This window comes from Pholcus phalangioides, unplaced genomic scaffold, assembly GCF_987345545.1.
Source record: "Pholcus phalangioides strain wild (caught in Gottingen) unplaced genomic scaffold, Ppha-v1.0 ptg000015l_1, whole genome shotgun sequence".
Classification (NCBI taxonomy): Eukaryota; Metazoa; Arthropoda; class Arachnida; order Araneae; family Pholcidae; genus Pholcus; species Pholcus phalangioides.
The window spans coordinates 74452967-74513914 of NW_028301608.1; the positions used below are offsets into that span (position 1 = coordinate 74452967).

A 60948-nucleotide genomic window follows, 5' to 3' on the forward strand; every position below is an offset into this window, starting at 1 on the left:
GAATTATTTAGGCTGCACTGTTGCTTAAAATCTGATTAGAATTGAAAAAATTATTCCCATTTTTGAAAAACCAACCAACTACACACAATTTTAAGAATAAAATAAATAAAAAATGATATTTAAAAAACTTTTTAGAACATACGTCTGCCTCAATTTTAAAAAGAAATATTTCTAATACATTCACTCACAGAAAAAAATTTAGAATATTGTTTCAAAATATGGGGAAAAATAGCATGAAATTGAAATAATAAATTCAAATAAATAGATTGAAACTTACCCTTGAATTTTTAGTGATCTTCAAATTTTGTTGATGAATCACTGCCAGCCATTTTTTTAAAATGTCATCATCTTTGGGGAAGGGGAACATTGAAACTTTCTCCGTTCCCTCGTAATTCCCGCGGCAGTTAACGATTGAACATTTAAAAACCATGTTCTACTTTAGGTTTTTACATGCAGAGAAAAAGCATAACGATTATTATTATTTTTAAACAAAAATTAGAATTATCCTTAACGAAGAAGATGGACTCAACATTCAAGCAGGCCGGTGGCGTTTAGCATCAAGAAGAAGGCAGCGATCTTCGGAACTAGTTTTTCCCAGCCACCAGAGCATGACTCATCCTTCGGTGGGAAGCTTTGTGTAGAGGCTTTCTTCTTTAGGGGGTGTTGTTTTGGGTCTACCGCAGGCTGTAGACGCACGTCAAACCAAATGTGTGTGATGATGATCCCCCCTCAGAAGTTGTCTTTTTTTTCCAAGAGAGTGAGGAGAAAAGAAAAGGGGAGAAAACTGACCAATCCCCAAATAGCGTCTGATTTTACCTCTCGATGAAAACAAACCGGCTTGAAAGAGTCGCGTACCTCTTGGAGTTGCCTCTTTCTCCTCCTTGTCTCGCTGCCCGAGTATGTGAGGTGCAGAACAAAACAGTACATTTGTTTTCGCCGCTATTTCGTACCTCTCCGCTCACATCCCCAGTATGCGTTCGGCCTACTTTTGCAAAAAGTAGGCCGAACTTATGGCAAACTTTTGCCGGCATAATGTTTCTTCTTTTCCTCATGGTTTTGTTAACTTCAGGGGGGCGTCAACAAATTACGCTACCAATATTTTTCGTAACAATATTGTAAATGAACGAGTCTCATGAATCAACTAAATGAATAACAAACTAGTAAAAATGATTGTTTAATGACAGCAAAGCAATAGATTTATACAACTACGATTTCGTCGTCTTCATTTTTCACTCGAGACGCTCATTTGAAGAGAACGGGGATCACCTCTCGAACAAATCATTAAAATGGAGATCCCGATTGAGTTTGACTACCATCTCTTGATGATGATGATGGTATGGAAGACTGAAATAAAAATGTATCGTGAATTATAGAATGTACAAAAAATGTTGATTGACAACTTTAAAGAGCATCATTTGAAAATTCTATCAGTTCACTACTCAAATATTTTTTTTTTTTTTTAAATAACATACAAACATATATACAAGCATATACAGAAACACATTAAACATATACTTTTGACCTCAAGGGACATGCCTGTCCTTCCAGTAGGTCTACAGGGTTTCTCCGTAGATTATTTTTCTTAGCAACAGCCTATTATGGTTTAGGTCGGTTTATAATTGTTCAATATACAGCTTTTTTTTCTTTTTTTTTTGTATTTATGTTACAAAGAAATTTTACGTACAGATGGATTGTATCATGTGGTTGTATTATTGTTGTAATATAGATTCTAGACTGGTATTCATAGAAAACGTGAATATATTGTTATTAGATCTTATGTAATTATTTGTATGATTGATTATGATTGATTGATTAAATTATCCAATTAGTTCATAAAAGTTTAATTAGTAAACTTAAAGATTGCAAATTTAGTAAGCATTTGGATGTCTTTTGCAAAATCAGATCTGAAACGTTTCCAACTTTTAAATTCAGCCAATATTATTATGAAAATGAGTTTACATCTTCAGATGTATATAATGGCAACTCCACTTGGATTATGGCATCTGTATTTGGTTTGCTCTTGAAGAGCTTTGTCTATTATTCTTCGCAGAAAATAGAATGAAATGTGTCCCGCTTGTCCCCGAGTATCTTGCTAAAATGCATTCTTTGGAAACAGAACCAAAAGTATGGAATAATTGAAAATGGAGACATCTGCGTTAAAAAAAGCGACATTTCATTCACAAGTATTGGAGTTGATCATGCGTTAGAGGTTAGAGCAAGAAAAAATCGTGCTTTGAAAGATACCGGTGGCATACGAGGCAAGAAATTGAATTTTCGGGCATTGACTAAGCACCAGAGCTTTCGAAATTGTTTAGAGATGCAGAAGCAATGTGCAGATATTCCAGTGTCAGGAAATCAAAGCATCACAACTAGGGAATGGAACGAATAGTGGTTTAGCCGAATACCAAATATTCGGCTAATGTTTTGGCAGAATATCATTACCTTAGAATTAATATATCTATAATAATAATATATATTCAACACAATTATAAATAAAATCAATGTTTTTAATTTAAAACATTTTTAACTTTAAATGATTGAAATTTAATTTTAATTATGCAATTTATTACACTCTGAAACTTATTTTATTCTCTTATCACTGATTTGAAATCGATTTCTCTCTGCAAGCTCTAGTTTTATTATATAAAGATAGTTAAATATTATATACTTTTACATGGTCCTGGGCTATTGACTAACGACTTAGTTGTACTACTACTACATAGAGATTCACTAGTGTGTCAATTTATCAGTCTGAAGCATTGCCGCTGTGCGGTCATGTGGGCATCGTGCTGGACTCTCATCCTGAGGACCCAGGTTCGAATCCCGTTGACGGCACAGTGATGGTCGGTTGAAGTTGGTTTTTTGCGGTTTTCCAGCTTTGAGGCACAAATACGAGCCGGTCTCCCATTTGGAAAAGTCTCTCCGCAGAGAGCTGGCAGACCTACAACATGATAACAACATGAAAATTAAAGCATTTTCATCTTTACTTCAGAAAACGGATGGCAGCATGAAAACAAGCACAACTTAACATAAATACATTAGGGCCACACATGCACTCAGAACACACATTCTGGCATATGCCAATTCGTTAGAAATTCCGTAGAGGAATGTGTATGAGGTACATGTATGGTTAAGTAGGTACCTAGTACTCCAGTACAGGTACTAGGAAGCAGCACTTTTTTCTCTAGGGCGTACAGTACATTTCAGTTGCAATAAGTAAATGTCTTAAATTAAAAATATAATCTTTCTCTTAAGCATTTTTTTCGGTGTCAGTTTTACACTGAGTACACAAGTGCATTTTGTGGAGTTCGTTTAAGATCTGATTAATGGCTTCTTCAAGTAGATGTGAATGTTCAAATAGTTCTGATGCATTCTTTTATGTATGTGGTTGCTATACACTTGTTCGCCAAAGACAAACTATTTCATTGTTTGTGAATCATGCTTATAAAGACTATTTTGCAATTAAACTTGGGGACCAAGTATATACGCCCCCCTCCTATATTGTGTGTGAGGAAATGCTTCATGACTGGACAAATGGAGAATGAAAGAGTTTGCTTTTTGGAATTCCCATGGTTTGGCAGGAATTCACAAATCACATAATTGCTATTTTTGCCTGGTCAACACAAAGGGTGTTATCAAGAAAAATCGGCACATGATCTCCTACCCCGATATTACATCCATTATTTGTCCGATTCCACACTGAGTTAGTTACTCAGTAACTCTAACATGTCCCGATTCCTGTGTTTAATGGTTTTGGCTCATCTCTGAAGATGAAGACACAGAGCAAGATCAGCCAATGTGTGGTGTTCGCGAAATCCAGCTTCCAGAAATGGTTCCAACATCTCAAGACTTGACATCTTCTGATACCGAAAATTCATCAGCCCTGTAGGTGTACTATTGCATAATGGTAATGTGTATGGAGTGGTACCAGTCAGCTACATTCGGTGCATTCGCAAGAAATGCATGACGACATTAAAATGGCGATTGATTTACTTAAATATCACAAGCATAATTGGATCATTTGTGTAGACTTGAAAATGGTTAACATTCTACTTGGCCAACAGAAAGGATTCACAAAATTCCCATGCTTTCTTTGCACGTGGGACAGCCTAGCTCTCTCGAGGCAAACACTGGACCCACAGAAGGAGTGACCTACCCATAAAACTCTGGAAGCAGGCGTGCCAAACATTGAGTGATGCAATTGTCAACTGAGAGATGATCGTTTTTTCTCCACTTCACCTCAAGCTTGGATTGATGAAACAGTTTGTCAAGGCATTGAATATTGATGGTGAATGTTTTCAATACATAGTTTCTTTTTTTCCTGGTTTGCCTTTCAAGATCAAAGCAGGTGTGTTCTATGGATCTCAAATTTGTGCCCGTGTGCATGATCCTGAATTTGTCATGAAGACAGATGAAAAGGAGAAGTCAGCATGGCTGTCTTTTAAAGCAGTTATAAAAAATTTTCTTGCTAGCAGAAACGCAGATAACTTTGATATTCTGGTTACTAGAATGCTGTTGTCTTTTCATGAGCTTGGATGTAACACGAGTGTAAAGCTTCATTTCCGGTTTAATAACCTTGATCAATTCCCCAAGAATTTTGGGGCTGTAAGTGATGAAAATGAGAGTGCTTTCATCAACATTTTAAACCGATGGAAGAGCACTACCAAAATCGCTTGGACAAAAATATGATGGCGGACATCCAACGAAATTGTCCTCATAAAGTCCACAAATGCAAGAGTTATAAGCGCAATTTCTTCCCTGCAGTGTGCCAAAAAAAATAAATTCAGAAAAACTAAATTCAGATTTGAAATCAGCATACTCGAATTAAGTAAGATCAAGTGCTTGAATGAATGCAACAAAAAATTTGTTCCCCAATGTTATTTAAATAAATAGAGCCCGGAAGTTGCCATAAATGCTTTTTTTACTTATTTTCAAACTTTTTTGGTAAAAATGTTTTTTTTGAACTTTTCCTGCCAAAAATGCCTATTTAAACATATTTTTAAGTTTATTAGTAAATTTCAAAGGCCATAATCTTATAGAAAGAATGAGGTGGCTAAAGGCAACACTTCCTTCACAATTCAAAGATAATAAAACATTTATTACACCAGTAATGTTATAGAAACTACAAGAATGCATTGACACAAATGGACTGTGTGATCGGTTGGTTTGAGTGGTCAAACGTAAGTCAAGTTCCTCCGTCGCATAGGGTCACTCTTTTTTTTTTTTTATTACATGAACAGCATCATCCAGTGATGGACGCTGTCGCTAAAACTTGAATATTTAAAGCATTGAGAACAAAAGTATAGATCTTCTTAAATTTTCCAACTCTCTCAGTACTAAATATCATCAGAAAGCTCCCCAACTCCAGCCCCATTTAAATATGAATAAGTGATCTGAAAACATGGTGTTGCCATGCATTAATTTTGCTTTGTCCGGATGGTGTTAGACGTGAATGATTTTTTTTTTTTTTCAGATGAACGCATCTATATATGAGAGAAGCTGAGAAAAATTAGAAATGTTTCTCCACATGCTTCACATTATGTCTTGTTCAGGTATTGGACTGCATTGTATATGTATAGCTGACAGATGACTGTCCCAAGAGGGCATTAGTTGATGTCATGGCTCACACAAGGCGGGGTAAGAGCAGACAGGGCTCCAGGGCCCATGTTGTTCTGATTTTGGTTGTTTACCATAAATGCACTGCAAACCACCATGACTATTTATTTTACATACATACTTAGTATTCGATTAAATCAGTGGTTCCCAACGTTTTCAGGGTTCATACAAAATTTCCTAAATAAAAATTAAGGAGTTTCAAGCAGTTTTTAAGGAGTCATGGCAAACTTATTAACCTTTTTATTGCTGTAAAAGTTATGAAGTTTTACAGCAAAAAAAGGGGCGGGGCACATATGCAAATTTATTTTTTATTTGCCAAATTTTCCCTCTCCTCAAAAATATAGACATAGAAGTGGTTCAGAAATTACAAGTTTTGATTTGTTACCCAGCATCATAAGAATTCATAAAATAATCAATCTACATACATACTTTTCTGTTGTCACCAAAGAATTCTAAAACTGAAGTTTCGGTCAAAAATATAATTCATAACAGCATCACATAAATTCTAAAAATTCTAAAAGTGATATTCATTCACCTTCCCCCAATTATTCAAAATAAAAATCCACAGCTGACAAAGATTTTTCTTACACAAAATTATATTTGCAGCAACTCTTTATTCATCTCTCGCTCAAAGTGGATCAACACATACACAAATTCTTTAAAATTAAGCTTTTCAATTTTACTTCTTGTTTTTCAGTTGTACTCAGAAAGAAATTGTTGCGAAATGAGAGCAAATTTCAGGACATTCAACACAATGTTTGGCGATTTAACACTCGTTATTTGGCGAAATTTACAAATTAACTCGGCGGACTAGCTCTTATTCATGAAATTAATTTTTCTTCCCACGGAACATCGGGATTTGACGCAATGACGATCGACCCTAGTAATTTCTGCTGCTTGCAGTGGCGACTTTTTGTTTTCTTTTTTTGAAAACGGAAACTGCGGTCGGTTGTTGAGAAACACAGGACTACAGTAAACCATCTTCAGCTGTACGATCAAGGATATAATCGGGGGTTCACGAGGAAAAGCCCGATGAGGAGCCGATAATTTGAATAAGGAGCTGCGGTTACCATAATCCTATTTTCGGGGACAGAATCGAGAACGGGGGAAAGTCGACTTTTTTTTTAGAAACAGCTGGATGGATTTTCAGAAATTTTTAAGGGTCCTTAAAAAGGAAATGAAAATTAATGACTTTTTACTTTTTAAGGGGTATTTAAGTACCGTACGAACCCTGCTTTTATCCTTCCCACCCCTCTTGGATAATAAGTTTAATCTGTTACAAAATTGTTTTTTTTTTTCCTGAAATTGATTACATTAATTATCCAATAATTATATACTCTCTTTCTATATGAATTCTTTCACTTCATATGCTTTTTCGGATACGGCTAACATTTAAATTTGGCTTCATTTTTTTAAAAATTAATTCAAAAACAAAACTAAAAAACTTACTATTTTTTGAGATTTGGAAAAAAGATTCATTGAATAATTCTTTTCATTTACTGATTACAGCAAAAATGAATATTTCTTTGAAACTTGCCTAAATTTTTAAAATTTTTTTTAATCGTGTGTGTTCACGACAATATCAAATATAAATACAACATGCTAATAACACGAGGTACCAATGTAAACAAACTACCAAATAGTTTAAGTAAATAAATTTTTTTTCTCAACCAAAATCAAAAACTAGTATGATCGCTAATCGAAAAAGAAAGTTTTACAATGTAAAATTCATATGACACATTTCTGTGAGCAGAAGTCAGAATATGAGACGTCAAAATATTGGTACGATTCATATTTTTTTTTCAGAAATTGAAAATTTTAATTTTCACAATTTTAATTTTTCTGAATCAACTTGTAATTATTTTTCATCAAGCACCACCTAAAATGCTCTCCGACACCCCTAGGAGTGCACGCTCCCCCAGTTGGGAATCACTGGATTAAATTAACCAGTCACAGAGAGGTGTGCGACAGATGCGGCCACACAGGGCCCATAAATATACAAAAACTGAATTTTTTAAAGAAAATAAGAGTAAAGTAGCTATGTTGCAGCTATAGAATAATCCATTCCAAATAATACAACAAATAAACAAGAACTATTCGCATCTCGAAGAAGCCCCATAGTCATTTTCTTTACAGGCTTCGCGTCTGGTAATTGTGGTCCTGGAATTGACCTAATAATGAGGGTCTACTGACATTTTATTTTGGACTTGAAATTAGTTTAACTTGCATAATAATGCAGTTATTATAGACCATAATTAAAACAGTAGAGATATTAAATGCAACCAATTTTTTAGATAGTTTTGGACCACCCCCCCCCCCCCGTAATACCTTAGCTTTTAGTTATATTTCCTTCCTTCTAAAAATTGTTCTTTTTTTAGTGCTTATTTTAGGCATTTTTAGTGCCTTTTTGCCAGCTCATTTTGACCATTTTTAGTGCTTAAACTTCCAGGCTCTATAAATAAATATTAAAAAAATGGCAATGGGAAGACTTTTATTGCCACAATATTGTATTTCCAAATGAATTTAACAATGATATATTGTATTTTAGTATTACTTACGGAGAATCCATTTTTTACCAATTTTACATCTAATTAAAAAAGTCAATCATTATTTACTCTCACCTAGCAATGCATCACAAAATTTAGGACTTATTTTCTTATTTTTCCCCTTTAGATGTTCTTTGTCACTTTCAGTAGCTCAATATATATCTTGTCTGGGTACATCCTTCAGTTAGTGAACGTGTGTAATGTATTCATGCTCAAATGTTACACCTTTTATTGCAGTAGGATTCTATTTTGGGTTTCATGTTTTCATCATCCTAGAAATTCACCCTGACATAACCTCTCTTGCAGACAAGGATTAACATTACATAAAATATGATCAGTATAAACTTTTAATTTATGAGAAAAATTCTAATTAATATAATTTTTTGAAAATTAACTTGATGTACACAGATACTTGGCAGAATAGCTCAGCATTATTTGGCCAAACCAAATATTCGGCAAAAGGGCCGGATAGGCCAAATATTCGTCCGTTTCACAAGTGGCTGTTAAACATCATGAGAACAAATATAAAGAAATTATGAGCAGTCCTGCAAACCTGTAACCTATTCAAAGATAGTGGTGAACTCGTCAATGTTGTTACAAATTCTATAATGCCTGATAATGTTAGACATGATGTACAGGGTATCCATAACTAAAAGATCCTATTTTAAAGTAGCCTACAGACAAAACCAGTCATCAGAAAAGTGTGGAATTTCGTGGAGGATTTCATGCAAGTGATGGGAATTTGTTTTGGGGAAAAAAAATGAGTTGCACGTCACCACCAGAGGGCATTTCACTTTGAATACTTGTAGTAAACATGTAAATTTATGTGATGTCGCGCAGCAGCTGTTATAAAACTTAGAAACATTCGCGGAGATCTTGTTTCTTACTGTTTGTTGCTCACAATGACGATAAGTTTATGAGGTTGTGCTTTCTTGGTCAAATTGTTTTACCAAAACTGCAATTTCGCAGTAACTGCTTTACGAAAATATCGGACTTGAAAGAGGATTTGAAAAGGTCCAAAATGAATGTTAAAAACCTTCGGATTGTCACTGCTTTGCAGACACAATCTTTATGCGAGATGGAGCTTCTCTACACATTGCAGTGTGTGTTAAGAATGTTCTTGAAACACATTTTACAGAAGAACGTGTCGTCAGCCGGCATTTCCCTAATCTATGGCCTCCTAGATTCCTGTACCTTAATCCATATGATTTTTGGCTTTAGGGGCATTTGAAACATCTGATAAGTCATGACAATCCAAGAACTTTACCTGACCTTAAAGACAGCATTTCAAGCCATGTGCTAAACATTTCCCCACACACACTTCAGTCAGTTGTGGAACATGCTATCTTGAGATTTCACATGGTATCTGAAAATGATGGCCATCATGTGGAACATGTTTTGTTGCAGTAAAAATTATAAAAGTGTTTAACAATTGTTAAAATTGTAAATGTTTGCCTAAATGTGTCATTTCTTAATAAACTGCCCTCTAGTGGTGACATGTGCAACTAATTTTTCCCTGAAACAAATTCCCATCACTTCATGAAGTCCTCCACAAAATTTCACAATTTTCTGATCACCGGTTTCGCCTGTAGGCTACTTTAAAATAGGGTCTTTTAATTATAGAAGCCCTGTATGCAGATATGAAAGAAGGAAAGCTTTTGAGACGTTGGTGAGTGACAGAATACAAATATATGGAACAAAATAATGATGAAACTGCTGACTTGGAAATCAGCTGGAAAAGTTGTTACAATTGAAATTAACTGTTAAGTTATGGAATTAAACAAGAATAGATCTTTATTTGCAAAAATGGCTATGGCTGCCAAATCAAGATCAGACATTGATATAAAAGGTGCTGTAGGTACTTATGAATTCTCGGCTATACGTAGCGCAATGTTTGCAACTGATTGATTGTTGTTGCCTTGTAATGATAAAAGTAAGTACTTATACCATCTTCTAGAAGAAGAATCTGTTCCTCATTTGAGTAATGCTGTACAGGAACAACCAAGTGCACTCATTTCAAACCAAAAAGCCATAATTTTATAGATGCGGGTTTTGGTTAAACAAATAAGTGCCAACATTCAGGCATGTAATGATCTTGCACAACAATACTTGTGAAATTTGAACAGTGTAGTTGAAAAGTATGATGCTGTTTATTTGGTTTTTGATCATTACACAGTGGCTATGTCTAGGGGCGTCTGAAGTGTTTTCGATCCGTGGGTGCTCACACAGGCGTAGGCTGCAGAGGGGGGGGGGGGTGCCCCCCCCCTGACGGATATAAAAAATTGCATAATATTTGTAAAAATAAAAATTAAAAAAACACAAATATATTTTTGTAGAAATTCTGTATACCATGGGTGGCTCGAGCCTCGAGGCAAAATTCTCACCCATGTGAGACATTGGTAATGCGTCACTTTGGCGTATAAGCAGCATCAATGAAGCGATCCCGAAAATTTGCAATTTTGTTCCTAGCTAGATAAAGTTAGTTTTCTCCGAGAGTCATTAATGCAATATAGTTCGAGCGTTTTTACAGACACGAATACACAGACGAGACTCTCTCTCTCTCTCCAAACTTTTCTGCAATTATTTTTCTCTTTACTTTTGATGCGGATTGCTTTTGAACTTTTCCCTATAGCCATAGGCGTAAAGTTATTCAAAATGTTGGGGAGGGGCAGCTAAGTTTCAACATAACGAAACTTTGTTTATATGATGCGTCGTGTAAATGAAGTTTGTATGCTCATACAGGTCAAAACGTCGTATAAATATGAGTCATTTTACTGAAATTTTTTGAAAATGACCCCTCTCCTTCTCCAGCCATAGCCTTTTTTTAAAGAATTTAATGGTTTTAATTCAAAATCATTGGTTTCTATTTCTGAGAAAAAAAAATTGTGGTAGGCTGTGTGTCGTGGACGAAAGGCTGCAAGTTTTGATATGAACACTTTCATTGTGCCTTGAATCTCATTGTCGGTACTTACTTTATTTCAAAAGGAACACACGGACCAGGCTCTATCGGATTTAGCCAATTTTAGTCATTGCCCCTGTGGAGGGGCAGAACCATGTCAGAGAAAACTTTTATAAACAATACATAGCGTTGTCTCTACTGACATATCTGTAAAAGAGGGGCGACCATTAATCAGGGGTTTGAAATGCATACTTTTATTATTTGGCTGTAAGAGGGGTGACAGCATCTGAGAGGTGTCCGTTAAGAGGGGTTTTACAGTATAAGACAAATGAGTCAATTGTTTTCTCACTACAGCTCACTGATCTCCAAGGATTCCTAATTAAGAACAGTTGATTTTGAACCTTCGGTTCACGTGTTTAGGCGCATTGCCTGTTAGTTCCACTTTTTATCCATATCTGTGGCAGGGCCATCTTAAGAGCGTCATGAGCTCAATTTTCGGGGTCGAGCTTATATTATGAGCATCTTGAAAAATCAAGCTAAGGCTTATTTTCTGGTTTTCTTATTTTTGGAGAAAAACTATACTTTTTGTTCTGTTTCACTTGACAGTGTTCGTTACCAATTCTCAATTCAAGAATCCCAGTTATTTTCTTTTCGTTATGAGATAATGTTATTTTTGTCTCGTCGTGATGGTTCTTAAAGACAACCACTATGTTTGGTATTATCAAGCTTGCGAAGAAATCCATTAAATTACAGCAATTTCAATTAATGAAACTGAAACCAATAGTATTTAATTTAGCCACGATTTACTGTTAAATCTATCTATGGGTAGAATCTCAGAAAATTATAATTGAAATTATTTACCTGGCTGAATTTTTGTACCTCGTACAATGCTGCAGTGAGCAACTGCCTGACCACGTTGATTTCGAACGCAGTCAAATTGTCAACTTGAGCATGAGTTTCGCCACTCTTTATGAAGGCATCGATTGAACTGCGTAGTTTTGCCATCCTGATATCCCATATGTCTTTCACAATTGTCTGTATGGTGTCTGCATTTGCGATATCAGTCAAGGCAAAATTGAAAAGAAGTTGTGTGATTTCTCTGTAATATTGACTGGGCATTATCGAAAATATGCTTGAATCAATTTCTTCTTGTTTTTTTCCCTCCAGTTTATCAAGGCTGAGCCATTCTGGTGGCTGGATATGACACTTCTGCCTCTGTCGTAAATTTACAGCTAGCCATAAAGGAACTTCAACAGGAATGCTAGGCGTGAAGGGTCCACAGTCACCATGAATTAAATACAACTTCCCATGGGTGAAATTAGGAACGATTGTGACCATTTCATTCTCTGCTAAGAATTCAATTTCTTCTGGATCCATCTGCAAATGTTTCAGTCATCGTTTATCTATAATAAGAAGGGGGGGGGGGCACAATTCACTTTAATCTAATAGTTTCAAAAATTTTATTAGAAATAAATGGCTGCCAAAAAAGTACTTTTCTTTCATCAACACCCAGTCTGATGAAATAAGATATTAAGATTCTTTTACACCTGTTCTAATCAGAACCTCCCTTCGTCAAGCCCTGCAATAAGGTATTATTTAAAAACGATGTCACTTTCCACTATCACTATGAAGGTTTCGATAGCAGGTTGATGCAAAGATATATTCGTGAAAGAATTCAACGGCCCATGTGTAGAATTAAACCCCCGGGTGAGTGCCAGGGTTTAAGCTACAGTCTCCTTTTTCGTAAAATGCAAAAAAAAACTTAGAATGCGAAAGTGGTAGCCACTTTCGAAAAAATGTGCACAGGAGGTACGAAATGAGTAAATATCCAACCATCAATCATTAGCATTGTAGCATTTTGCTAAAGCTTTTTTCCATCATTTTCGCAAAAGGAATTTATCTACCTTAAATCTTGGTGAGGGACCTAGACCAGTGGCTCTCAACCGGTACTCTGTGTGCACTTCCCAGGGGCTCCGCTGCAGCACAAGGAAAATAAAATGAGTCAGTAAATTTTATAAATAAATAAAAAAACAAGGTCTACAGGGCTCTGCAATAGAAACTATGTAAGGGGTCATTCAAGTATTACGTCAGCATTGGGGGGGGGGTTCCAGACTTGCTGACAAGGGGGGGAAGGTTGCTTACGTCATCAACCACCCCTTTTTGAAGATATTAAAATATTAATTCTAAACTGCTGACGGAGGGGGGGGGGTCAGTGTTTTGCTGACACGGGGAAGGGGTCAAAAATGGCTGAAAATCTGCATACATAATGGCCCCTAACTGAAAGGGCTATGCGAGTCAAAACAGGCCGAGAACCGCTGTCTTAGACTACAAAAACAGTGAATCATTTTTCCTTAGAGCTTGTGTGCATTGAACGGGGTCAGTCCAGTGGTGTAGGGCATTCACCTGGCAAGTGAGAGGATGTGAGTTTGATTCCCTGTATGCCAGTTGAATTTTCTTTTCTGGATTTATCTTCACATCAGCCTACTATCGAAACCTTCATAATAAAAGGTATTAGCTTATTAAATATATATATGTGATGCATATAGCCAATAAACATGAGAAAAGTTAAAAAAACATATGCACTAATTGAAAAAGAAAAATGAGAATTATAAAAACAAAACTGTTGCGACATGATGAATGCTTGGATCTCAAATCAGCGCACGACTCCTTAAATTAGAGCAATGTAGAGTAAAACTTTTCCCTTTTTTGCCGTTTTTGTAAATTCATGTAAAATAAGAATATAGAAATAAATAATTTCTATCCTCTCTATTTTTTGGTAGAGATAAAGAGGATAGAAATTATTGGCCAATACAGTTATTGCATGATTTTCCGCCCAATGATTAAATATGGTAAACAATATTTAATCAATATTGCCAATTTTCTGTTATTACCACTAAGAACTCGTAGGATTATTTTTAAAAGGTTATTTATAAACATACTTTGACTGAATTTATGGCCTATATAGTTGTTCCCTTGGTATTAACGTGGGCTATGTTTCGGAGGTGACTGCAAATACGGAATAAACAAAACTGTGAATAACACAAACCTGTTTTTTTAGACATCTCATTTGTATCTGATTTGTGTGGCAGAAGTAGAAGCAGAGACGTCCAGTGGTTCTCTGCGATATTTTCTGAAATAATATTGTAAGGTCTGAAAGCTATTTCTACTGAAATGAAGATTTCAGTTAATTTGATAGAGCATATAGTAACAAGGCTTCCTTTACCAATTTTTCTACACGTGAAAAATGAACCATAAATGGGTTTTGGTCATGAAAACGACACATTTCCGATTTAAACTTACGAAGCCCTTACACCATGTAGCTGATAAAGAACTTGTCTTCCATGTCTTAATCTTGATAATCTTCATGGTGTATCGCTTCAGTTTCAGGAGCAGTCAGCTCAATCAATCCCTCCTCTGCCGATTTCTAATTTTGATGTTCATTAATTCTTCTACAGGGTTCATACAAAATTTCCTAAATAAAAATTAAGGAGTTTTTAAGGACTTTTTAAGGAGTTTCAAGCAATTTTCAAGGAGCTATGGCAAACTTCGTAACTTACAAGTTTTACAGCAGCAAAAAAAAAAAAAAAAATGGGGCACATATATATGCAAATTTATTTTTAATTTTTGCTAAACAAATTTTTCCTCTTCTCAAAAATATAGACGTAGAAGTGGTTCAGAAATTACAACTTTTGATTTGTTACCCAGCATCATAAGAATTCATAAAATAATCAATCCACATATATACTTTTCTGTTGTCAATAAAGTGTTTTAAAACCTTCAAGTTATGGTCAAAAATATAATTCATAACAGCATCACACAAATTCCAAAAATTCTAAAAGTGGTATTCATTCACCTTCCCCCAATTATTCAAAATAAAAATCTACAGCTGACAAAGATTTTTCTTACACAAAATTATATTTGCAGCAACTCTTTATTCATCTCTCGCTCAAACTGGACCAACAAATAAAAAAATTCTTTAAAATTAAGCTTTTAAATTTTACTTCTTGTTTTTCAGTTGTACTCAGAAAGAAATTGTTGCAAAATGAGAGCAAATTTCCAGACATTCAACACGGTGTTTGGCGATTTAGCACTCGTTATTTGGCGAAATTTACAAACTAACCCGTAATTCAGCGGACTAGCTAATATTCATGAAATGAATTGTTTTTCCACGAAACATCAGGATTCGCCGCAATGACGATCAACCATAGTAATTTCTGCTGCTTGCAGTGGCGACTTTTTGTTTTCTTTTTTTGAAAATGAAAACCACGAAACATCAGGATTCGCCGCAATGACGATCAACCATAGTAATTTCTGCTGCTTGCAGTGGCGACTTTTTGTTTTCTTTTTTTGAAAATGAAAACCACGGTCGGTTGTTGAGAAAGGGCAATTCCACAGTGACTGAAGCTACATTTTGAACTTTTTTAGAGGTTAATAATTGCAATAACACAAAAATAAGTTTCTTGATTTATTTGAAATTTATGATACAATATCTTCAAGGTTAGACAATATTAGGAACATAAAATTTAAAAGATTAGGAAAAAAGATTATTACTTTTAGCCCATTCAAAATGGTGTGACTGACGTTACGTAAAAAAAGACATAGAGTCAAAATACCTTCAAAACATTTGGATATTCTCCTTCATGTGTATTTAAATATTACATTTTTAATTTTTTTTTAGTATGTAATAGATTTCAAATAAAAGGTGCACACAATCAATAAATCCCAAACAATAGTGAAATTATTTAATAAAAAAATAAATAATTGGTGCGACTGATGTTACACTTTTTGCGTGACTGACGTTACATATGAAAAATATTTTTTGTATGCAAAACTTAAGTATCTAAAAGTCCTTCAAAGTACTTTTATAAGGTAATATATTAATAAAATCTAAAAAAATTCTTGAAATTTAAAATGTCCTCGAGCATTTACAACTTCTGGTGGGTTTAATTTTTTTATCAATCGCTCTTGAGGATAGAAAATTTCATCCACATGCTGAGGCCATTTCCAGTACTTCTCAGCTCGTATCATTACATTCACTAAATATTCATTATTTTCAATGGATTTTATTTCTCCTGTGAAATGTTCATTATCATATTAAACTTCATACCAGTCTCCAATATATGCTATGGGACAGACTATACTACAACTTTGATTAGCTATTTGGGAAAGTTCTGTGAATCTGCTTCCAACACTTTTACCATTCACCACTTCAAGAAAATGATAACTTTTCAGTCCTTCAATGTGATCTGCATTTTCAAAAATTTCCTTAAGCCTTAGTTCTTCTATCCACTCTTTTAAATTTTTTGAGGTCATTTCAAAGACATTAACATTTGATGTTGAAATAGCAGCTTTTACAAAATCTCCTGCACATTGAACTGTACGGCTTCTTTTCTTAACAGCTTGCCACACCTGCCTTTTCACAGATCCACCAATACCATCAACAGGCCCTTTTCCATGAGATGTTGCAAAGAAATTCTACGTTATGTGCAAATAATGTTTTTCTTGTAGTGCAGGCAAAGCAGAAGCAATAAATTTATTTTTAAATTGCGATGCTGGACCATCAGACCAGATGTTCAAAATTTCTACTTCTCTTAGAATTTCTTCTAAAATTTTGTCAATATAAGGCAGTACTGTATCCTTGGAATGACTCAATTCATCTGAAACTATTACTATAGGGTGAGTAATTTCAGAATGATACAATGCGGCTGTGAACAGACATTTGAGATTGTACCCAGTGTGCACTCTAAATTTCATCTTGTGAAGCACATTTGTAATTTTCAGCAAAGTCAACCTGAAGTAATACTGTATTTTGGGGAGGAGACATGCTAGTTACTAGACCATGTTGTTGTCTATAAATTTTTGATTGGTGTCTTTTTGTAAAACAATGTTCAAGAAATTTTGGGATGAGTTTATGAATGTACTGTATTTAATCACTTGAAGTCCCATCCTCTACAATCTTACTTAGACGGTCATTTTGACTGTTCTTCCACACATGCCAAGTAATTTCTATTGAATCAAAAGTTTCCATGTGATCTTGAACTAACTCCATGAATAACTTGCCATCTTTGCAATTTGCACATTTTTAATTTTCAGCCAACGATTTTCATTTAGCCAACGATCTGGTGATTTTTTTTGCACAGAGTAAAGTAGAAGGGAAATCAAATTTATACTCAGGAACCTGTGGAAGATATTTATGTAAACAATTTACAGCAGCAATGAAATTTTCATGGTATTTACATAAACAAACATTGTGTGGAAGTCTGCAACTAAGCAGTACATGCTTAGGGCGTAAAGCAGCAAATTTACTTTTTCCAATCTTTAAGTGTGGATATTCTTTTTTAAACATGACATATGCTTCTTTTATGGAAAACTGCAAATGTCTAATCTGTATCTTCCTTTTCATTCCATTATCTTCACGAACAGTTACTATGTCTTTACGACCTGGAGCCTGTCTGCTTATTTCATCTTGTTCATAGAACTGTTTGACCGTTTCTCTTGCTTCTGAAGTTAGTGAAATTGGTTGATTATGAATTGAAGAGATATCAACTGTAGTGTCTATTTCTGTCTGGAACAATCATCTTATTACTGCTTTCTTTCTCCTAGGAGAGGATGGTAAAAATTGTTTAGCGCGAGATGTGGCCTTTCCCAACGCACTGGAGTTGATGTAGGGTGAATTAAGGTTTACAGATTTATCTGATGATTTTCATTTTAATGCTCTGCATTTTGCCACTCTTTTTTAAATGTTTTGTCTTGTCTCATGTTTTATTTTTGCTTGTACTGATTTTGGTAATTTTGATAAATTTTCATTCTTTTTCTTACAACATTTAGCTGCTTCTACTTTGTTTTTTTCTTTATATTCTTCATACTTTCCTTCCTCCTTTAATTTCTCTCCTTTTTTTGTTGCAGTCATGGCCATTTTAATATTCTTCCTTAAATTTTGCTTCTTTTAAAAAAAGTGGTAACAATGTGAGCTTTCAAAAAGTGCTTCAATCACTAATAGGCAGTGATGCTTAAAGTGTTGCCAAAAACAAACAAAATTTTTACAAAAATCATTTTAATTGATTTATTCTGAAAGTATATGTTTCGCCCTCGCTAGAAATATAAAAATATTGAAATAAAGAAGACATTTTTTTTCACACATGATGTCCAGTTTCACATGGAATTGACCGAAACATTGGACTAGAGTATACCATCTTCAGCTGTGGGATTAAGGATATGATCGGGGTTTCACAATGAAAAGCCTGATGAGCGGACGATAATTTGAATAAGGAGCTGTGGTTACCACAATCCGATTTTCGGGGACAAAATCGAGAGCGGGAACTTGCCGGGAAAATCCAATACGAATCTAAATTTAATTTCAATCCTCCAAATTTTGTAGAGGACTGAAAACACACTTTCAAATTTTGCGTAACTTTTTTTTTTCATAAGATAAAATACTGCTCAAAAAAATAAATTTTTAATAACATTAATAAACAAAAAATTTTTGTTTTTCAAATACCTCCCATTAAAATTTTGGAGAGTAAAATTACTCTTCAAAATTATTTTCCCGGATAATTCTAAGTGCGACTATGGAAGATGGGAGAAAGGGGTGGTGTTGAAGTACGAAGGAATAAAACACGCTCCCTGGGAAAAAATAGTGTTGTGGCATGCGAAAACAAAACTTTTTTTGTGCCCTTTTCCAAAAATCTGAGAATTTAATGCGCTGAGCGCGTCATTGCACACACGAAAGAGGAGAAATAAGTATTTCTCTTTCTCTTCTGGGGCAGTGGTTCTCAACCTTTTCAAGCCCGCGGCCTGGTTTCATTCATTTTTTTGAGTTGAAGGCCCGAGCAAACACATGACCAAAGGAAAATGAATGAGGAAAAATGAAACGGCTAATCACTCGCGGCCCGGTGGTTAAGAAACACAGCTCTAAGGCCGGGATTACACTATAAGTTATTTAAAAGAGCTTTTTTAAAATTTCAAAAATTCAACCAATAAGATTATCGGTTGCATTTGCACAAATATAATCTATGAGCTTTATTGGTTGGATTTTTCAAGTTCTATAAGAGGGATTTTATCAAACTTTTATAGTGTAATACCGGCCTAAGGAGGTATAAAAGTATTTCGAAGAGTTTCCAAAAAAAAAAGAAAACAAGCACTATTTGAAGCAGAAAAATACGAAAATACTCTATAGGAGCAAGATGTTAATTTTGGCGCAGAGTTCCCACCACTGGTAGTAGCATCATTTTCTGGCAGGAATGATAGTTAGAACTTAGCTAACTTCTTTATTTAAATTTCAGTGTAAATGTTTTTGATAGCGCAACAATCTTTTTTCCCGTTTTTCTCAGCATATCAGAAGCGGGTGTGGCTACTGTAGTCCGACCAATCAGGTGCCGTTGATCTCTTAGCTGCGCTGGTTGTCGGCAGAGCTGTTCCCACCCACTACAGGGTGATCTTGAAATCCCTATAAAGAAATCTCCCGTTACCGACACACCTTGTTTTCTTTTTCCTTCTTTTTTCCAGGGACTTTCTTTGAGCATCAAGTACTGCTCATCATCAACCATTCATCAACCTTGGCAGGAAATATTTCAGGGTTGGGGAAAAGTCGACTTTTTTAGAAACAGCTGGAAGGATTTTAAGGAGTTTTTAAGAACCCTTAAAAAGAAAATGAAAATTAATTACCTTTTAAGGAGTTTTAAAGCACTGTATGAACTGCTCTATGAAAATGTTCAATATTTCATTATTGAACCCTTTTCCCATCCACCTGTTTCGCTAACATGACAATGTCTCTTATAATCTCTTTGGCTGGCACTATAAAAATGGACTTGTCCTTGGGCCCCCAAAACAGAAATATACGAAAACCTGCGACGTAGAACAATCAGTCCTATAAGAATTTTAAGAAAGGTATAGCAACACTATTATGGGAAGTTTCACCACAGAACATTTCGAGTCAGCTGAGGGCTCATTGCAGAAAAATGCAAAACTTTCTACGTTGGGCACACATTGCGGTCAGAAGTTCTTCGAATACAAGATGACTGCTCCCAACTTTATAGATTTTACAGTTATAGCAATAACACTGATTTTATCAGTGAAATTCAAGCACAAATTTAAGATGTTTCGCGCATTCGCATCTTCTTTGATCGCCTACACAATCATTGAGTAAATGTGTATAGCGAGTCATAAATGTTCGCATAACATTCGATCAAACCACTAAATGTCGCATTAGAAGGCATATAGAGTATCATGGTGTTCAGGGACATTATCCAGTATCCAAAGAACTTTGGATAACATGTCTTTACGGTCAAAGTATCTGTCTTCTACCAGGTAGAAACAATTTAAAACCAATCCTGGAAAAGTGTTTTCATAGTCCAAAGTTTTCAATTGTTCTTTAATTAATATTTTGTTGAAATACAAAAATTAACACTGTAACAGTGTTTTTCAGACAACTGGGAAAGAGATTGTGAATATGAAAACTGTGACAATAAGAAATCCACGAATTCCAAGTGTACTTGTATTATTGTACTTATTGACTGTACTCGTTTTTATTTCTATCCATATCCACATCCCCAAAGCAGAATATGCTGAAATCTGTGACGTACGTTGCAGAACAATCAGTGTCACTGCAGAACAATCTGGAAGAATTTTGAGAGAAATGTAGAAAACACTATTATGGAGAAATTTTTACTGCAGAACATTTTCAGTCAGATGAGGGCTAGTTGCAGAACAATGCAAAACATTCTGCTTTGGGGATCAGCATATGATAACAATATAATCTTTATGCCAAGAGAATTTATAATGTGATGAATGAATTGGATTCTGGTTTTTGTGACATAAGAATCAATTTGGTCAAACTGCATCAAAACAAATGACCAATCAAAAGTAAGATAAAAATTTTCTTGTCATATCAGGAAAGAAAAACCATGTACGGTAAAAACTATGCACGAAACGTAACACAACTTAGATTGTAAAAACCAATGACCTTGATGAACTCAAAAATGAGATGCATTGCAATTGCCAGATGAAATGTCACAAAGTAAAAGGTGATTAACCAAAAGCGGTCATAAAATGATGACGATGATGTGAACAAGTAAAAACATGGTCAATGGATTTTGACATTGGAACACTCTGGTTAACTCCCTCATTCTAAAAGAATGATTATGTGAGGAGACTGTCCTTTGCACAACCAGGTAAGCAGAACTCCCTCTTTGCAGTTGGTTCTGGAACATCAATGGCCAGTTGTGGGCTTGATTTCATGTAATTTATTATTTACTAGCTATAATACTTGGCGCTGCCCGTGTTTTCTTTATTGAGGCTCTTTTTGGATCACGTGATATCTCTTTATGAGGGACATACAAATAGTGTCCAAGTTAACCAATATGACGACTTCCAGCGCGACTCATGAAAGAAACAAATCTATATTTAACCGACTGGCGGTTCAAGGTGTTGGCACAAAACCACTTCAAAAATGCTTGGTCTCCAGGATTAAAATAGCTTTGAAAACGTTCTGGCTATTTTTCCTTCACCCCGTACGCACAGCAGGACAATGAGGACTCTTTGTGAGATTTGATTCTTTGTACTGCCCCGATCGTCACAGAGATGTCTACAATTTTCGCGGAACAACATACCCTCATTGTACTACGGTTGATAACGTACAGCGTGAGATTTCGCTTCTAAAAAAGAAGAAAAAAGAATTTTTCTCTTACATTCAAATACAATAGTATTAAGAATGTCTAAATAAGCTCAGAACGAGTCTGTTTTGAAATCTAGGAGAATATTTGTAAAGGAAAAAAGAAAATAGAGCATCTCTTCTCTTTTTCTAAATAACCTGGATTTACACATAAATGTGAATTATATACATACAATGCTATAAGCCGCAAAGGATAATTGACTTTCCGAGTTGACCACACACATGTGGCGACAGCGATTCTCGCTCAGTACCGTGGGGAGCCCAATGGCTTTGGGAGTGTTTGTGCGAAGAAATGAGAGAGGCGTGTGCTGAACCATCATTGTCATGTTTCAACAAAGACGTTGAACGGGAAAGGAAAATCGGTTTTTCACGTTCAGAACCTTTTTTGACGCAGACATTTTTACACGTATATCTACGTGCAGATCCATCGGTTGGTTAAAGAAATTCAGAAATTAATATATATATTTATTTATAAATAATATATATTTTTTTTAAGACGCGCTAGGTATTTCGATCCCCCCCCCCCCCCCCTGAACTTCAAGTTATCCATATGCCTGTTCCTGCTTCAAAAAATGATTAATTAAAACTGTGGAATTTCTTCGATGTACTTTACGGGTCCATAGATAATTTTAAAACATACTAAACTATATAAATTTATGCAGTTGAATATTAGAAGACAATACTGAGACATTAATTTTCCCACTTAAGGTACAAATAAAAAGTTTAAATCAATGCTATTTCATGGATATTCAACTCAAAAGTAGGTTTGGCTAATTATTTTAAACTTAATTTTCTGGGATTCGTAGGATCAGGTGGGGTAAAATGATCATACTGAACATAAAATGGCATAACTTCAGAATTTCAATTCATACTGTTACCAAATTTGTTTTAACTTTCACTTGCCAGCAGCAAAGTTTTTCACTTAAAATTTTATGCCAAGCAACAGTGGCAATAAACAGTTTTTTTTATTGTTCAAGCTCGGGTTCCATTCTTTGAGTGCCTGAATAACTTCTCTCTACCATTTTAGTTTCTCAAACTTTTTATAGATTGGCTGTGCAGGGCACTCCAGTAGTGTCTCAAGAACATTATTTCATTCATTGGTAAGTTGTAATCATTATATTTCATATTTTATAGTAAATTAAGCAACGTGGGGTACAATGGTCATAGCATTAGGCTTAACTAACACTTAGTTGTTAGGAGCTATTTTGCCTAACATATAATTGAACTTTTAAGAATTTTTTTTACTTGATAGTTTTTTTACTTAATTTATTTTTTACAGTTCATTTTTTTTCTTTTCCAGAGCAAACATGAGCTTGGAAAGTAGGTGTTTGAACCTATATGTGAAAAGAATATACAACAGTACTCTGACATCCTTCCATTGGTATTGCTAGCTGTTGGAAAGAGCATCAGAGTATCATGTCAGCTGCAAAAACACGAGTTGAAGATTCCATATCACTCTTAAAGAAGATGGATCATTAACAAGTTAAAAAAAAAAAGGATTGTAGAAGAAAATCATGGTTGACATGCAAAGGAGAGTGGTATTGAAGGCTTGAAATCTCTTGCTCAATGTGAACAACCCTCACCCTTTTGTATATACATAGATGTTCACAATTCACGATCAAGTAAAATAAAGATACAGAGGGTCATTTCATGTGAAATCAACACAATTTTTATATAAGTTTTAACTCACCATCTCAGATTTTGATGAAACTAAACTTGGCACAGAGGTAGCCTACATGTAGATAAAGAAAACTACCCAATTTCATTAAAATATGCCATCCCATTTTGAAAATATGGCGATGTGAAGTTGTCAAAATTCACTAAAAAACACCCCACAGCCATAATTTCAAATTGCTGTAGCAACTCTCCTAATTAAGCTAAAATGATGGGACAGGTGTTGTTTTGCAGCATTTTCTATGGGCTTTCCTATGATATGCAACACAATATGGGTTTGAGATGAAATGTTTTTTTTTAAATTTAAATTTTGAATTTATCAAAAAGCGCATATTCAAAATTTTTCAAAAAATTATATTCAACACTTCACATTATTGTTAATTAATTCCCTAAGTATGAAAGTGGGACTGTCATGGGTTCACAACTTTATAAAATTTCAAAAATATATATTTTACTAAAAAAATTGACATTTTTGTAAAATTTATAGATTTAAGCAGAAATATACATAACTTACCCATAAATAAATTTTCACTTTTTTCATAAATTTATTTTTAATGTGTTTAAAATGCAACTAGTGACTATGATGGGTGATAATTTTATGGTTTAACTGGTTTAAACCACTTTAAACCAGTCCAACTGCCTGTGGGCATAGGCAGACTGATCAGTCTTCATACTGATTCAGTGGCAGTTGGATGTGAATGTTGTTGGTGATTTAATGTGATGGTAATATGTTTCTTTTTTAAATGTTAATATTTTGTGAGGTGTTGGTATTAGTGAAAAAAAAATATTATTTCAGTATATTTTCTTAGTGTTCTCTTCAGAAACTTTTTTCTATATTTTAATTGAGATCTGTGTGATATTATACAATGGAGAAAGAAAGATATCAGACACTACAATGTTGCAATCCTTTAAAAAACAATCATTCTGTGAAAAACATAAGGAGACTAAGAAATGTGCCTCAATGGATGTGTGGTATGTTTCCTGATATGCCAAAGATATCAAAAATTTGTGATAATTGTAGGAAGCAGATTGGTTCATTGAAAAATATGCAAGGAAAAAATGATTGCAGAAAACTTTCGGATGATGAAACAAGCTATGTTCCTTCACCTTCAGCTGTTGTGCAGACACTAAATACATCTCCCCAGGAATTAGGAGAGTCCCCTGTGCGTAGTACAAAACTTCAGATGAAGAAGTATTCAACCAAAAAATTTAAAAGCATTGGGTTAGCACTTAAAAAACAACTATTTGCTAATGCAGAGGATTCCTCAGAAAATGAATGTGAGTCACTGGAACAATCTGTTATTGCTAATCTGAAAGCTAGCTTTTCCTCTAGTAGTAGGAAAAAGAAAGTAATGCTACTGACTTTTGTTTTCCTGAATCTTGGAGTATAAGAAAAATAATGCGCGAATTCAATGCTCCTAACTACATGGTACGCCAGGCGAAAAGGAAGGAAAGAGCGCTTTTGAAGGAAAGAGGTACATTAGAAAGTCCTGACCGAAAACCGGGAAAAAATTTGTCACAAGAAGTTGTGCAAACAGTAGATTCTTTTTATGAAAATGATGTAATAAGTAGAGTAATGCCAGGAAAGAAAGACTGTGTAACTGTGAAGGGGGAGAATGGAGATAAAACAGTAATATCTAAAAGACTTATTTTGTGCAATTTAAAAGAAGCATGTAAAATTTTCAAAGATAAATTTCAAGAAATAAAGATAGGGTTTTCTAAATTTGCAGAACTGTGCCCAAAACACTGCATTTTAGCAGGACACAGTGGAACACACTCAGTATGTGTTTACACTACACATCAAAATGTCAAACTTATGATAGAAAATGCTAAGCTCGGTATGTTAACCAATAGAGAATTGGCCTCTTATAAACACTGTTTGGCAAAAATGCTGTGCAGCCCAGCATCAATTCATTGCATTATGGGAAACTGTAGTTCTTGCCCAGGAAATGACCCAATAAAAAGTACACTACAAAATTCATTTGATAATAACACGGTTGAGAATATCACTTTTCGACAATGGGTTTCAGTAGACAGATGTAACTTAGAAACCATACAGAAGACCTCATCAAAGTTTATAGAATTATTTTCTGAGAAATTGACCACACTGATACTCCATGATTTTCTAGCTAAGAAGCAAAGCTCTTTTGTAAATGAAGTCAAGGAAAACTTGAATGAGGGTGAATATGTTGTTACATGTGACTTCTCTGAGAATTACACTTTTGTGATCCAAGATGAGGCCCAGAGTTATCATTGGTCAAGTGATCATGAAACAGTGCACCCCTTTGTAATGTATTACAAAGGAGAGAAGAAAACAGAGCATATGAGCTATGTCATAATTTCTAATTGTCTAGAGCATAACACAATAGCAGTTTACTGTTTTCAAAAAAAGCTAATTCAATTTTTAAAAACCAAATTTCAAACTGTACAGAAGATATATTACTTTTCGGATGGCAGTGCAGCCCAGTACAAGAATAAAAAGAATTTTATAAACTTATGTTTCCACAAAGAAGATTTTGGCATCGATACAGAATGGCATTTTTTTGCCTCTGCACATGGAAAAGGACCTTGCGATGGTGTTGGTGGCACTGTTAAGAGATTAGTAACAAAAGCAAGTCTGCAGAGGCCATATGAGAACCAAATTCTTACTCCACAACAACTTTTTGATTGGGTAGTTAGAAACATTACATCTGTACACTTTAAATTTTCAACACAAGAAGAGTACATTGAAACTGAAAGATTTCTAGAACAACGCTTTTAGTCAATCTGTTACCATCAAAGGAACACAGAGGTTACATGCCTTTATACCAATAGCATCAAGTACATCAAAAATATTAGTAAAAACTTTTTCAGGTACAACAGAATCTACTGTTGAAACAGTCACAAAATCTCCGGAAAAACTGGCTTTAAGAGATATTCATGGATATGTTACTGCCATCTATGACAGGAAATGGTGGCTAGCTTATGTTTTAACAAAAGACGAAGGTCTTGATGAAGTTAAAGCTACTTTCCTTCACCCAGCTGGCCCATCACTGTCTTATGCATATCCTACAAAACCCGATATTCTGTGGGTATCTGTAAATGATGTTCTTTGTAAAGTAAACCCAGTAACACCAACAGGAAGAATATATCAAATTCCTGGGGATGATACTGTAAAAACAAATGAAGCGTTCAAAAAGACAGTGTAAATCTTAAAAAATATACTGTTTGTATCAGGTTTGGCAAGTGACATTTGAATGTATGTGTTAAGAGTAAATTTCAATGTGTACATAGATATATTAAGAATAAAGACTAAAGATTTATTTATGGGTAAGTTATGTATATTTCCACTTAAATCTATAAATTTTACAAAAATGTCAATTTTTTTAGTGAAAATGTATTTTTGAAATTTTATAAAGTAGTAAACCCATGACAGTCCCACTTTCATACTTAGGGAATTAGTTAACAATAATGTGAAGTGGTGTATATAATTTTTTGAAAATTTTTGAAGATGTGCTTTTTGATAAATTCAAAATTTAAATTTTAATTTAAATTAAAAAAAAACATTTTATCTCAAACTCATGTTATGTTGTATATCATAGGAAAGCCCATAAAAAATGCTGCAAAATGACACCTGTCCCATCATTTTAGCTTAATTAGGAGAGTTGCAACAGCAATTTGAAATTATGGCCATAGGTGTTTTTTGGTGAATTTTGACAACTTCACATCGCCATATTTTCAAAATGGGTTGACGTGTTTTAATGAAATTGGGTAGTTTTCTTTATCTACATGTAGGCTACCTCTGTGCCAAGTTTCATCAAAATCTGAGATGGGGAGTAAAATCACTGTGTTGACTTGACACGGAATGACCCCAGAATCAACTTCATGAATGGCTGACTTGAACATAGAAGGTGAAGAAGTGTCAAGATTAGTTAATATCAGTGTTGTGTCTGATGAAAGACTTGAAACGAGCCATATACTAGCTACCTTGCCCTCGTTAACCTAAGCTGTAAGCGAAAGGGTAATACAGAAGTCAAAGGCAAAATGAAAACATGTTCAGAATGGCACAGGAGAAACCTTAATTATAGGAAATAGTTGAACTTTGACTGCCATAAAATAGAAATATGCGAAAATTTCATTAAACTCCCATAGCCAAAGAAAAATTTCCTGAAGATCTGAGGCAAATCTATAACTATTCAAACTATATGAAAGATGTCAGAAGGCTGTGCGTGTGGGTGCTGGTTTATTATGAAGAGAACAAAAACCAATTATGCAAATTATCAGACAAGTGATTGATAAGGATTTGTGGCGCTACTTGTCTTGTACAATTTTTTATATTTTTATTATATTTTTTATGCCACTCACTAGCTAGGCATTATCTAGTGTGTTCTTGCATTGGAGTTCAGTCTGGCTCCAAGTGTCGACCGAACATGTCGTAAAAATCTCTCTCTCTTCTATTAAATAACTAAAAAAAGAAAGGAGTCATGACTGTATGTTTCCGAAATAACAACCAGACACATCCACCAGCACTAGCATCTCTACAGAACTGGTGACCCGGGTAAAGCAGATGTTTGACAGCCACGAACGAGCAGACGAAACTACTCTTTCTCGCTTCGTAATATGCGACTTGCTGCATTTTTTCCCCCCCTGTGTGTGGTGCGTTTGCTGACTGATTGAGGGGGCGTCTCCTTAATTCTCTTCCTGGATTGTGCTGAACTTTTTTTGGATATGCCGAACGCTACCGAAACAGGTATGACTTCTGAATTAGAACTTTCGCGTGTTTCTTTTCGCGCGCCTTTGATTTGGAAATCCGATGTCGATCTTTGGTTTCTTCAGATTGAATCGAACTTTAAAATAGCCAGAATTACTGATCCTAAAATGCAATTTCACTGTGTTGGGACAGCTCTAGATGTCGAAGTGGTGTCATATGTTAGCGATTTGATCAGAGCTCCTGTTACAGATGATTCTTACAACCAGTTAAAAACACGCATTTGTCAACAGTTTTCACTGTCGGAAACTTCCCGCTTACGAGTTCTACTCCAAGAGCTCACTCTTGGGGATAAGCGACCATCTCAGTTGTTGCATGAGATGCATACATTAGCTGACAAGAAAATTTCAGATGAAGTGCTTAAAACCCTTTGGTTACAACGTTTGCCTATCCATACACAGCAGATACTTTCTGTTAGTAAGGATACGTTGCCGGATTCAGCAGAAATGGCAGATAAAATTACAGAAGTCACTGAGCACACACAGACTATTTCTGAGGTCAGCCCTAACGAAACCATCAGCTTGCAATCACTTCAAAGTCAAATTTCGACTTTGACCACTGCTGTTGACCGCTTATCCCGCTATAGAGAGAAAAATTTTAGCAAGAAGGGAAGAGCTAGTTCAAATTCTCGGTCTAGAGAGAGGTCTAGTGGTGATGGTACACCCAAACGTAAACCTTATGTTGGTATCATTTCAAATTCGGTAGGAAAGCATCAAAATGCATTAAACCCTGTGATTGGTCGGAAAACTAACCGGCCCATCTGTTTTGGCGACAGCAAGTGATGGCCGGCGTTTAGTTCGCCTTTTTGTTCATGATCGAAAATCTGGTACTGGTTTTTTAGTGGACACAGGGGCTAGCATTTCGGTTTTCCCACGAGATACAAACTTTTCACTATACGCAGCTAACGATACTAAAATTTCTACGTATGGTTGCAAATCTTTATCAGTGGATTTAGGGTTACGCAGACTGTTTAGATGGTCCTTCGTTATAGCTGATGTTAATCGCCCGATATTAGGTGCTGATTTTTTAGAACATTATGGTCTATTAGTTGATGTAAAAAAGTCTCGTTTGACTGACAGTTTGACTTCACTTTCAATCAAATGTAGCAATGCCAGTTGCCCTACATTAGGCTTAAAGACCATTAGTGGAGATTCACCCTACTTGAAAATTTTATCTAAATTTCCTAATCTAACGAATCCTTCTATGCTTGGGGCTACTTAAAACCACTGCGTTACACATTGCATTACTACTAAAGGTTCTCCTGTCTTTACCAAAGCCTGCAGACTTTCTCCAGAAAAACTTGCTATTGCAAAGCGTGAAGTTCAATCGCTAATGGATCAGGGCATACTGAGACCTTCAAAAAGTCCATGGGCAAGCCCGATACACATTGTTCCTAAACGTAATGGAGAATACCGTTTATGTGGGGATTACAGAAAACTTAATTCTATAACTTGTCCTGACAGATATCCTATACCACATGTTCATGATTTCAATTACGGTCTGCAGGGAAAAAACATTTTTTCTAAATTGGACTTGGTTAAGGCTTATCATCAGATACCTTTAGATCCTGAGTCTGTTGAAAAAACTACCATTATTACCCCATTCGGACTTTATGAGTACTTATATATGTGTTTTGGATTGTCTAACGCGGCACAATCATTTCAACGATTCATAGATATTGTCTTAAGAGACTTGAACTGTTATGCATATTTAGATGACGTACTAGTTGCATCAGCAACAGAAGAAGAACATTTTAACGATCTAGAATTAGTTTTTGAACGTTTAAACAGTTTTGGTATCATTCTTAATCCTGATAAATGCATATTTGGGAAATATGAGATAGAGTTCTTAGGATTTTTGGTTAACAGCAACGGCATTTCTCCTTTGCCTGAAAAAGTTGACATTCTTCGTAATTACCCGCAACCAAAAACGGTTGATGAACTTCGAAGATTTCTAGCAATTCTCAACTTTTACCACCGTTTCTTAAACAACGCAGCATCTGACCAGGCTCCCTTACACGATTTGTGCAAAGGAAAGAAGAAAAAAGATAAATCTCTCATCGCCTGGTCGGGGGAAACTATTGCTGCTTTCGAAACGTGTAAACATGCTATTACCAACGTCACACTTTTGGCTCATCCTAAACATGATGCTCATCTTTCGTTGACAGTCGACGCATCAGATTTCGCTCTCGGAGCTGTTTTACAACAAACTTCCGATGGTGTCGTCGAACCACTCTCATTTCTTTCTCGAAAGTTAACGACAACTGAAAAGAACTATAGTACTTATGATTGCGAGTTGCTTGCTGTTTATAGTTCTATTAAACATTTCAGACACATGTTAGAAGGCAGACCATTTACGATCTACAGTGATCATAGGCCTCTGAGTTATGTTTTTCACAAAGTCAATGATAACAGCTCTCCCAGACAACGTCGTCATTTAGAGTATATATCACAATTTTCTACGGACATTCGTTACATTCAGGGTGAGCAAAATGTTGTAGCGGATGCTTCTTCCAGATTATCCGAAATTAATTTACCTGACTCGGTTGCTTACGCAGCTATTGCTACTTCACAGAGTACAGACGCCAAATTAACGGCCCTCTGACAACCAGGTGGGGTGCTCGATATAAAACATATAAAATTTGGTCCTCAGGGTACTTTTTTGTGATTTATCCACTGGAATTATCCGTCCCTACGTGCCAGAAAAACACTGGTATCACGTGTTTACAGTCCTTCATAACCTCGCCCATCCAGGCGTTAAATCAACTGTGGACCTTATTCGTCAACGATTTGTGTGGAGCTCAATATGCAAGGATGTCACGCAATGGACCAGGGCGTGCATCGAGTGTCAACGTTCAAAAGTGCATCGTCACACTCGATCTTCCATCGGTGCATACCCTTTGCCTCAATGCAGATTCTCACACATCGACATTGTTGGTCCTCTTCCTCCTTCTCTGGGTTTCACCTACTGCCTTACCTGTGTGGATCGATACACCAGGTGGGTAGAGGCTTTCCCGATAAAAAACCAAAAAGCCGAAACTGTTGTCGAGACATTCTACTCTGGTTGGATCAGCAGATTCGGAGTTCCGGAATCGGTTACCACCGATCAAGGGAGACAATTCGAAAGTGATTTGTTTCGCGCATTCGTTCGTTTTTTTGGAACTCAGAAAACACGCACGACAGCGTATCATCCGTCCTCTAATGGCATCGTTGAAAGGTTCCACCGGCAGCTCAAAGGTGCCATACGCTGCCATGCCACGGAACGTTGGACTGAAGTGTTACCTACCATACTTCTGTCCATCCGAGCCAGCATCAAACCGGACATCAACACTTCTGCTGCAGAGATGGTTTACGGATCACCATTGCGCCTACCTGGTGAATTCTTCCGTAGTTCAGATCCTCAGCCAACACAGCCGGAATTTCTACGTGCTCTACGAGATCACATAAACACGTTACGTCCGATCCAAAGTTCAAGGCATGGGACTCACAACGTTTTCGCTCATAAAGAACTTGCTGTTTCTTCCCATGTGTTCGTGCGGCTTGACACGGGCCATATGAAGTGATTGAACGATCTCCAAAAGTATATGCAGTGAACATGAAAGGCAAACTAACGAAAATCTCAATAGACAGATTGAAACCAGCATTTTTGCTTGATTGCACTTTTAATGAGCAATTCACTGAACCGAAACAGCCTTATGTAACTCTATCAGGGCGTACGGTTCGTATAAGAATTCCTTGATATTATTCTTATTTGCATATTTTTTGAAATTAATATTATGTTTTGCAAATTTTCAATTTTCTTATATGTATATACGTCTATTATCTATTCTAGTAATCGTTTTTGCATATACATACATTTACTCATTTTTTTATCATTTGTAATTTATTTTTTGCTCGACTATTAATTGTGCATATGAATATTTCATTACTTTTTGAAAACATTTCCGTATTGCGTATTTTTTGCAATTTTTCGAACAAATTTTTTTTGCACATGTCAATGTCATATTAGTTGCCGTAACTATGTTGTCATATAGTCGTAACTATATTATCATATTTTGTACATTGTGCCATATGCCGTCCTTCAGACTCGTGGGGGAGTACTGTGGCGCTACTTGTCTTGTACAATTTTTATATTTTTATTATATTTTTTATGCCACTCACTAGCTAGGCATTATCTAGTGCGTTCTTGTATTGGAGTTCAGTCTGGCTCCAACTGTCGACCGAACATGTCGTAAAAATCTCTCTCTTCTATTAAATAACTAAAAAAAGAAAGGAGTCATGACTGTATGTTTCCGAAATAACAACCAGACACATCCACCAGCACTAGCATATCTACAGATTTATTATCTGTTGACTATCTTGAAAAAGCCTATATAAATAATGAATTTTTATACCTTTCCAGAAAATGAGGACATAAATGAAATATGGGATCGGAGCATGCGCAGGAGAGAGCAGAGGCTCTTATCAAAAGCGGCGTCCAAATGATGTGGCAGTCCGTATGAGGACAAGATGGCGCTCGTGTTGCAAAATTCGACGATTGAGGAGCAGCGAGGTGTTATCCGATTTCTGACAGCGGAAGGTGAGAAACCGGCAGCTATTCATCACCGGATGGTGACAGTTTACGGGGAGAAATGTGTCTCTGACAAGTCTGTCAGAAAATGGAGTGCCCGTTTTCGTGCAGGCCGTGAGAGCGTGGGTGATGACCCGAGACCGGGCCAGGCAAACACTGTCATCACGAGCGATCTCATTGACAAGGTGGACGACCTAGTGAGAAGTGATCGGCGTGTCACATTGCGAATGTTGGCGGCGAAGGTGGATGTCAGCTATGGAACCGTGTGGACAATTGTTCACGACAGGTTGCGATATCGGAAGGTGTGTGCCGCTTGGGTTCCGAAGCAGCTCACTGACCAGCAAAAGGAACTGCGTATGGGGCTAGCACTGCAACATCTGTTTCGGTATCAGGAAGACCCCGCTTTCATGGAGCGGATCGTCACAGGTGATAAGACCTGGTGCCATCACTATGAGCCAGAGACAAAGCGGTACAGCATGCAGTGGAAGCATGCGTCACCTCCCCCTAAAAAGTTCAAAGCCGTGCCATCAGCAGGCAAGGTGTTGCTCACCGTCTTTTTCGACGTTCAAGGTCCGCTACTTGTGGAATTCCTCAAGCACAGAAAAACCATTAACTCCGATGTGTACTGTGAGACACTCCGACGCCTACGCAGGTCCATCAAGAACAAAAGACCGGGGCTGCTCACGAAGGGTGTGGTTCTGCTCCATGATAACGCGCGCCCACACGTCTCCAAAGTCACACACATGGAACTGGCCAAGTTCAAGTGGGAGCCGTTGGACCATCTGCCCTACAGTCCGGACATGTCGCCCTGCGATTTCCATGTGTTTGGTCCACTGAAGAAACACCTGAAAGGGAAGCGCTTCAACTCGGACGACGTACTCAAGGACGCTGTGAAGGACTGGGTCTCGTCACGGCCACAGGAATTCTGGGAACAAGGAATCCTGCGGCTTGTTCATCAGTGGGATCGTTGTGCTCAGGCCTATGGTGTATATTTTGAATAAAGTCTACATTTGTACCCACCGTGTCGTTTCGTACCTTTTCATTTGATCACCCCTTATATTTGAAGATCCTAATGAAGCCAAGTTTTAACAAATACAAATACAACGCCACAACAGGCAAAATGCCCAACGAGGTGGCTGATAAAAAGATGCCCATAAAAAATATGGATGTCATATGTTTCAAAAATACAGCAACCCAATTAAAAATGCAATTAACAAAAATTATAAACAAATATATACACATGATAAAATATTATACGATGCCCATAAAGAACATAGAGTACATTAAAAGTTATAAATTTAAAAGTATAAAATGATTGTTTGATAAATGTGTTAAATAAAATTTCAATGCCCACTGAATTTTCTTAAAATTTCATTATTATTTGGTATGACCATTTTACCCCATGCACTACTCACTTTACCCCACCCCATGGGGTGAAGTGGTCATAAAAGTGAGGTCTAAAAAGTTGCTGAAAAAAAACTGTTACACTCAAAAAATATTTTTGAAAAATGTGGTAATCTTCTCTTTAAGAATGTAATGTAAAATATCAGCCAAAAGATATCTTATTTTTGAAAAATTCATATGGTTATACCTCTTCAAAGATGAAAATACCTCTTTTTATGACCATTTTACCCCACCTGACCCTATGTCTAAGCTCAAAAATCGAGAATTCAGTTTTTTAAATTATTGATATGGCAGAAAATTCCTAGTTCATTCCAGTAGCAGGGACCCAATATGCAGATTTTTAGTAGGGGACCTAGAATGTTAAACAACAAAAAGAATGAGATTCATCCAGGGCCACCAAAATGAAACCTGTAAACATGGGGGGCCCCCGACTTGGAAGATTCTCGGTCATCCCCGCTGCGAGTGCCATGAAAAATTTTCATTTGTATTCATTTTACCAACGAATAAAATCCAGGACCACCGACCAATTACCCGAGACACCAATTCGCATACTTTTAGTGGGGCCCTCAGATTGGCTTTATTTCGGGCTACCGATGTTGCAAATTTTACAATGTGAAATAACAGAAAAGAATGAGATTTATCTCCAGGGCCCTGACTCGGAAGCTTGTTGGCCATCCTCCCTGTGAGTGCCACGACAAATGTTCATTTATATCCATTTTACCAACGAATAAAATCCAGGGTCCTTCAATTACCCGTGACTAATTCGCAAATTTTATGGGGCCCCCCCCCCCAGACTGGATATATCTTGGGCTTCCGCTATCGCTAATTTTTCAATGTTAAAGCAGCAAGAAAACAACGAGATCCATCAAGGGCCCTGGAAATGAAACCTTTTAACTTCCCCATGAAGGTATATGTGCAACCCCCCCCCGGGTACCCCGACCCTGTGTGTTGGGAGCACTGGTGTTATTTGTAAATTACATCTACATACCTCTCGGCATGACCCCCACAAGGGCAGGGATGAACGAGTCCGGAACAATTCTTATCACTTTTTTATTTTTCACACTATAAATTAACCACAGAGGGGATCCTGTAAAGCTGGTTTGGGGGCTCGCCATCTATTCCAGCCAAAGGGCCCTGTAGGATGTGGGAGCCTCTCGGTACATGCACATAACTTGGTCCCGATATATGCCAGAGTTAAATGAAAACTTGACCAAAAATCGTAACAGATTTCCGTCACCCACTTCAGTCCCTAATTTCGGTTGCATAGAAACAGGCCCTTTTTGAGTTTGTGATTTTATATTACAGAGCAGATATTTAAAATTTATAATAATTTTTATAATATGAATAACTGCATTACAGAAAAGAAAACATAGATATTGGGACTTCGCAGTGAAATAAAACGTGTATAGCGATCATACACATTACTCAGTAGTTTCTACATTTAATCTTCGCTTTGTTTCTTCATGTTTTCCATAAACTGGATTTTTACACTTTCTTCACAACATCAATGTTTTGTTTTTGCATTTGCTCATGTAGCACTGTTTGCGTTTTGCAAATTTATCTGTTTGATCATCGTCAGTCTTCAGACAAATCTGGAGAGGAACATCTACCTGCGACGAAGGATGATTGGAATTCGTCAGCTAGTTGCAAAATAAAAGTTTGAGAAATTTTTTTCTTTGTAACTTTTTGTAGCAAATCGATGCATTTATTGTGCTCAGAACAAGAATATTATAAAACACTTGCATCAACCAGCACCTTGAAGGAGATCGCACAGAATATTTTTGTGCCAATCTGATCTAAAATATCTACCCCGAATTTCGTTGAGTTATAAAACTCTACGAGCTCTGGGTTTTTTTTTATTGGTTGAAATTTAAATTGAGGGATGAAAGGCGCTCAAAACCAAGACATTATTTTTTTAGGTTTTCCCTGATACACAGCCATTGTAATAAAATTTCTTTTTAGGAGTTTGGTGTAACTGAACATTGAGTTTGACATTAAGGACTTCTTGTCTGGATTTATTCGTGGTTCCCATGAGAGTAGTATCAGTCATTTTTAATTTTTCTGCAAGCTTCACAGAAGAGAAAAAAAAAACTAGCAATTGTAATATTCCATTCTTTCTTAAGGTATGGTTGTGCAATCTTCATTACAACATGTTCTGAAAGTAGTATATCATTAGTACATAATTCATATTTTCCACGATGTGAAAAACCATTACACACGTATTTAGAATCAACATCAACAATCATCCAGAACTTAATTTAAAATTTGTCTGGCTTAACCATATATTGAAGGAATCTACATTTTGTCTTTGTGGGAAAAAAAGCTGTTCATCTACCATCAGATTAGGACCTGGAATATAGCATGACTTACAGTTGTTCATGAACTCATTCTATCTTTATGAAACTAAAGCAAATTCATCCGACTGTAGATTTGCTCTATTAGATTTTACGTAAAACCTCAGATATTTCACAATTCCACTGAATTTATTTCTACCCATGGTCTCAGTGAAAATTGGTACCCCCCCCCCCAAGTTTTAGATCACGGATCACCAACAGAAGCATTTTTTGCTCCAAGAGCTCCTCTGAGATACATAAGAGTGATAAAAGCTCAAATCATCTGTGTTTCAAGCACTCTCTTAACCTCACACACTGTACTCGTGGATATGTTTCAACATCAAGAGTTTCCAAGCGCTAACACAGCAGGTGCAAATGCGAGCCTATCTGCCTGTTAAAAAGGTCTTTCCACAGAGAGCAACAGGCCTTACAACAGTAAACTCCTCAATCATCACACTTCACTCATAGTTAGAAAAAGTGAAGACAGATGGCCTCAACACACATAACAAGCATTACACAGAAACAAACTTCATGTCAGATTTACTACATGTACACACACACATTCCAACATGTACCGATTCGTTAGAAGTTCCTTAGAGGAATATGGATGAGGTGCATGTGTGGTTTAGTAGCAGTGCAAACGCAGCTGTCATCTTGTATTTCTCTATTAGCGTAATAAGATGGACCTGGTAAATCCTTCAAAATGTTTTGTTTTAGATCCCAATCAGTGGAAGGAGCAAAAATATCTTCAACATTCCACTCAGTTTGACCATCTTTCCCCAAAAGCTGATTGCCAGGTTGAAAGTGTTCAGAATCATTGGGGACATAGACATATCGTTGATGACCTAGACACCCACAAGATTGACCTCTTTTACCTTTCCTAATCGTGTATGTTGCTAAGTGGCTGTTTTCATCAGCAGTATAATCTAAAGAAAAAAAATTTACTCGAAAATTGGGTGAAAAAAAGGAGAGAAAAGAAATCCATTGCGAAAAAAATGTGACAAAACTATTTTCACATTTATTATAATCTATATATATAAAATTGGTTTTCTGTGTGTCTGTTCTCTATACAAATCTACAATTTTAGATCAATCGTCGCCAAATTTCGCATATATACAAAATGGGACCCGACTTGAACGATAGGCTACTTTAAAATTTCGTCAGAGCAGGGCAAGTGCCCCAAATGGGCAAAAAACTGTCAGGCAACAATAGTTTTTGGGTCTTAACAATCACTTTCCAAACATTTACTTTGGTTACCGTGGTTCCCCAGCAATGCTTTTCAGAAACACATATGCCTTTACAATTGTTTGTCACTTCTCTAATCCTGTTAGCATATGTATTTATGTATACCTAATAATTTATGCCTTAAATGTTGGCCGCATTTTCAATACTCTCAGTAATGAGGCGTTTTGAATAGATGCCATAATCATCATCAGCATCGCTTTGAGGGTCAGAAAAAGTGTGATGTTCATAGAAAGTGTTAAAATTGCCGATTTTACTGTAGAAATGTGAAAATTTGGGTGTTTTCTGTCACATCAATAATTTTAAAAACTGTATTGAATTCTGGATTTTTGAAATATTGAGTTCGTTTAGAGGTATTTATATGAAGCCCAGGACATTAAATATGAAGTAATTAGCTGGACCTACTTTTAAGTTGGACATTCATGCAATAAGATTGATTTCAACTTTTTATTTATATCTTCTCAAGCATGAAAATTAAGTTCTCCATATTGTCTTTTGACATTCAACTGCATAAATTGATATAGTTTAGGTTGTTTTAAAATCAATTATGGGTCCATAAAGTACATCGAAGAAATTCCACAGCTTTAATTAAGCATTTTTGGAAGCAGAAACACACAACTTGAAGTTTGGGAGGGGGATCGAAATACCTAGCGCCCCTTAAAAAAGAGGAAAAAAATATTAGTTTCTATGTTTCTTTAAATCTAGATTTGTTTATTTCACGAGTCGCACAGGAAGTCTTTATATTGGTTAACTTAGACACGGTTTGCATGTCCCTCAAAGAAAGAGGAACATATCACGTGATCCAAAAAGCCTCATTAAAGAAAACATGGGTTGCTCTTGAACTCCTGCTGCTGAAACTAATACCCTCGAAACTTTAGTTTCATCGCAATTTTTTTTTCTTAGTAGCGAAGTATGGCTTTACCTTTAAGATTTTTAAAACAGTTACAGAACATTTAGTGGCTAAGCAAACTTGTGAGCCCACAAAACAATATCTGATACATATCTGTAGACATAAATAATAACCAGTTGTTTCAGTAAAAACCGTGTCAATGCTGCTATATTTATCCTCACCAATTAATTTGTTAAATTCCATTGAGATTTTGAGTTCCATTGAGATTTTTTTTCCGTTAGCTTGAATAAATGCTGCAGTAGAGATGCAAGGTGAGAATATTCATTTTTGTTTTAAATAATTTAATTTTTTTTTACTAATTTTGTTTATATTGTGAAATATAGATCAGTTTTCATTGCCTGAAACATTTACAACAAAACAATTTTTGGTATAATCACCCCCCCAATGACATCTTTTAGTTCGAGAATATTCTCCAGGTCATGATGAGAGGTTTTAAAAGTTTGGTTACGAAGATTTTAGAAACCTTTAAATTATAAAACCTTAAAAAATTATTTTAAAATTAGATAAATTTTCAGAAATAAGTTCACAACAAAAGAAATTAAACCAAAGTTGATTGATATAGAGGAAGCTATTCTTATATAGTCACCTTCATTCTAAGATACAGAGCTGTTGTTTTCTTCAATGCACATACACTTTAATTCTGCATCGCTCACATTTCTTTAAAAGTTATGCAATTCAGCCCTGTTGGTTTAATTTTCTTGCTTTCAAACTTTAATGTTGTGGTGTCTACAACCTTCAATATTCTCATCTTCTTGACGGGAAGAGAGACAGGGACAGAGAATATTTTCTCAAAGGACTACTATATATAAATTACTAGAGAATATTCTTATCAAAAATAATTATTCTCAAGTTATTTATTGAGATTATTTAATTATTATAATACATGTTATTACATATATTCTTGATACTACTCTCTGGAAAGATTTCAGTAACTGAAGAATATTCTTATCGAGGAGAATATTCTCTGGAAGGAATATTATTAGTATAACTTCAGAATAATTCTTATTATTTTCTATAAGAATATTCCCCAGTAATTTATGAAAGTAGTCCTTCCAGAGAATATTCTCAAGGATATTATATGTAACTATACCATATAAATAACAGTAGAATAATTCTCATCAAGGATATTCTCAAGTTATTTATAATTCACTGCTGGCCACCCAAATTGCAACACCAAGAAAGACAAGAGATATCGCAACAATATTTATTTTGTAGATAACATGTTGACCAAGCATCAAATGATTAAATTTATAGACTTCTGTGAAGTGTGGTTCCTGCCAAAATCAGTAGCCAGAGTAGCCGCCATTGTTGGAGATCACCGCTGCCACACGCCTCGGCATTGATTCAAAGAGACTTTGGATGTGTTCTTGGGGTACAGCAGACCAAGCAGCTTCCACGCGTTGCCAAAGTTGATCTGGTGTGGCAGCTGGGGATGTAATCTGGGTCAATCGTTGAGCAACCATGGACCGCATGTTTTCTATCGGCGAAAGATCCGGAGAGCGAGCTGGCCAGGGAAGCAATTCAATCTGGCGATTGACGAAGAACCTTTGGACAATGCGTGCCACGTGTGGTCGCGCATTATCCTGTTGAAATATGGCTGTGGGCAAGCCCTGAAGGTAAGGAAGGACAACTGGCTCCAACACCTCGGAGATGTAGCGCTGGCTTTTTAAAGTACCGGCAATGCGTACTAGAGGAGTGCGAGAGTGATATCCAATACCGCCCCATACCATAATACCCGGTGCAGGACCAGTGTGGCGGTGCATAACGCAGCTGTTCAGCACGGTGTCTCTCCACGGTGTCTCCAGACTCGAATCCGACCATCGTGGTGTTGCAGACAGAAGCGTGACTCGTCAGTAAAGACAATTTCATTCCATTGTGCCGTCCACATCCTTCTTTCATAGCACCATTGGCGGCGGAGACGTCTGTGGTTCTGCGCCAAGGGTAGACGAAGCAATGGATGTCTTGCGGACAGACCACTCTGCTGTAAACGGCGTCGAATGGTACGCGCAGACACTGGATAATGCGGTACAGACTGAATGTGCTGTGCTATGGTTCGTGATGTGGCTGAGCGATCCGTCACTGCCATACGCACAATACGCCTGTCATCACGTGAAGTGGTGCACTGAGGTGGATGCGATCGAACACGTCGGTCCGTCGTACCCTCCTGCATCCAACGATCACATATCAGCATTACAGTTGTTTGGTTTCGTCCAACACGACTACCTATTTCCCTGAAAGATAATCCACAATCTCGGTAGGCCACTATCCTTCCTCTGTCGAACTCGGATACTTGATCAAAAGATGATAGCTGTTTTCTACGAGGCATAATTGATCGTTTTTTTGAAAAAACCACAAGAAAAACACAATTGCCGTACTTCAAATCGTCGAAATCTCCAAGCCTCAAATAGCGCTTTGAAGTGGCGCCACAGGCGCGCGTGATGTGCGTCTACGCTGAAATTCTAATCATTTGCATATCTCACCTCCGCTAATGCATGTTGTAAATTTCATATTATTTGCATGCTTCCTTCAGGGTGTTGCATTTACGGTGGCCAGCAGTGTAGTAGTCCTAGCAGAGAATATTCTCGAGAATTTTACATCTCTATACTGCAATATAATAATCATTCTTATTTTGTTTTCTCATTGTTTAACACATTTCTAAATATTTTGAAATTATATTACAACTCAATATCAAACAGTTTCTTTTTAATTTCTTCAACAATCTATGCTTAATTTTAATTTTTTCATAAATTTTTTTCATAATCCAGGGTATTCTTATTCTTTACTCTAGTAGAAACCTCAACACAATTCTTAATTAAATCCAAAAAAGTATTCATTCCAGAGTTTGCAGATTCACAACTGAAAACAGTATCCCACGTAACCATTTTTACACAAGATCAATCAATTGATTTTTATCAACATAGGTAAAGCACCTTGTTTCACAATTTGAGTCATTGCTGTCATGATCAGTTTCTAAATAAAATAAAGCCATTTTATGATCAGTTATGCACAAATCGAGAAGTACAGCTTTTTTTAAATTTAAATTTCTGGATCTACAAAAAGTATGATCTATGCAAGTTGACGTTTCATCGGTTTCTCTAGTTAGAGAATTAATTAACGTTTGAAATCCAGATCTTGACATCAAATTTACATAAGAAAAAATATTTAAGTCTTCAGATCTTAAAATATCAATGTTTAAGTCACATGATCAAATACACATCTTTATCTTGTTTGTAATCAAGCAAATAATTAATTTTGTTTATGAATGTATCAATAGAATACATGTGGTACCTGTAAATACTTAGTAAAATAAATTTGTCTTTCACGTAAGTGCAATCAACCACCAGCGAATCAACACGCCATCTCATTTAAATACCACCAGAGCGATTTACGTTTCCACATTTAAATAAACTTCTGTACCCATGTATCTTGTAAAACGAAGTTTCGCATTCAGAGATCCAGATTTCACTGAGTATTATTACTGAGAGTTTATATCAAAAGCTGATCTAAATATGCTAAAAAGATGTCAAAATTTACACGTAAACTATGTATGTTGTATTGTTCCTTTATTTAAATCAAGAAAAACATTACATACACAAACACACAGAGCATATACATTGTTTGTCAGTTCCCCTTCCCCTCCGGGCGGCTTTAACTGCCCAATTCTTTGGCTGGTGGTGATGATGATTATTAAACATTTCCCCCCCCCTTTTTTTTTTTATAGGTTGAGCCTATTAGGGGGGCTAACCATCCTCCCACTTTTAGTGACATAAGGTACCTTGACAGCTGAATTTTCACTTGAATTCAATGGAGCTGCTGCAGGACAGTGTTCTAATGAAGGAAAATCCAATTCTTCTTCTTTCTCTGGGTGAAAATTTGGTGATGGGATTAGATGTCTCCTATTTCTTCTATAGATGTTATTTCCCGACTTAATCAGATAAGATCTTGGGAATGAAGTCTTTTTTAGTACTACACCAGTAGCTCTTCTGCCAGTTATCCATACTTCTTCTCGTTCCTGTAATTTCTTTAGATCTCTCACCCCATGTCTTTGGTTGTAGTTTTGGCACTGTCTTTCAACTCTCCTTTCTTCCTTGACCTCGATGGTTTTTTCTATCCACTGCTTGTGGTTGCAACTGACCTTTAGCTATTGGCAAAGTTGTTTTAATTCTTCTACCCATCAACAACTCTGCTGGACTGAATCCGTTTTCTAGGGGAGTTGCTCGATATGCCATCAAAGCAATGTATGGATCTTCCAACTTCTTAATCAGCATTTTAACTGTTTTAACTGCTGACTCAACCAGTCCATTACTTTGAGGAAACTTTGGGCTACTAGAAATGTGTGTGAATCCATACCTTTTAGAAAATGTCTGAAATTCCAATGTTCGCACTGGATCAAATTGAGGCCCATTGTCTGATCGAACAATATCTGGAATGCCATGTCGAGTGAATATGGACTTGCAATGGTTTATGATTTCAGCAGCTGTCAGTCTATCAAGTTTTGCAATTTCAGGAAAACGAGAATAGTAGTCAGCTAAAAGAAGATACCACGAATTCTTGTACTTGAACAAGTCCATACCAATCATCTCCCATGGTCTCTCAGGAAATGGTGTTGGAATGAGAAGTTGGCGCCTGTTCTTAGATTCTTGGATACAAGCCGTGCAATTTTTTACCTTTTCTTCTATTTCTTTACTTATTCCAGGCCAATAAACAGAACATCTGGCTCTAGCTCTGCATTTTGTAATTCCAAGATGACCTTCGTGAATCTGATTTAGAACTTCCCTTTGATGTGATCGAAGAATGATGATTCTACAGCCTCTCATCACTATCCCATCCTGAATGGAGATTTCATAACGATGTTGCCAGAAAGGTAGACAAAAGGAATCGACATCTTTCTTTGCAGGCCATCCTGTCATTGTATATGATGAAAGTTTCTGACAAACTTCGTCAGCAAGTTGTGCTTCTTTTAGTTCTTCCAGTCTTTTCGATGAAGCTGGTAGAGTCTCTTTAACCATTTGAACATATGCATCTATTTTGTCTTCCAATTCATTTGTCTTGTTTGGATACACTTGAGGACTCCTGGATAAAGCGTCTGCTGCATACAGTTCCTTTCCTGGAATATGAACTATGTCACAAGAGTATCGCATCATCCTTAATTTGATCCTCTGTAGCCTTGGTGACAAGTTGTCCAAATGTTTTCTGGAGAAGATAGGAATCAGGGGTTTATTATTTACTCTCTATCTTGAAATGAGTTCCTGTTAGGCAATCCTTAAATTTCTCACAACCCCATGCAATAGCTAAGGCTTCCTTTTCGATTTGGGCGTACCAAGTCTCAGCTGTGGTTAAAGTTCTGGAACCATAGGCAATAACACCAATCGGACCATCATCTTTGTTTTGGCGTAAGGTGGCTCCCAAGCCATATGAAGATGCATTGACCGTAACTATGGATTCCTGGTTGGGATTGAAGATTTTCAAAACAGGATCAGATGACTATCTCCTTCCATTTGAGAAAAGCATTTTGCCGAGGTATATCCCAGATAAATTCTATTTTGTTACTGAGAAGCACAGTTAGAGGAGAAAGCACTTCTGCATAATTTGGAACAAAACGAGCCAAGAAATTTGCCATGCCCAACATCTGTTTCAGTTCCTTCTTATTTGTTGGTGACTTATACTCCTTGATAGCAATGATTTTCTCATCATCTGGGTGAATTCCTTAGCTATCGATGATGTGACCAAGAAATTTAATTTTGCTCGTTGAGAAGATAGAGTTTCCTTTGTTCAAAGTCAAATGAACATCCTTCAGTTTCTGGCAAACTTCTCTCACTCTCATATCATGCTCTTCTTGAGTAGACCCCCACACTAGTATGACATCCATGTGACAAACTGTTCCACTTGTGTTTTCCAGAATTTGTATCATTCTTCTTTGGAAATGTTCTGGAGCGGAAGAGATTCCAAAGGGTAGTCTAAGAAATCTGAATCTTCCAAACGGAGTAATAAATGTTGTGAGATGATTTTTTATCCAATGGGATTTGCCAGAATCCTGAATTTGCATCCAGTTTTGAGAACACCTTAGCACCAGATAAGAGATTCAGTGTGTATTCCACTTTGGGTAAGGGATGTAATTCCCGTAGAACATTTTTATTCAGCTGGAACAGATCCACACAAATTCTCACCTTTCCATTACTTTTGGGCACTATGACAACAGGAGAGCACCACTCTGTTGGCTCGGTGACTGGAGTTATGATTTTTTGTTCGACCATCCTTTTTATCTCGATTTCTGTCTTCTTCAAAAGAGGTATAGGTACTAGTCTTGGCGATGTTACTGCACATGGAATGGCATCAGGCTTGAGTTGTATGGAATAGCATTCCTTCATGAGTCCAAGTCCTTCGAACAGTTCCGGAAACTCTTTTTCCGGATCTATTGCAGTAATCCATTGAACAGCACTGATATTCGGTCCTAAAGCAAAGGATATCAAAGCTGGTTTCCCAAGAAGACAGTTTTTCAAGCCATCGATGACATAGATTTCTTCTGTGCATTTCTTGTTTACATAGCTCAGAGGTGCTTCGAGCATGCCCAGCACTTTTAACGGAGTGTTATCTGGACCAGAGAGAGTTCTATCAGCTGGTTTCAAATTCAATTTCTGAAACATCTTGTGATACAAAGTTGCAGGTATTACTGTATGATCTGCTCTGCTATCTAGTCGAAATTTCAATTTCTTATTCATAATATTGACAAAAACCGTCCAATCCTGGTTTGTGTTGTCTTGAATATGACCCAAGAACAAAATTTTTGAATGCTGGTTTGGTTTCTTTGCGAAACAAACATTTCCAAAATGTCCCAGTTTTGAATATTTAAAACATGTGACATCTCTAGCTGGACATAATCTTCTCTCATGTTTCTGCTTGCCACACCATTTGCATGTCTCCAAATGTTGGGAATCTGAAAAAAGTTCTTGCTCTTTGGTTTATTTTTCACACCAGACTTTTGATATTGAAAGTGATCAGATTTTCTTGAAGACATTGCATGTATAGGAACAACAGTTTCCATTTCATTGAGTTTATGTTGTTGCTGCTTGATTGATTCACTAAGCCTAACTTGTTCTACTGCTTTTGTTAGTGTAAGTTCAGCATCCAGTTGCAACCTTTCACTTAGAGGTTTATCTCAAATACCAACAACAATACAATCACGTATGAGTTGATCATGACAATTCTCCATAATCACAATGTTCAGCAAGGCTGTATAAAGCAGTAATGAAGTTGTTTACTGATTCTACTTCTTGCGGCACACGTTTGGTGACGAGTGAAAAAAAATCAGAAATGGCAGACGAGGATTTAGTAACTGTTTTAAGTAATTTCGTCTCAAAACTAAACGAAACTCATCCAGCACCTTCAACCGGCGTCAATGTGAAAACGCGTCTCCAGTCACAATCGATCTCGTTTGAATGCTACGACGACGCTAACGAAAGTTTCGGGGAATATGTACAAAGACTCGAAAACTACTTCCAGCTCAAAGGACTCACAGATTCAAAAGCAGATGTCGCAGAAGCCAAGAAAATGGTGCTAATCAACTGTCTCGGATCTAAGTACTATTACCTGCTTTCCAGTCTAACTTCACCAGATCTTCCTTCATCGAAGACGTACGATGACCTGCTAAAAACCTTGAAAGATCATCTCTGCAAAAGGGTAAACATCCTGACGGAACAACACAAGTTTCTTTGCCACACACAACACCCAGGTGAGCCGATTTCGAATTATATCACTATATTAAAAAAACTTTCCAAAACCGCTGAATTCAAATCTAGTTGTGAAAATGCTGAGTGCTCAAAATCTGTCATCAACCTCATGCTACGTGCTCAATTTATACGAGGATAACAGGATGCAGAAATCCGCGAAAGGATTCTACAACAAGCTGAACTGACATTTGACGAAACACTCGAAGTCGCATTAGCGATTGAAGCTTCGAAAATAAAGAACTCTACAAGAGTAATTACGGTTCCAGCGTGAATAAAATTGCGCAATGTAATAACAGTGGGAGTTCTCAATGTAATAACTTGAGACATGGGGTTAGAAAACGTGTGTCTCCATTGTGGAAAAAGCAACCACCAGACTCAAAACTGTCAAGTAAAACACAAGCTCTCATGCCAGATTTGCTTCAAAAAAGGTCATATCAGTAGAGTATGCATTACAGAGCTTCTGAAACGGAAAAATAAAAGCGGATCTGAAGGAAATACTGTTCAATATGTGGAAAATCCAGATCACTTTCAAGTAAGCCAAATTGTTGATATATGCACTAACACTGCTGAAAAAGATGATAGAATATTTGCAGTCATTCAATTAAATGAGAAAAATTGTCGTTTTGAATGTGACTCTGGTAGTCGTGTGAGCATCATGAACATAAGTGACTACAGGCGCTTAAACCTAAATCTTCCAATCCTGAAAACAAATATATTGTTCTGAAGTTATACAGGTGAAATTTCCAAACCTATCGGATACGTCAAAGTGAATGTATGCTACAATGCTAAATCCAGTGAAGAAGAATTATACCTTGTCAATTTGAAGAGAGAACCTATCCTTGGTCGAAATTGGATGCATAAATTGGATATCAACATATATGACATTCATGATTCCTCAAGTGTCAAGCATATACCTGTGTGTGCTGTAAAAAGATCTGATCCTAGTATTGTCAATGAATACTCTGACGTTTCTGAACAAACAGTGGGCAAGATTCCAGATTATATATGCTCCCTGAAATTGCGGAAAGATGCCAAACCAGTGTTTGTTAAACCACGTGCAATACTATATGCTTTGCGTGAAAAAGTTGAAAAAGAACTGGATAACTTGTGTGTTCAAGGGATCATAGAAAAAAGTGGATCATTCAGAATGGGGAACTCCACTTGTCATCGTGCCAAAATCTGATGGTTCTGTAAGACTTTGTGTTGATTACAAGGTGACTGTAAACAATCAACTTCATGATGCCAGACACCCAATACCCAAGATTGAAGATATATTCAACAAGCTACGAGGTGGATCATATTTCTGCACCTTGGACATCCATAAAACATATTTGCATTTAGCAGTCGATGAAGGCAGCGCAAGTTCAAACGATCTCTATACATCGAGGTACTTATTTGGCAAAAAGATTGTTTTTTGGTATTAAAACTGCACCGAACGAATTTCATTCTTTCATGGATCAGTTTGTTCAAGATTTAGATGGAGTAACTGCATATTTTGATGATTTAATTATACAAGGCAAGACTTATGAGGAATGCACAACACACTTGCTGAATGTTCTAAATAAATTACGAAAATATAATTTGCATGTAAATATCAACAAATGCAAATTTTTTGAAAAAAGTGTAGAATACATTGGACATGTGATAACTGCCAAAGGACTGAACAAATCTCCAGCTAAGATTCAAGCTATTCAAGAAGCACCCAGATCAAAAAATGTTGACGAATTGAGACAGTTTTTGGGCTTAGTTATGTATTCCCCAAAATGCATCAAGGTTACTTCACCCACTAAATAATCTTCTCAGGAAAAGTATTCCGTTCAACTGGACAGCTGATTGTGAAGCAGCATGGATAAAAATCAAGTCTGAAATTGCTAGTGACCAAGTCCTCATACCATTTACTCCAGAACTTCCAGTGACTTTGGCTACTGATGCTAGCCCACATGGTCTATCCGGAATATTATCGCATATTATGCCTGATGGAAGTGAACGTCCTATTGCTTTTGCTTCAAGATCACTAACAGTTGCCGAGAAAAATTACAGCCAACTCAATCGAGAAGCTACAGCTGTATATTGGGCATGCAGAAAGTTCTATGATTACATCTTCGGTCGAAAATTCACATTGGTAGTGGACAATAAACCAATGATGACTCTCTTGTATCCAGAGAAAAAACTTCCAGCATTGTCAGCTACAAGAATGTTGTGGTATGCACATTTCCTTTCCAACTTCAACTATGACATCAAACATCAAAAATCATCCGAACATGTAAATGTAGACTATTTGTCGAGAAGTCCCTTACCACTGACAGATGTACAAGTCAATACTGTTGATGATGAATACATCCTGCAAGCATCAGTGATTAGACATACCGTATATACTCGTGTATAACCCGAGTTTTTTTGTGGAAAAATTCGTTTTCCAAGTTGGGGGGGGGGGGTCGGCTTATACTCGGGTCAGTTTTTGATGAGAAAATATCGACTTCTGCAATCAGTAGTAATTTTTGTAGCAGTGTTCGAGAAACCGGCATTATTGGTATGGGATATGTTCAAACCCCACAGAACTGATAATGTCAAAGCCGAGACAAAGAAATCAAAAACATCATTGGTTGGTGGTAGCTAACGTTGATTGTACAGCCTTTAGAGGTGAGCATCAACAAGCCTCAAAGACTATTTGAGGAATTTGTGTATTGAATGGATGAGTTCCGATGATAAAGGAACTACAAAAAGTGGTGCCTTGAAGAAACCTGACATTGGCTTAGTGTGTCAATGGGTACATGAGGCGTGGAATTCTGTTGCCACCGAAATTATCATCCGATCCTTCAAAAAGTGTTGCATCAGCAATGCGATGGACAGAACTGAAGATGATATCCTCTTTCAAAGTGACAATGGCGATGACAGCCCAGATGAAGATGAAAGCAAAGATGTCAAACCCTATGATGATCTGATGGATTACGATGAGCTTGGAGACTCAGGAGAAATGAATTAAAAAGTTTGAATCATTTTCTATTGTAAATTTCCGTAAGCTATTCATTTTGCATGAAAATATAAGAATTGTTTTCTCTGAAATGCGCACGGATTTTTTGGGGTCGGCTTATACACGGGTTTTCAATTTATTGCGGTTTTGGAGGTCCTGAAGTGGGGGGGGGGGGGGTCGGCTTATATACGAATTGGCTTATACATGAGTATATACGGTATATCCACAGACACAATTACTTCTGAAGAAATCCGAAAAGAAACAGAATTGGATATGATCCAGAAATAACATTACAAGAAGGAATTCTACTTCGTGGACAGCGTGTAATAATACCCAAGACACTTCAATCAACCATCCTGCAAGAACTACACTCAACTTATTGCGGAATTGTGAAGATGAAAGCACTTGCTCGAAATTACTGCTATTGGAAGAATATTGACTCTGACATAGAAAGTCTAGTGAAAAGCTGCAAGAGCTGTTGTGATGTCAAGAAAAATCCACAGAAAGCTCCAGTGCACAATTGGGAAAGTCCACCAAGAAATTGGCAACGTGTTCACATGGACTATGCGGGACCCTTCATGGGACAGCCAGAAATTCTCGTTAGTGATAATGCTTCAATTTTCAAATCACAAGAAATCATGAGCTCCTGCAAACGAAATGGTATTCGACAACGAATGATAGCTCCTGGTCATCCTTCAACAAATGGACAAGCAGAACGTTATTGCCAAACCGTGAAGACAAAACTGAAATGCATGGAATTCGAACGAGGAACACTTCACGAAAAATCATGTAAACTACTGTTTCGGTACAGAGCTACACCTGTTTCATGTGGAAAGGCACCAGCAGAATTATTGTTGGGAGAGAATCTCAGAACAAAGCTAGATCTCCTCAAACCTACAACTCCTGAGTCATACAAGAACGCCGCTGTGGTGGTCGAGTGGTTATAGTGACGGACTCGCGATGCGAGGATCCGGGTTCGAACCCCACAGTGGTGGTCGGCGGAAGTTGGTTTTCTGTGGTTCCCAACTTCAAGGCGCAAATGCGAGCCGATATCCCCGTTAAAAAGTCTCGCCACAGAGAGCAACAGTCCTACAACGATAAATCGTTCAATCATAACACTTCACTCATAGTTCGAAAAACTGGTGGCAGATGGCAGCACTACACATAACAAGCATTACAGAGAAAACAAAAAACTTCACGTCAGGTTTCACTACACGTACACGCACATTCCCGCATGTACCGATTCGTTGGGGGTTTCGCGGGGGGGGGGGGTGCATAAGTGGTGTAGCAGTATTAGGTAGGGCTCGGGGATCCATGATGTTCTTAAGTCAGCCACCTCGTTGGGCAATTTGCCTGTTGTGGCGTTGTATTTGTATTTTGCAACACAGCCAGTCTTTGACAAATTTTTCAAGGAAGAAGATAGAGTACAGTCAAGAAATTACACTCATTCAAGCTTATGGAAGTATGGAACTGTTGTTCAACGATTAGGTCGTGTTCATTACCTAGTTGAACTAGATGATGGATACATTATCAAGAGACATTTTGAACAGCTTCGACGGTGTGAAGTCAATCGACCGTCTTCTCCAACTCCTATTCAACTATCTGTTCCCTCAAAAGAAATCTGTCACTTTTAGTGAAAATGTAAGTCAACGAGAGATTCCTGCAATTTGCCAGCACAAGACTTCATCTATGGTAGATGCTTCTACTGAAACAGAGCAAACTTCAAATGCAATTTCTCGATCAACAAGAACTATTTTTCCTCCAGCTCAGACTACTCAACTGAGACGCTCAACTCGCTCCAGAAAACCAGTTCAAAGATTGAACTTGTGACTGTTCAAATGTTGATTCTTGTGTATAACTTTTGATTGTATCGTTCTATCATTAATCATCTCTTAATTTAGTGTGGGAGAATTGTTATGTATCTGGCAACACCAGAAAATAAGCAGTATTATGTGGTACGAAGGTGGCAACACTTCATGGGAATGACAACATGGCAGGAATGAGATGTAAGTATTGTTCCGTAATAAAATAGTTAACTATCGTTCACCTCATGATTCACTACCGAAACAGCACATAAAAGACAATAAAGTAGGCATCCCGAATGTCCAGTGAACGGAATTGTGCAACTATTTTGTCAGGTTGTTGGTCACCGTAGTTTCTGATCTGGTACGCGACATCAATGTCCCTCTCCGATACCACAAGTCCAGCTTTCTGCCCAATCGTGGATACGATAGTCCTCACATTTTCATCTTTCGTGCGTGGAAATCCAGAAATCTCTATATTCTGATTTCGGCAATACTGTGACAGGTCATTTAGTTGGCACAGTCAGTCACTTACTTGAACTTCCAGTGATGCCTGATTCTGAGAAAGGGATTCTTGTTTTGAACGTATTTCATCGGTTGACACTTGCAATTCGTGTATTTGACCCCGGTAGATCTCAATTAACTCCTTCATTTCTTCCAACTTTTGCGAGTTGTCTTTGATCTCCTTTAAAATCTCCATATTGAAAGCCGCAAACATTGATTCCAATCTCAAAAATATCAGTTTCAAAAGACCTGCAAAAAACACACATCCATGTATTTTTCTGCAAAGCTGCTTGCTTTGGAGTACCAGTAATGCCAGTGCATACAAAATGGAAACTTCTGCCAGTTTCCAGCGCATTTTACCAAATCCTTCATATTCGTGATGTCAGACTTGCACATGCTAGTTTCCCATTTCTTACAATTTACTCGTTAAATTACAAAATAAATAATTTCGTCCAAAGAAGAGTCGCTTTTATTTTGTATGCTTTCATCTTCGCTGTTTTCTGCATTTTGCTCTTTTGCATCTTCCCCTACATCAGAGGCGTCTTCCAATATATTATTGAGAGTTTCAAGGATTTGTTGGCATTTGATTTCCCGACAATGAATTCCTGCTCAAGAATGAGGCTCAGAAAAATGTTCGCACTGTAAATGATTTGAGCGAAGATGCTTGTGGTCCCATGTCAAAACACAGAGATTAGCAAAAAAGAACCGTTGCATCATCAGCAACCACTTTACTTTTTATACAATTTTATTATGTACAGAAAGACATTCCACATGGTCTCTCCAGTGAAGGTTCTTGTGCATGTACTGGAAATGCATACGAAATGCACAAAAAACTGTGTCACCATGACATAAACACACGCTTTTATATATAATTATTAATATAATTATTTACGTATAAATAAATGTATATAAACTGAAGAGCCAAAAAACTGGTACAGGCATGCATATGTAAATAAAGAGATATGGAACCAATCAGAGTACGGCGCTGCGGTCGCCATATATAACACAACAAGTGTCTGGCATAGTTGTTAGATCGGTTACTGCTGCTACAATGGCAGGTTATCGAGATTTAAGTGAGTTTGAACGTGGTGTTATAGTCAGCGCACGAGAGATGGGACATAGCATCTCCGAGGTAGCGATCAAATTCGGATTTTCACGTGCGACCATTTCACGAGTGTACCGTGAATATCGGGAATCCGGTAAAAAATTAAATCTACGACATCGCTGTGACCAGAAAAATATCATGCAAGAACGGGACCTACGACGACTGACGAGAATCATTAAACGTGACAGACGTGCAACCCTTCCGCAAATTGCTGCAGATTTCAATGCTGGGCCATCAACAAGTGTCAGCGTACGAACCATTCAACGAAACATCGATATGGGCTTTCGGAACCGAAGGCCCACTCGTGTACCCTTGATGACTGCACGACACAAAGCTTTACGCCTCGCCTGGGCCCGACAACACCGACATTGGACTGTTGAGGACTGGAAACACGTTGCCTGGTCTGACGAGTCTCGATTCCAATTGCTTCGAGCTGATGGATGTGTACGGGTATGGAGACAACCTTATGAATCCATGGACCCTACATGTAAACAGGGGACTGTTCAAGCTGGTGGAGGCTCTGTGATGGTATGGGGTGCAGTTGGCGTGATATGGGACCCCTGATACGTCTAGATACGACTCTGACAGATGACAGGTACGTAAGCATCCTGACTGATCACCTGCACCCATTCATGTCCATTGTGCATTCCGACGGACTTGGACAATTTCAGCAGGACAATACGACACCCCCCACACGTCCAGAATTGCTACAAAGTGGTTCCAGGAACACTCTTCTGACTTTAGACACTTCCGCTGGCCACCAAAATCCCCAGACATGAACATTATTGAACATATCTGGGATGCCTTCCAACGTGCTGTTCAGAAGAGATCTCCACCCCCTCTTACTCCTACGGATTTATGGACAGCCCTGCGGGATTCATGGTGTCAATTACCTCCAGCACTACTTCAGACATTAGTCGAGTCCATGCCACGTCGTGTTGCGGCACTTCTGCGGGCTCGCGAGGGCCCTACACGATATTAGGCAGGTGTACCAGTTTTTTTGGCTCTTCAGTGTAATTGTAAGCTAGGACAGTAGCATAAATGTTTCCCGGTCAGTCTGCAGATGACAATATTGAAGGAGGTTCTCTGAAGTATAAACTAAAAATTGATTTTATCAGAGAGTTTACCCCCTTCCCCTATTTATACTTCCCTTTTCAGACGAGTGTCTTCAGCTTCAAACATTGGGTGAGAATGCATACAATAGTATTCCATAGTGTTGCGCTGAACCACATTAAAGTTTGCTTCAGCTTAAAAAGTAGGTGAGATTATAAGCATGATTCTATTATATATTTTCAGTAAAGTTATTAAAGTTTTGAACAAACCATACATTGTATGCAAAAAAACTAACTACACAAATGCTAAGAGTAAAGTTTGAAATTTCAAATAGCAGTCAAAATGACCACTCAGTAGTTCTAGGTAGAAGTTTTTCTACAAGAACAATGAAATGACATGGAAAATGTGTTTTTGTGCCAAAAGATTACTTTTGTCGAATTAGGAAAAGAAACTGAGCAAAATTGCCAAATTTTGAAAAATAAAGATGTAGTGGGTTCAGAAAGCAATCAGAATGACTGTGGTAGTTCTAGTGTTGATACCATTGAATTTCTTTTCTTTCGAAACCAATTCGATAAATTAGAAAAGATATTTTCGGAAGCATTGATTTAAAAAAAGTCCTGTAAAATACGGGCCATATAGTGAAGGTTTGTCAATTTTTTCCATGGAGAGCTCTATATTCTGTCCTCTTTCGGCGCTTTCCATCGTGTGTCATATGAGATACCTTTCAGTAATAGAAATATGAGAGAAGGGAAAAGTTTAGCACAGGTTATTACGCTCGCTTTGGTTGTACTAGAAACGCGCCCCAGATACTTAATTTGCCATCTACCTTCTTTGAAATCTGTTGGATTTTTTTTATGACTTTGTGATAAATAAGTAGTTTTGTGGGAAACGAAGTAATCTGGTTAATCTATCACAAAAGAAATTCCGAATTTATGGTTTCATTTTATTTTGTGAAGGTCTGTTTTTCAGGTCTGGAATTTTGTGTTGGGTCTGGAAAATAGATCCAAATTTTAATTTCAATGTTGTTAAGATATCAAGTAATCTCACTGCGCAAACTATTCATGTAAATGTTACATTGATAGAGCATAAATGCTGTATAATAAGCCCTAAATGTTACATTACTATTTTTATAGATGTGAAAAATTGTAATAAACAAAAATAAGTTTTCGAATGTGAATAATTTATGCAGTGAAATACTTTACTTATTCTAAATAGTATGTGAACTTGACTACATATCTTCACCGATAGCTGGTAGTATATTTTTGGAGATCTGCACCCGCAAAAAATATCCGACCACGAGCCACCACTGTTATTACGGGACGTGAAAGTGGGATCTCTCGACACCTGGCTTAAATAAGATTGGTACATCGCATTATCCAGCTGGTCAAATTTTGCAAGTTCCATAGTTTTACAAGTCTTAATATCTTCATCGCTGCTTTGAATTTTTGACACACATTGTTCAACATTTTCAGCATCGCGTTTCATATCACGCATGCATGCGTGAGCACTCACTTCCAACAAAGTAAATTTGAGCAATACGTGTCAGTTTCAACCTTTCTTCAAACGTTTGATAATTTCAAGTTTCTGATTAACCTTTAACTGGAGTTGTGAAAATTCTGTGCGTAACTGGAATCGTGGTGCCATTTTGACCCTAACAAAGTATTAATGTATTTTAAAAATCAACAAAAGAGATTTTCATAAAACAAATGGGTTTTTACATGACTTCATTTATCTGTCAATTAATTCACTAGATAATTTTTCAAATTTCTTTAAAATTTTCCGAAAAATTTTCTTTCATTAAGGCACAAATTCCAAAAAAAATGGGGGAATACGTAACTTTTGAAAATTTTTTACAAATTATACATTACATTTTTTGAACACAATTGCCATGATTAAAAAATGAAAAGATATAATTAAAACACACTCAGAGAGAGAGAGAGAAAATAAAATTCACAAATTAAAATAATATTTACTATATTTCCACTGGTACCAAAATCATTCTTATTCTAAGTTGGAAAGACAGTACTTGCAAACACCACCATGCCATATTGATCACACAGATCTTACATACAATTCACAAACAACACTATTCTCAGGCTCAACTCGGATATTCAATGTTTTACCATTAATCTGAAACTGTTATCGAGAAAACTGGCATTCCTTTGATATGCCATTTCGATCTGAACACTCCAGCCATCAGACAAAAAAAGACACAATTGGTGTGGTAGGGTCATTTTGACCCCATGGAAACCTTGATCAATGATATAGAGGGCAGAAAAAGAAGATCATAAATTTGTCCAACACAAGTAACCAACTAGCTTGAAAGGTACTGAAAATAAAATAAAATTCCTCAAGAGTTAAAAAGATGAAAAATGTATGGGGTCAAGCCATCAAGATGACCCCAAGCATTACGTTTCCGCTTTTCAGCCATTTTAAGACAATTTTTCAGAATAGTAGCAACTTAAAAATACACAATACAGTACCACTATCCGAATTATGCCAAAAAGTTAATCAGGGCAGTGTGAAACACAGTGGCGGCTCGGGGTCGAATGTTCTGGAGGACATGTAACACAAAATTTCAGTCTAAGATACGAGTAGTCAATTTTTGCAAATATGATTTTTCTAAATTATTCTACATATATATATATATATATATATATATATATATATATATAACTAGTTAATTTATATATATATTGAAATTTTATTTTCAAAAAAAAAAAATTCAAGCTTAGCCTAGCTGTACCGAACAGCAATACAGTATGCCTCACCCCAACTTTTTCTACAAGATGCTAAATTTATACAGGGTGTCTCAGTTACCAGGTTTAAGAACTTCTAGAAAGTGTGGTGCACTTTCGCAACTCGGAATGACATAGCAATGTGGAGTCAGAAATGCTTTCCTGATATGGTACTGCACACAAAAAACACCACGTAAGTGAATATGCATTTCAATAAATAACACAGGTCAAAGAAGGTGTTCAAAGTTCATCAAGGTGTGTTCATCTACGAGCTGTAATGCGGGTCTCGCATCTCTGGTGCATGAAATTTTTAACAGCATTCTGGAAGGTTCCGAGCATGTTTCGTACTTCTTTGCAATGCGTGCAGCCAGCTTATCAGCGCTGATATACAAGTCAAGTACACTTACAACATCCTGGATATAACATACTCTGTAGATAGCGTTTTATACACAGGACGACTAGAGGCGACTTGCTGTCATAAGAGATAACACCCCACTCCATCACACTACATGGGTAATAGCTGTATGCCTTTCCATGGGCAGAGATATGAGGGGGGGGGGGACATTGGCTGAGGGCTCCCCCCAGTGTCAAAGGCGGAGTCAACTGATATGTATATATGAATTGAAATCATCATCATCATCATCATGCGCCCCCCCCCCCAGACCTTCAAGTCTATCTTCGCCTATATGTGCCTTTCTAAAACAAAGGCTGCTTGGGACGGCTGGTCCCAGTCCCTCCACAAACGGGTTTGATGATCATCTGCTTCAAGACTGAAGTGGGATTCATTGCTGAACACTATGCGATACCAGTCTGCTGGCAGCTTCCTAACTTCAAGGTGCAAATGCAAGCCAATCTGCCCATTAAAGTCTCGCTGCAGAGAGCAACAGGCTTACAATGGCAAAATCTTCAAACATTACACTTCACTCATAGTTCGAAAAATATGTGGTAGATGGCAGCATTACACAGAAACAAACTTCACGTCAGGTTTCACTACATGTACACTCCAACATGTACCAATTCGTTAGAGGTTCCGCAGAGGAATATGGATGAGGTGCATGTGTGGTTTAGTAGTCTGCTAGCAGCCATGATGATCGGCTGTGACACCACTCTAGACAACTGTGCCGATGTGGGGTTAGAGGCAGATGTCTTAAAGGCCACTGTGAGCGTAACCCTGCTTCAGCTAAGCTGCATGAAATGGTGGAAGGTACCACAGGTGATAGGAAGAGTCTGTAGCACGTTGGATAGCGGACGATGCCGTTAGGGCAGTTTGCACAACCATCCGGTCTTGCTTCGTATTTGTGTACCTTGGCCTTCCAGAGTCTTCACACTGATGAGTTCATGAGCGGAGATACGAGGGTGGGCTTGGGCGGAGTTACGGGGGGGGGCCTTTGATGCCACCCAGCATCAAAGGTGAAGTTGACTGATCTAATGTATATATGTGTATATGAAGACTTCAGAGTCTATCTCCGCCTATGGATGAGTTCCTTGCTGCCAGCACCTTTGCACAGCCATGTCTGTATGGTGCAGTGGGGAGGCCTATTGCTCGGTATGCCAGCCAGCTTCATGTATCCCAACTATGTGACCACGTTCGAAGCAGGGTTTACGCTAGATAAAAAATTCATTCAGCAAAAAAAAGGGAAAAAGCTTGCGCAAAATACTACAATGCTAAAGATTTATGTTTGGATGTCTTCTCATTTCATACTTTCTGTATGCATTTTTGCAAAAGTGACTACTACTTTCGCATTGCGAAAAATGCTTAAATCCTGGTTCAATATTAAAAAAAACGATAATAAATAAGAAAAATATAATCTAAGAAATTAAAATTTAAGCAGCATGTAAGGTATCTGAAAGGTGTAACTATTCATCTTCTGCGGTTTTAGGTTGGCTCAAAATCTGACTGTTATAGTGTCAATGAAAAACAATGCAATGCACCACTTCTCCCTTCCTACATGAGGGTTTGAGTCCCGTATATACAGTACAACTGGCACCTTTCAGCCCCACCCAGTATTTTCTTTATGTCAGCGCCTGTCCTGGTTTAGGCAAGATTTGACAAATCAAGAATACATCTGAGCACCAACCAAATGATTCAGGAGCCAAGTGCATTTATTTTGCCCAAGCTTGTTATCACGAACAAAAAAAAAAGGCGCCAATATTAATGTTTCAGATGCCATGGCGCCTGGGATTTGTCTCATCTTGGGTTTAAGTCTCACTGTCTTTCTTCCCCCCTCCCGTGCAGGGCGGGACCTTGTCGGGTAAGATTTTATGTTTATATATATATATAAGAAATTTCGCAATTAAATTATTACAAGGGCAAAAAATATATAGAGAAAAAGACAAGCACAAGAGTAAGTGAAGCGACAACGAAAGGCATCAAAAATAGGCGATCATTACGTGCAAGAAGTTGAAGTGTGTGTGGGGGAGGCTCTGATGCGTTTTCGTTGAATCGCTTAAACATAAAACTGGCACAAACCATCAAACGGCGGTGAAAAAGACATGCCAATTTTCAATCAATCAACGTCTTTGTTTTAGCAGGATTTTTGGCTACAGCAAGGCCCTCTACCTACGGCTGGCTGGTGGATATTTTCTCATCCATAAGCTCGATGGATTTTCTACATCAATAGGGAAAAACAACTACCACATTGGATCCGTACTCTTCTTCAATTATACAGGGCTTTATGCTTGAGAGCCATTCCCTGTTTCAGAAAAAAAAATTCCAAAAGCACACAAAAATGTCTTCTAGAAAGTTATACTTACAGAAAGTGAACATATACAAAGAAAATATAGATATCTGAACATTCTCCCATCTCCTCCTCTTAAGAAAGATACAAAAATTAACAACAAAGTAAAAAAAGAACACAACAAATAACCAGACAAAAAAAAAAAAAAAAACGCAGGTTGAGATGTTATTCGAACCATCGAATCAAAGCGCTTTGCATCGAATGATTCGAACAGACGTCATAATAATCATCAGCATCACTCTAAGGGACAAACACTGGATGATTCCCATGGAGATCAATGTTAAAATCGCCGATTTTAGCGTAGAAATGCGGAAATTTAGTGGGGTTTTCCGTCACATCAATAATTTTAAAAATTGAATTGAATCTTTGGTTTCCGAAATATTGAGATCGCTTAGAGATACGAAGCCCAGAAAATTAAGTATAAAATAATGAGCCAGACCCACTTTTGAGGTGGATATTCATGCAATAACATTGATTTCAGCTTTTTATATATATATCTTCTCAAGCACGAAAATGAGAATTAATGTCTCCGTATTGTCTTATATAATCCAATTGCATCAATCCATATAGTTTAGGATGATTTGAAATTAATTATGGGCCTATATAAATTACATTGAAGAAATTCCGCACCTTTAATCAAGCATTTTTTGAAGGAAAAACAGGCAGATCGATAATTTGAAGTTAAAAAAGATTTCGAAATATCTAGCTCCCATTAAAAAGAAGAACAAAAACTATATGTTTCTGTAATTTAGATTCATTTCTTTTATGAGTCTCACAGGAAGTCACCATATCGGTTACCTTGTATGTCCCTCAATAAAAAGGGAAATATCACGTGATCCAAAAAACCTCATATGAGATGAAAAAGAGGTCTTCAGGCTTAAAGGATGACGATAAGCCATTTTTAAATGATATGGCCGTATGACGTCTTTTTATATCACGTGATATTTTCCTCTTCCTTGAGCGTCAGACGTCATAATAATCATCAGCATCACTCTGAGGGACAAACAATCAATGCAATTTTAACAGATTAATGTTAAAATTGCCGATTTTTCCGTAGAAACGGAAATTTAGTGGGGCTTTTCCGCCACATCCATAATTTTAAAAATTGAAATGAATTTTTGATTTTCGAAATATTGAGTTCACCTAGAGATACGAAGCCTGGAGAATTAAGTATAAAATAATGAGCCAGACTCACTTTTGAGGTGGATATACATGCAATAACATCGATTTCAGCTTTTTATTTATATCTTCCCAAGCACGAAAATGAAAATTAATGTCTCTGTATTGTCTTATATTATCCAATTGCATCAATCCATATAGTTTAGGATGTTTTGAAATTAATTATGGACCCATATAAATTACATCGAAGAACCGCAGCTTTAATCAAGCATTTTTTGAAGGAAAAACAGGCAGATCGATAACTTGGAATTAAAAAGATTTCAAAATATCTAGCTCCCATTAAAAAGAAGAAAAAAAAAGATTCATTTTTCTATGTTTCTGTAATTTAGATTCGTTTCATTCATGAGTCTCACAGGAAGTCGCCGTATTGGTTACCTTGTATGTCCCTCAAAAAAGAGGGAATATCACGTGATCCAAAAAGCCTCATTCGAATGTACGGTGCATAAATTCGAATATGAAAGTATCTCAGCACCAATCAATGGTGCCGAAATACTTTCAGCGTACTTGGTCACAACAACGTAC

General features: G+C 36.9%; 2 protein-coding genes across 5 annotated transcripts; one reads left to right on the forward strand and one right to left on the reverse strand.

Annotated features, from left to right (window-relative positions):
- Positions 1-1161: 1161 nt before the first annotated feature.
- Positions 1162-59335, reverse strand: Psf2 (DNA replication complex GINS protein PSF2-like protein). 4 transcript variants are annotated; one of them, XM_089244277.1, is made up of 4 exons: positions 58980-59165; positions 14108-14191; positions 11923-12464; positions 1162-1344 (listed from the first exon to the last, which is right to left on the reverse strand). In XM_089244277.1, exons 3-4 carry the CDS (start codon positions 12436-12438, stop codon positions 1282-1284), a joined length of 579 nt encoding a protein of 192 aa, XP_089100403.1. In that variant the 5' UTR covers positions 12439-12464; positions 14108-14191; positions 58980-59165; the 3' UTR covers positions 1162-1281. The 4 variants fall into 4 exon arrangements, with proteins under 4 accessions (XP_089100403.1, XP_089100405.1, XP_089100401.1 ...); XM_089244279.1 differs by lacking the exons at positions 14108-14191; positions 58980-59165 and adding an exon at positions 59264-59335; XM_089244275.1 differs by lacking the exon at positions 14108-14191.
- On the forward strand, positions 32660-33721 carry LOC149076670 (histone-lysine N-methyltransferase SETMAR-like). Its single transcript, XM_089242285.1, has one exon. It carries the CDS (start codon positions 32660-32662, stop codon positions 33719-33721), a length of 1062 nt encoding a protein of 353 aa, XP_089098411.1.
- Positions 59336-60948: the final 1613 nt, after the last annotated feature.

Bases quoted from the DNA above. Each gene is read 5' to 3' on its own strand.
- Psf2 (XM_089244279.1), bottom strand. From the start codon at position 12,438: ATGGATCCAGAAGAAATTGAATTCTTAGCAGAGAATGAAATGGTCACA. The intron at 1,345-11,922 runs GTAAATAATTTC...TTTTTATTTCAG, and splicing joins AGGTACAAAAATTCAGCCAG to TCTTCCATACCATCATCATC.
- LOC149076670 (XM_089242285.1), top strand. From the start codon at position 32,660: ATGGCGCTCGTGTTGCAAAATTCGACGATTGAGGAGCAGCGAGGTGTT.